Here is a 71,664-nt window from a genome sequence, read left to right as displayed (position 1 = left end):
TGACAGAAGCAATTTAAGGAAGGAAGAAGGGTCTGGAGCTGAAGACATGGCCCAGTGGTTATGATATTTACTCGCAAAGGACCTGGGTTTGGTTTCCAGCACCTATATGGTGGCTCACAGCTACCTGTAACTTCAGTGCTAGGAGATCTTGAGGCTGCTTCTGTCTGTCACAGGTTTCGGCATGTGTGTGGTATAGATACCCTCAGACACGCACACACACTCTCGCACACATACCCACTCACACACAGTGCACACGTGTTCTCTCTCTCTCTCTCTCTCTCTCTCTCTCTCTCTCTCTCTCTCTCTCTCTCTCTCTCTCACACACACACACACACACACATTCACACACACATGAGTGTGCACACACACATGCACACATGCTCTTTCTCTCTCACTCACACAAACACATACGCTCACATGCACATGCACACGTACATTCACATACAGATAGAAATCATGAACCCAGGGCTTGGTGTGCCTGGTTACATTGCCTCGGCAGTCACAAAGGCCAGAGAGACAAATGCTGGTGCCCAGCTCATCTTTTCCTTTTTATTCAGTTGGGAACCCCAGCCCACAGAATGGTAAAACCCACATTTAGAGTGGGTCTTTCTACGTTAATCTTAATAAATCTTCATAGATGTCCTCAGAGACTTGTTTCCATGGTGATTCTAAATTCCATTAAGTTGCCAATTCCTTGTCCAAAAGTTTCCACGATCTTCCAAAACAACACCATCAGCAGAGATCCAAGTGTTCAAACACATGAGCCTGTGGGAGACATTGTACAGTTAAACCCTCACATTCTCCACCGTAAGATAATAATGAGGCCAGGCAGGAGAGAGAGATGGTTTGCCAGTTAAGAGCAGAGTCTTGCGGGGCATGGTGGCTCACGCCTTTAATCCCAGCACTCAGGGAGGCAGAGGCAGGTGGATCACTGTGAGTTTGAGGCCACCCTGGTCTACAAAGTGAGTCCAGGACAGCCAAGGCTATACAGAGAAACCCTGTCTCTAAAAAAACAAAACAAAACAAACAAACAAACAAACAAAAGAGCAGAGTCTTGCAGGGGACCTGAGTCTGGTTCCTAGCACCACCTCTCTCAGCTCCCAACTGCCCAAACTCCAGCTCCCTGAAAACTGATTCCTCTTTTGCTGGCTAATTTTATGTCACTTGGCACAGGCTAGAATAATCTGAGAGCGTGGAAGCCCAATTAAGAAAATGTCTCCAGGCGGGCGTGATGGCGCGTGCTTTTAATCCTAGCACTCGGGGAGGCAGAGGCAGTGGATCACTGTGAGTTTGAGGCCAGCCTGGCCTACAAAGTGAGTCCAGGAAGCCAAGGCTACACAGAGAAGCCCCACTCCCCCCCCAAAAAGACTCTGTGTCCAAAGGAACAATGAATGAATGAATGTGCATACAGTTATCAGTGTCCAATTGTCTACTCGGCTGCTTCTGCCTTGTTTTCGGACTTCCTAACAGGCCAGCTAGTTAATCCAATTATCTGAATTCCCAGAGGCTCACCAACCAGGGAGGGCACTTCTCAGTTGTTTGGCTGTTACTACAAGCTTTTGTTTATTTCCTTTTATTCTTAACATGAGTCAAAGTCTTGGACACATTTCTCTCTCATTCATGTTGTCTTGATTTTTATGAGTCTCCCAGGGGCAAAACACAGTCTCTTGGATAACTTGCTTGAGGCCAAGAAGCCTGCAGAGACAGATAAGGGTGCTTTGTGCAGGTCGGGGCCTGTGCCTGAGGGGAATCTTAGATTTGGAAGGAGCTCTGCCAGGGACTTCATGGCATCCTCACGTGACCTTCCGAAGAAGTCACATATTACTTAGCAGAAGCTTTGGCCTTTGACATGGCGGTGGAGGCAGCGCTTCAAATAGCACCTGCAGAGTGTACCTGGTCTCCTTTCCCTTGCTGAAAGCAATTTGAAGTTTCACTTTTGTTGCAGTTTATTACCATCCAAATTAGAAGTTATTATACTTAATAATTTTTTTTGTTGCAAAGCTACAAACACAGCAGAGGTGTATTTATTTATTTATTTATTTATTTATTTATTTTTAAATGTAAGCTAGATTTGATTCATTAAACTTTCAATTTTCTCTAAAGTAATTTTTGGATCGTTTGTAGATACATTTATTATCTTTTCCCCTGTGTGATTTGTAGTCTGTTTCTAGAGACGAGGAGGAAGATAAGGCCATGCCAGGACATATTTGTGGCCTATAAATGAGTTCATATGTTTTATCCACAATAATTTTTACTGGGTTGGGGGGATAGTGTTTGAACCAAGGTTTGAACCAACTGTTCTAGGACTCACTCTGTAGTCTGGAACTCACAGAGACCTGCCTGTGTCTGTCTCCCCAGTGCTGAGATTAAAGACACATGCCACCACCACTGGGATTCAAGGACTTTTTTTAAAAAAATCCTGACAGTTATGATTGACTCTTTTCTTCTTGGCAGTATTAAATATTGAATTTAGGGCCTTGTGCATTGCTAGGCAAATGTAGTACCACAAACCTCTATCCACAGCTCCTTTATTTTTTATTTTTATTTTTTGCTTTATTGAGACAGGGTTTCCCTGTGTATCCCTGGTTGTCCTGGACTCACTTTGTAGATCAGGCAGATCAGGCTAACAGAGATCTCCCTGCCTCTGCCTCTTGAGTGCTGGGATTAAAAGCATGTGCCACCATGCCCAGATGCAATAAATAAAATTATATATATATATATATATATATATATATATATATATATATATATATATATATATTCACACAAGTGCAGATGCACGTATATGGGGATCAGTGGACAACTTGAGGGTGTTGGTTCTGTCTTCACTGAGTGGGTTCGGGAGAGAGACATAACTCAAGTTGCCAGTTTTGGCAGTAATCCAATGAGCCATTTTGCTAGCCTCCAGTGCTCTGGATGGAAGTGAAATACAATAAACACGCAGCTTGGTGGAATAATGAAGGGAGCATTTGATAGAGAGTCATAAACCAGCCATGCTCTCAGCTTCTTCTCTAACCAGCTGGCTGACACCCAGCAAGCTACCCCCACTAAGCAACAAACGCCTCCAAAACCCTAGTTTGTTCCTTGACTTTAGGACGATCTTAAAGATAACATCTCTGACAAAGTTAAAGAGCTATCCAAATGCAGAATATGCTAGTTGGTTTTGCCATCCAGGATAACTTGATGGTCCTTGCATCTTGAATTGTGGTGAAAACTGAAGCAGGCTTTGCCTTCTTCAAATTCTCAGAAAGTAGAGAAAGAGTGGTCCCCCTCCACTGTGCTGTGCACTCTGAGCCAGTCCTCAGGGCTCAGTGTTGGGCCACACTTTGCCTTCAGAAGTCCTGTTGTTGAGACACGGCTTTGTGAAATTGTGAGTGCCTGTCACCACAAAGGCCAAGGAGAGAGAGAGAGAGAGAGAGAGAGAGAGAGAGAGAGAGAGAGAGAGAGAGAGAGAACTGAATCTTTAAAGCTGTATGGCCCTCAGAGAGCTGGCAATCTCAGAAGGCACACAATTAGTGTCCTACAAAATCCCCAAAATATCTTTCATCTCATCTCTAGACAGAAAGGGGGAGGCGGTGGAGTGGGGACAAAGAGAATCAAACAAACATCATTCTGGGGCTTAGTCTTGCCCCTCTGATCAGGTGGTTGTCAGCCATGTTTCAGAGACTCTGTGGTGTCTCTGTCTCTCTGGTTCTCATCCCTTGAATTCTCAAATTCTGCTCTCTTACGAATGACAACTACCTGGACTCGGGTGCTTCTTAAAATGCCAGATCAAATTAGTTTCTGCTGGTATCTGTATAAACTGATGACATGACCGCTCCATGCTATGGTTAAAGGGAAGATTTTTGTTGTAGATATGGGACAAGGAATAGGCAGAGGGATCTGGAAGAGTCAGCCCAGAGCAGAGAGAGAAAGTACTAGACTGAATATGGCCAGAAGACTGGATCTGGCCAAGAGAGAAGCAGGAGCAGAGCAGAGAGGTGGGGGTGGGTGGGGGTGGGTGGGGGTGGATGGGGGTGGGGGGTAGGGGGACAGAGGGGTAGGGGGTAGGGGGTAAGAGTGGGGATATGATTGATCATATCCAAAATAATGGGGGGCAGTGAGCTGGAGGGAGTTTAGGAGGAGGGAAGATGAAAAGAGCTAAGACTCAGTAGGGTGTGGTGGCACATGCCTTTAATCCCAGCACTTGGGAGGCAGAGGCAGTTGGATCTCTGTGAGTTCGAGGCCAGGCTGGTCTACAAAGTGAGTCCAGGACAGTCAGGGCTACACAGAGAAACCCTGTCTTGGAAAATCAAGAAACAAAACAAAAACAAAAAACAAGCTAAGATTCAGAAGATTCAGAAAGGTGTAATACCCAATTGTCCCTTCTGCCATTTGGAATTTGTGGAAATGGATTTTCCTTTGGACATGAGACATGACAGTATCAACCTTGTAAACACTCTGGGCCACATGGGCTTGGAAAAGTGTTAACTCAGAACAATCAGACTATTAATAACACGTGCATGGTAAATTAGTATTAACATATATGTGCAGATTCTATAGTACAATTGTGTCTTTATAATATAGAGTACAATGTGTCTCCGTGTGTCCCTCCTGTCCCCCACAAAAGTATGAGCTAATACTAGAAACTATTTTTCTATTTGGAGAGATGAAAATAAACTGTTTATCACTCTAACAGGACTAGAAGTCCCAAAGATAAGGTGGATCAGGATATAATCATCGGTGCTCAAAGGTTTCTTGTTTGTTTTAAAATATTTTGAAGGCTTTGCTTTTTATTTGAGTTCATTTATGTGTGCCTGCATGAATTTATGTATACCACATGTGTGTGGGTACCCTCAGAGGCCAGAGGTTCTTGGCCCCTAGAACTGTAGTTATAGGTGGTTGTGAGCTGCCTAATATGGGTGCTGAGAACCAAACTTGCATGCTCTGCAAAATCAGGAAGTGTCCTTAACTACTGAGCCAGTTTTGTAGCCCCTGTTTTGTTTTGCCTTTTTTGAGAGCCTCATGTAGCCCAAGCTGATGTCATACTTGTTAGGTAACCGAGGCTGACTTTGAACTCTTGACTCTCCTGCTTCTACCTCCCAACTCCTGCCCGGGATTCTGGCATGTGCCATTACACAGAGTTTTGGGTGTTTTTGCTTTGTTCTGTTTTTGTTTTTCTAGATAGAGTTTCCCTCTGTAGACCTGCCTGCTTCTGCCTCCCGAGTGCTGGGGTTAAAGGAATGCACCACCATGCCCTGTTTATACATGGTTTTGCGTGGTGGGAATAGAACTCAAGGCTTTGTGAGTGGTAGGCAAACTCTCTACCAACTGCCGCACCTCCCCAGCCAGATTCCTGGGTTCTTGAGTCCTTAAGATCCAAGAGCTACTATAAAACAATTGGAAAGAAAGTCTGGCAAAAGCCTATCAAAGGATGCAGTATTTAGCCTGAATGCCCCATGGCTATGACTGTAAAGAGATAAGATCTCAGGACTCATGGAAGTATTGCTTTGTCAGTACTTGTCAATCAGCCTAATGGGACCGTGGAAGGATAAAACAGAATCTCCAGCCATGAGGCATAGGAAGAGCTGTTTGCATGTATAGAAGCTGCAGAATGCCCCAAGCTAGATACGCGTGACAATAGGCCGGCTACAGTGAATGTCCAAAACCAGGTCAAACGCACAAACAATAGTTAAGTAAATCCTATGATGCATTAAAAAACATCGGAGCCGAGCTGTAGACTGCCTTCTGGGGAAGAGAGAGCCGCAAGGACTGTCTAGCAGTCCATGGAAATAATAGGCAGTGGCCTCCAACGTGTTCACATGGTTCCTTATCAAAATTCAAAGGCAGCCTTGTTAGGAAGCACAGCTTTGTTTTCATGCTGGTTAGTAAATCGTGTATATCTATACATATCCTAACATGACTATTTTGTCATCACAATAAGAAAAAAAGGCTCCCAGCCAATGTATGGGTCTATTTTAGTAAATATTTCAAAATATGCCTTTTGAGCTCACTATGTAGAAAATAGATATCGTAATTGGAAGGTCAAGAGAATTATTAGGACTGCAGGAGTAGGACTTTTAAAGATAACCTACCTTCTTCGAAGATTTAAAGATTTATTTTTCATTCTAAATTCCCTCCCCTCCCCCGCCCCCATGTGCGTGCAGGTGCCCTTGGAAGCCGGAAGTGGTCTTTGGGTCTCTCTGGGGCAGGAGTTACAGTGGTTGTAAGTCACCTGATGTGGGCGCTAGCATCAGAACTCAAGTTCTAAACACTTCTAAGCCACAGAGCTTTCTCTCTCCAGCCTCTGAAACTCTCCTTTTAATAACATTTTCGAACCCTGGTGGGGGTAAGTGAGTTCCAGGATAGCCAGGGCTAAACAGAGAACCCTGTCTTGAAAAACAAAACAAAAAACAAAAAGAAAAGAGAAGAAAACAAACAAACAAACAACAAGAAAGGACCATTTTGAGGCCCCCGAAGTTGGCCTAGCAGTTAGGAGCACTTGTTGCTCTTGCAGAGGACCCAGGTTTGATTCCAGGCACCCATTAGATACTTGTGGACATCCATTAAGTCCAGGCCTGGGGAATCCAAAGTCGTCTTCTGACCTTGGCAGGCACTGGTGGTATATGTGATGCACATGCAGACGTACAGGCAAAACACTTACACATAAGAGATAAACTAATTTAAAAACACATTTGAGGAAGAACAGCAACATGAGTCAGCAGGTAAAGACTTTTGGTACCAAGCCTGATGCCCTTATTCTCAGTGGTTTGAGAGAACTAACTCTTTAAGTTATTATTTAAATTCTTCTTCTTCTTCTTCTTCTTCTTCTTCTTCTTCTTCTTCTTCTTCTTCTTCTTCTTCTTCTTCTTCTCCTTCTTCTTCTTTTTGTTTTTGTTTTTTTTCAAGACAGGGTTTCTTAGCATAGCCTTGGCTGTCCTGGACTCACTTTGCAGACCAGGCTGGCCTTGAACTCATAGTGATCTACCTGTCTCTGCCTCCCGAGTGCTGGGATTAAAGGCATGTGCTGCCAAGCCCAGCCATTTAAATGCTTCTTAAAGTTTTTATGTGTGTGTGTGCTTGTGGAAATGCGTGTGTGTGTGTGTGTGTGTGGTGTGTGTGCATGTATGTGTGTCTGCATATGTTATATACATGTGTGTATGTATGTGTGTATATGGTATGTGTGTGTATGTATGGTGTGTGTGTGTGTGTGTGTGTGTGTGTGTGTGTGTGTGTGTTACATGTTTGGAGGTCATTGGTTCGCTCACAGGAGTTACTTTCTTTCTACCCTGTGTGTCTGAAGGAAAGAAGTCAAGGCTTAGTGCCAAGGCTCTTTACTTGCTGGCCTAGAGGGAACTTTAAAAATTAAGATCCTTCTTTCTCATTGATGTATGTTAAAAATACACTATTTTGAGAAGCCCACCCAGCTGAGGAGGAAATGACCACTCATCGTGTCCGTGCCTGGAGACATTCTTTATGAACACTGTGGTAAATATACTTCCTGGAAGGAATCTACAGATAATGAGTCAGTTGTACATACTGAAGAGACATTTTGTATACTAATTCTGTATCCTGCTTCTGAGACTCAGCAACTTCCTTTGTTTTGTTTGTTTTGATTTTGCTGTTTGGTTTTAACAAGCGTTCGACTACATAATAATCCACCTGGTAGATTCACTGTTATTTTTGACAAACAGTTTTCTGCGTAGAATACTGGTAATTAAAAAAAAAATGAACATTACATTTTGATGACTTTACTTTGAACGACTGTTACAGTGCAGACTACTCCTAGCTTTGGGAGATCACCTTCCAGACCAAGGTTGTACCAAAGATGTAAAAAGCTGACAACTGCTTATGGAGCAACTGTTCCTTGTAACTGTTTCAGGCCTTCAAAGAATCACTATGGTTTGGCTAGCATTCTAAGCTTTCTTAATTTGTGTGCACATGGAGTAGGGAGGGAGAAGGAGAGGTAGGGAGAGGAAGGGAGGGAGAGAGGAGGAGACGAGGACCACAGGTCAATGCTCGCTGTCTTTCTCAGCTGTCCACAACTTCATTTTTGGAGGCAGGTCCTCTCACTGAACCTGGACTCACTAAGACAACCAGACTAGCTGGCCTGCAAGCTTCATCTTGTTTCTAATCCCTCGCAGTGCTCCAATTTTAGCTACACTCAAGGTATTGCCTCGCTGGCTTTTGTGCAGTAGATGCTGGGATGTGGACTCAGGCTCCCCTGCTTGCTTGGTGAGCGTTGTATCCACTGAGCCATCTCCCTCGCCCTGTTCATTTCTTCCCTTCCCACCCTTGCCATTTTCTTTCTTTTTATCCCTCTCCTCCCTTTCCTACCCTTCGTTGATTTCCTTTTCTTCCCCACCTTCTCTAAAAGTTTCTTTTTCTATTAGACAGGATCTCATGTAGCCCAGGCTGGCTCCTAACTCACTATATGGAGTCAAAGATGACTCTGAACTTCTGATCCTCCTGCCTCTGCTTCCCGAGTGTTAGGATTACAAGTATGGCCTATTTTGTTTGTTTGTTTGTTTGTTTTTTAAGACAGACAGATTAATCTCTTTATTTTCTATTGTTTCTATTTTTGAGGTGGAAGTCTTCACGAGTTGCTTAGGCTGGTTTGGAACTCAAGATTGTCCCTGTAACTGTGATTACAGTTGCCATCATCCTGTTTGGATGCCTGCTCTTATCCTTATACATCTGACTTGGACACTCTTTATGTAAGTACCTGGAGGACAGAAGGTGACAAATGACACTTCTCTCTCTCTCTCTCTCTCTCTCTCTCTCTCTCTCTTTCTCAATATGGAACGCTTCACAAATTTTCCTGTCACCCTTGCACAGGGGCTGTGCTAATCTTCTCTGTATTGTTCCAATTTTTGTATCTATGCTGTCACAGAAAGGACCATTTATTTTTTAATGAAGAAGGGTTTGTATATTAATCCCAACTCCAAATCTGGTTCATCAGGTAAAGGATTAACTCTCTTTTTTTTTTTAAAAAAAAGTGTGCTTCTTTTTTTAAAAATTTAATTTATTCAGATTATATCTCAATTGTTATCCCCTCACTTGTGTCCTCTCGTTCCTCCCTCCCTCTTTCACCCTATTCTCCTCCCCTAGGTCTGTGACAGAAGGGGAAAGGATTAACTCTTGAATAATTCTCCTCTGGTCATGTGTGCTGGCTAGTTTTATGTGAACTTGATACAAGCTAGAGTCATCAGACAGGAAGGAGTCTCAGTTGGGAAGATGTCTCCACAATATGTAAGACATTTTCTTAGTTAGTAACTGATGGAGGAGGGCCCAGCTCATTGTGGGTGGGGTCTTCCCTGAGTTGGTGGTCCTGGATTCTATAAGAAAGGAGGCTGAGCAAGCCAGTAAGCAGCATCCCTCCGTGTGGCCTCTGCATCAGCTCCTGCCTCCAGTTTCCTGCCCTGCTTGAGTTCCTGTCTTGACTTCCTTTGGTGGTTGAACTGTAAAGTAGAAGTGTGAGCTGAATAACCCTTTCCTCCCCAACTTGCTGTTTGGTCATGGTGTTCATCGCAGCAATAGAAACTCTAACTGAGACAGATGGGTACTAGCACAGCGGGGTATTGCTGTGACAGACCTGAACATGTTTTGGGGAGGATTGTGGAAGGACTTTGGACATTTGGGCTAGAAAAGCCATTGGATATTGAGAATGCAGGGAGCTATTGGAGCTTGGAAGAGAAGACTGTTGAAAGCAGCAGTACAGACGGTGGAGGGCTGGCTTGGGAGGCATCAGAGGGCAGTAAGGATGCTACCCGGCCTTTTGGGTGAAGAATCCGTGGTTGTGGTACGCCGGGGCTGACGAATCAGCTTTGATTAGAAAGATAGCAGAGCTACCAAACTGAAATCTTTGTTTTCCAGGGATACTCAATGCTGGCCAGCTGCAGCTGAGAAATTTCCAGTGATGAAGAAGAGACTTTTCCTGAGAGTCAGCACACAGGAGCGCTGTTGCAGACAGCCTGCCAGCTGAGCTTGGTAGTGTAAGAGTCGCCTACATGGTACTGGTGTTGAAGGCGTGAAGGGGTCATGGAGAGTGGTTGAGGTTAGGCACTGTGTGGCAGGGCTGAAGAGAGCCCAGGAGAGGTTATTGGTGAAAGTGTAGCCCAGTGGCAACAGAAGACCCAAGCATTTTGGAGATGTCAGGACCACGGGATGAGCACAAAGAACTGGAGCAGCCATGGAGTGGAGCCAGCAGGAGCCTAGAAAACAAGCTGTGTGTGCTGCAGAGGGCGGGGCTGGAGAAGTGACCCAAACCCCTTGGAGATGCCCAGAAGATTGTGAGTGAATCCCACTTAACAATAGAATCCCTAACTAAGACATTATGTAATAGTTTTTTGGTTTGTCGAAACAGGATTTCTGTGTGATAGTCTTGGCTGTCCTGGACTCACTTTTGTAGACCAGGCTAGCCTCAAACTCATAGCGATCCACCTGCTTCTGCCTCCCGAGTGCTGGGATTAAAGGTGTGTGCCACCACACCAGGCAACACGATGACTTTTAAAATGCCTCTTTTTTCCAGAGTTAAGAAGAATGAAGGCTGGAGAGTTGGCTCAGTTAAGGACCCTTGTTGCTTTTGCAGAGGACTGGGCCTCAATTCCCAGTATCCACATGGCAGCTCACAACTGTCTGTAGCTCCAGTTTCAGGGGCATCTGATGCTCTCTTCTGACTTCTGAGGGCACCAGGCATGTACATGGCATACACACATTCATGCAGGCCAAACACTCACAAAATAAAATCAGTCTTAAAAATTAAAAGGAAAAGAAGAGTGAGTGAAAATATTCACAATACAGCAAACCTTAACGAGCCAACATTTAAGTGTTTCTTCTTCCCAACTGAGAAAGATTTATTTATTCACCCATTAATCCCATGAATTATGTGACTGGGGATAGGGAGATGAGTAACATACTTCCTAGCCTCAAAGAATTCCGTCTAATAACAGACACAGACTGAGATCATTTTAATGTGGTTTAAAAAACAGAAAAGTGCATTACACTTTATGAGGCTATTTGTATAAACTCACAACATGACTACTTCATAATGTGGTGAAGGGAAGGGTTTTACTGTAGATATGAGAGAGCAGCCAGAGGCATCTGGAAGAGTCCAGAATGGAGAGAGAAAGTAGACTGAATGTGGCCAGAGAGGGGAGAACAGCAGAGAACATAGAGAACAGCAGGGTTATCAGAAGAATGAGTAGCTGGGTGAGCCTGAACGCTGGAGGGAGTTTAGGGTAGGGGAAGAGGGAAGAGGGGCACGATGCTACCATAGACTTTGAAATGTGTAAGAGGCATTAGTGAGAGCAGCAGGTGCTTGGAGATACTGATTTATTTATTTTTATGTGTTTCGGTGTTTTTGTTTTGTTTGTTTGTTTTTGCACATATGTCTATGTGAGAGTGTCAGATCCCCTGGAACTGGAGTTACAGACTGGTGTGAGCTGGCATGTGGGTGCTGGGAATTGAACCTGTGTCTTCTGGAAAAGTGATCTTAAGCTGCCAATGCTCTTAACTGCTCAGCTATCTCTCCAGGCCCATGGACCTGACTATTAAGCAAAGCTATCCAAGCTAGTTAAAGACAAGTAGGAAATGGGAGAAAATGTCAGGGAAATCTGACTGGAAGAGGGTACATTTAAATAAATTAAGTTTAATATTTTTTGTTTGTTTTATGCACGTCTATTAGACACGATCTTATATAGATAGCCCAGGCTAGCCTCAAACTCAGCTAACTTTGAACTCTTACATTCACCTCACAAATGCTGCTGAGGTTACAGACATGTGTCACCACAGCCAACAGAACATAGGTTTTTAATTATTGATTTTACCATTTTTATCTGAACAGGCCTGGGCCAGGATTTGTGCATTTAAGTTTCTGTGGGGAGCAATTCTTAACGGCTTTCTTGTCTACGAGAAGGTAACCTAATTCACCCAGATGGAATCAGCCCAGTTGTGTCCTTCTGGGCTCAGTGAACTCTCACCTTGGCTAGGCAGCGGCGAGTATGCATCATTATCATTTTATTTTGAGCTTTTTATTTGAGCCTGGGGCTCACCCACAGAGTTACTGGAGCAGCAAAAGGGTTATTCTCTAGAGAGGGCTGGCTCACCCAATGGGTGAGCATAAGTGAACGAACAGATGAGGCCATCCCAGAGTTCTGGCCCCGGTACAAGGGCTTGGGACAATGCAAGGTGCAGACAGGCCAGGCCGTGTCCCACTTGGGCACCGCGGGAGTATCTGGCACAGCCAACAGCCAGAGCAAACCAACCACACAGTCCCAGCTCTGGGCAGGGGATCATCACAGGGGTCGTAGCGGGCAGGGCGGGGCGACAGCAAGGCAGGAAGAAGGTGTGGCCAACATGGCGCGGCCCGCCCCAAAAGCGCTCCGCCCCTTGGAGTGACGTCACCGGCCAGCCAGCGGGCGCCATTTTGAAAGTGGAGTCGCCTACCCTTGCCGCCGCGGCCGCCGTCGCTGTCGTAGCCACCGCCGCTGCCGCCGCCGCCTCTGCCGCCACCACCTTGGGAGAAGGAGCACGAGACAGGACGCCCCTGAGTGAAAGCCACCATCCTGTTGGCCGCTCCTCCCGGGCCGCTTCCCTTTCGCCCCGGTCCCGGTCCCCGTCCCCTCCCCCCTCAGGTGCCATCCGCCTCCATCCGCGCCCTCGATCCCCCCATCCCCAGGTGAGGGGGCTGAGCCCCGGTCGCGGAGACCCCGACGAGCCCGGCAGGGTCACCATTTGCAGCGCGACATGGCAGGTAAAGGAGAAACGGCCCTTGGCCGGCTGACAGGGTGCCGCTTGTTTCCTCTGCGCGCTCTCCGTCACCCCCTAGCGACCGTGGCGGCGGGGCCTCGGCCTGGGGCGCTGGCCGAGTGCGGGGCGGGCGGGCGGGCCTGGCACCGAGCTGGGACGGTGGGGCCTGGAGGCTGGGACCCGGGCCTGGCGCTGCTGCACGAGCACGGCACGGGTACTGTGGGGGTGGGAAGCGGGAGGCGGCGTGGGTGGGGCGGGTGCCGGCGTGCAGATGGGTCCCCTCTGCACCCTGCTCCCTGCGCTCCTCCGCACAGATTCTCCCGGTCTACTTCGAGCCTTCCTGTAGAAACATTCTGGATAATGTCTGATAAGGAAGAGCGCTTTGCAAGTTAAAATACAATGAAGGCAATATACACATCCCCCTCCCCAGCACCACACACACCACTGTGGGTAGGTCAGGTTTTGAGGGTGTAAACCTGAATTTCGTTGCGATTGTTTTCCCTTCCGTGTCTCATTTTTAATTTTTTTTTTTTTTATGCCACTCACGAGTGCTAGGCCTTTAATCGAAGTTGCAAGGATTGGGGTGGGGGGCTGGGTGGGAGAAAAAAGGTAATTTAAACTTTGCGTTTTGCACGGTAGCGTTTGTGCAGATGTCCTTCTCCCAGAAGGGTTTCTTGGAGTTAAAATAGTTGTGGAGTTCAGTGATATAAATAGCCAAAGGGAGAGAGGTTTTATAAAGCTTGCAAGGGGGAAAAGCATGGAGGAAGCCCAATTGGGAATAATTTAGCAAGGAATGGAAACAGGAAAAGCGAGGTTTGGTGGCCTTTGAGGGTCGATTATCTTTGTACATTTTGGTCTTGAAGCCCTTCAGTTAGTAATTTTAGATTGCTATATAGTTTCTTTTTCAGAAAGCTAGGAGTGTGTCCCCCCCCACCATTTCCTCTTTAGTGCTAGGCAGTGATGGTCTGAGATTGAACCAATTTTCCTTGTCTTTTCAATATTTACATAGATAATAGGACCTTTAAAGAAGTTATGTTGGGCTGGTTTACAGTTTGCTATACAAACAAGCTGCCCTTTGACCTTGCTGAACAATGAAATGATAATTGGAGATGTTTTGTAGGAGATGACAAATTAGCAAAGTTGCTCATTATTAGTCCTTTGCAATCTTTGGTTAGGTGAAGGGAGGCAGAAACAGCTTCCTTTGAGCATATCTTTCTTCCTAGGCATCTACTTCCGCCCCTTTTCCACTGTCCGCAGCCAGTGATTTGCTCCCAACCAATGCAAAGAAATGGGTGTTGTGTTTTCTTAGTCCACATGATTCATTCCTCTCTCAGGCAGTAATGTTCCCGAAGTTTTCTCTTCGTTCTATATTTCATGGTAGTTTACTCTTCTGTAGGCCTTTTGTACATTTAAAGGAAAACTAACTTTGGGTAGTTACTTTTTTTTCCTGGTAGGTCTTGAAAGGCTCTGTCTTCAAGGGGAGGGGAACGTGGAAGTGAGGGTTTGAATATCTGTGTGATGATAATTATTGATAGGCTATATGCCTTTAAATATTTCATACCTGCAGTCTTGTTTTTATGCACTACCAACTATTGGAGCCTAATTTGGTTCCAAATCTGTGGGCTCAGCGTTGGTTATGTGGGGAGTATCTTGCCAGCCTCAGATATCTAGCATCTCTGTTTATGAGAGTAAACAGAGCAGAACTCTGTTTTAATTGCTGTGTTTTCTTCTTCCAGGAGCTGGAGGAGGGAATGATATTCAGTGGTGTTTTTCTCAGGTGAAAGGAGCAGTAGATGACGATGTAGCAGAAGGTAAGGCAGTAACAATGACAACCGAGTATTGACTTAAAAGTCCTGGGTACTGAAGGAACTCAGGGTTTTGTGTATGCTGTCCCAGAGGTGGGACAATAGTTTTAAAAATGGCCTTTCTGGAAAAAAATCTTTATCTCTTTTTATGTCTTGCTTTATTTCTTATGTGTTTCATTGAATTAATGAGGTAAATGGTGAGCAGTAACTGCTGGGAGGTTTATATGATTAAGGCTTCCTTGTTACGTAAATTCTTCATGCTAACAACTGGACTTTCATGTTTGTGTGTTGTCTTTAGATAATTATTAGAAATAGATGCCAGTAATACTTAGCTCAGAACTGTTCCCAGCAGCACCCTTTCTTCTGTGGGGAGACTTAGATTCTTTTGAACTTAATTTGCTTTGGGATTGTAGTATTGGTTGACTGTGGTTGCTAAAAAAAAAAAATGCTTGCTCAAATTATTCACTTTATTGTCTGGCAGGGATTTGTGTGCAGTTAAAATAGATAAGATACAGTAATAAATTACTATAGGGAACTTGAGATAGAAACTTGCTAATTTATTTCAGAACTTATCAGACATTTTGGAATGTCAAGGTCTTGCAAACATTTTGAGATGATCTTTGTGGTTGAGGCAGATATTCTTAAAAAGGATTCTTTACTCAGAAATATTCCAAGCTTTGGAATAGAGAGAGGGAGGGAGGGATGGAGAGAGAGAGAGAGAGAGAGAGAGAGAGAGAATATGAGGATGAGAATATCTATCCCTTGCTGATTTGGAACTTCCTGTGTAGACCAGGCGGGCCTTGAATTGTGAGATCCTCCTGCTCTGCCCCACAGTATAGTTAGTGACATCTTCCTAAACGAAAGTCCGAAGTTAGAGCATGTTCTTCTGGTTTTCAAAAGTTGTCTATGAAAGTGTGTACTCTTTTCTCTAGAAGGTTCCTTTCCCTAGTGGTCTCCCCTACTGTCCATGGAGTGCTGTTGTGCGGATTTTTTTCAGGTGGTGGTAGGCCAAAGACTGTTGTTGGTGGACTAATGGGACGCTTGTGTGGTGACATTTGTCCCAGTTTGTGATAGAAAGTCCTTGGCATACTTGACATATTGTACAGACTTTCTTACCTTTGTGTTCTAGTGGGTCCTCATCCCTTTTTCACATGAGAAACCAGAAACTTGGAAGAATTAAAGAATTTGGGAGTGACTCAGTGATGGTCACACAATTCGTGTGCGCTGGTTTTCTGTTGAACTCGTTTAGAGAAACAAACCCTATGTTGAAGGGAGGAGTCACGCATTCCTGGTTTTGTAACTCCATTACCTGTTGAGTAGTAGGCAGTGAGATATTGGATCTTCGGTTCTGTGCTGTTGTGTAATACTCACCATGTTATGAAAGTGCTCTGTACTTGGAAAACATTCCTTGCTGGGGTTCTGTTTATTCCCTTGTCAAAGGTCTCCTGAATGCTGAGAACGCTGGTGTGTGGTGCCTAGAACTTAAGCTGTTTACCCTTAAGAAATTCAGTTTGTCATTCATAGGTCAGAAGACTTCATTCAATCAGAAGAAATTGATTTTCTAAACTGAACATCAATTACTTAACTGAAACAAGTGATAGTTTTTGATACTGCAAGTATACACAATATATGTCATGGATCTGTAGTAAATTTTGTCTGTCCTGTCAGTATTTAATAGCTTTAGTGGCTCTCGGTTCGGTTAGTAACTTCCTAGGGGACGTGTATTGTAGTGACTGCTTGCTCCTAACGTCTTAGGATGCCGAGCCTTGGAGCGTGTGCTTCAGGAAGAACAGCACTTGTTCTTGTACTGCGTCTTCACAAGTCCCTAACAGCACTGATTCCTAGTTACACTGCTTTGATTTGCAGAGTCTTGGAAACTAGTTTGTATTAACTGTTTTGTAATAACCTTTGTCTATTATGTTTATTAAAGGGAAGTCTTGCTTTTCTAATGTAGAATACGATTATTATACATGGCCCATCAATAGTGATTATAATCTTTAAATGGTTGCCTCTAGCCCCACCTTTAGATTACCTGCTTTCTGTTAATCATTCATTCGGATTTCTTTGCTGTCAGTGGCTTATGATGTCTGATTGTACCCTTGTAGCCAGCCAGTGGCCAGGACATGCTGATTTATATGTGCAACATTTTCCTCTTCTATACCCATCCTCACATTTGTCCAGTTTTGCTCCATTCCATCTGGATTGCGGTAACTTTTATTTTTTTGAGACAGAGTTTCTCTGTAGTCCTGGCTGCGCTGAAACCAGGCTGGCCTTGAACTCAAGAAGCAGAACTGCTTCTCCTTCAGAGCTGACTGAGATTAAAGGTGTCGCTACCATGCCTAGTTGCAGTACTCTTAAATGAGTCCTACTTTCTTCCTGTGTTTTACTTGTAATTTTACTTCTAATTTTAAACACAATCCTGGCTTGTCATCTTCTCAGAAATCTTTAGTGGATCGTTGGATCCATTGGATTAGAAACTAAATTTAACATTTCAGCTGGCAAAGTATGACATTTCTTCAATATGTTCCTCTTAAGCTAATGAGGCCACTGAATGATAGTGTATAAGCAAATACTATGCACCCTGCTTTGGATTGTTTTTGCTACTCTGGGGACTAAATGTTAAGCAAATGCTATACCACTCAGCTACATACCCAGCATGCTGATCCAATTCTGATATGTCTGACATCCTCCTACAATTGTTCCCTTATCAGAATCCAACTTGCCCTCAGTCACACCTATAACCTTTTAATTACCTCCTGTGAAAATCTTTTTTTTTTTTTTAAATCTCTTTTACAGAACTTTGTTAAGTAGACACTATATTTAGTTCCTTGAGCCTCTACTGTTAGACTGTAAGCCTAGTAGTGCCAGAATGATCTTTCTCTGCAAGTGTCATGTGTAAACTTCTCTGCCTAGAACAAGGCCTGGCACACAGTAGGCATGAATAGCGTGAGTGTCACTGTTACTCTTGCTAAGTTTTTGAAAGGGGTAGAAGAGAGATGGAAGGTGTGTGATAGTTGAGATAAACTTCTGGCTCAGCCTCTCTGTTACTGGTTTGCAGTTTAATAATACAGCAAAGGCAGGAGCCCTCGCTCCAACATAAATGAGAATCTGTTGCTCTCTGTTGACCCCTTCTGGGCTCCTATACTGAGACGTAAAAATGATGGGGCTGGATGAAGTCATTTCTCCTGTTTCTTTCTGCTCTTGTTCCCAAAGATGGCAGAAAGAGCTAGCCCCATATTATTACTACTGATAAGTTAAGATGCTGATTCAATAGGGGCCTTAAGTAATAATAAGCGCCACCCCCACCCCCAGGGTTTCTCTGTGTAGCCTTGGCTGTCAAGGACTTGCTTTGTAGACCAGGCTGGCCTCAACCTCACAGAAATCCAACTGCTTCTGCCTCCCTGAGTGCTAGGATTAAAGGCGTGTACCACCACTTCTGGCAAACATTGTCTTTACTAGACTGACTTCTCAAGACTCAGGAGTTTTTTTGTTTGTTGGTTTGTTTTTTGTTTTTTGTTTTCAAGACAGGGTTTATCTGTGTAATAGCTCTGGCTGTCCTGGAACTCATTCTGTAGACCAGGCTGGCCTCGAACTCAGAGATCCTCCTGCCTCTGCTTCCCAAGTGCTGGGATTAAAGGCGTGCGCCACCACTCCCCGGCGGCTTGGGAGTTTTTATTAAGTACAGAACAGAGTTTGACATTCAGTCATAGTCTCCTGCTCTCTTTGTCCATTCGGTCTTCAAGGCAGGACACTTATAACCCGTGCTAAGTTACTATTCTGTCTACACAGGTCTGCAGGCATGCAGCTTGTGTGTTTTACCTTTGGAATAACCTCCTACTTGAGAGGAAATTGAGGTACTAAATTTTGTCATTCTAATTTCACGGAGTTCTCATAGTCTGAGGTCACCATAATACTATTGCATTTTAAGTCTTTAATTTTCCCTGCCTTATAACTTTCTGTTATTGGCTGGTAGGAGCACAGACTCGGGTTTTAGGTTGAAGTTTGAGTCTTCCTTAGTCATCACACATTGTGGTGTTGGGCAAATCAGTTCACCCATTGCTGCTTCTTCCACTATAAAAGGCTTACTGTAAACCTTGACTTATGCATATTTTGATGTTTAAATGAGCTTATGCCTATAACATCGAATGTTCCCTTGCTCATAAGAATAGGCAGACCTGTTTTGGTTTTGAGACATGGTCTCACTATGTAGCCCTGGCTGACCTGGAACTTCCTGGCCTTGAATTTACAGAGATCCACCTCCATCTGCCTCTCAAGTACTACCATACTTGGCCTCTTTTGTTGTTGTTTGGTTTTTGAGACAGGATTTCTCTGTGTAGCCTTGGCTGTCCTGGACTGACTTTGTACACCAGGCTGCCTCTTCCTCCCGAGTGCTGGGATTAAAGGTGTGTACCACCATGTCCGGCTTGAGCTTTTGTTTTTTGAGACTGGGTCTCTTGTGGCCTGGAGCTTTTCTGTGGTATAGTCTATGCTAGCATAGCACTCAAAATGTTCCTTCCTCACTTCTGGTATTGCTGGTATTAAAGGCATAAGCATGCCTTTCTTTTGAAAGCCTTGTAAAGATTTCTTTAATTTTTACTTCAGTGCTTAGACCAAGTAAGAGATAATTTGAGTGAGGAAACTGGGGGATTGTCTTACTTAGTTTTATTTTACATGTGGATGTTTTGCCTGCACATACATCTTTTTACTGAGTATGTGCCTTTTGCCCATGGAGGTCAGACAAGGGCATTGGGTACCTTAGAATTGTACTTGCCGGTAGTTGTAAGCTGCCATGTGGGTGCTTGTAATCAGACTGGGGTTCTCTGGAAGAGTAGTCAGTGTTCTTATCCCCTGAACCATCTCTACAGCCCATAGAGTGTTGTCTTTAAAATAGCTACTAAAACTTTGTTGACCAAAGTAAAGGCATAGTATGTGTGTATGTGTGGAACCTCATACTGTACAGCTTTGGCTAGTGTGATGCGTTTATGACATCATTATATATGTAACATTGAACTTTGCGTCTCTTCTCTCACTGTACCATTCTTTGATTGCACTGTCAGAGTCTAAACAGGTTGAAGACTGAACAGTAGATTAGAGACAGATAAAGAGTGCTGGAGTGGATGATGAACTTGTACTGCCCATTGCACCAACAGAGGGCCAGGCTACACCTGTCCCATTTTTATACTCCCACCATTTCATCTTTTCCTATTTACTGCTTTTAAAGTATGAATTCAAAATATAAAAATGTGAAACAGGCATCCTCCCTCTTCCATTTGCTCTTTGAAATAGGATCTCATGTAGCCCAGACTGGCCTCAAACTCCTCATGTAGCGCTCCTAAACTCAAACTCTCAAACTCACTGTGCAGCAGAGGCTGCTGGGAGCTCATGATCTTCTGGTTCCCATCTCAGCAGTGGTGGGTTTGCAAGGGTAGGCCACCATACCCTACTTACTTAAATAATTTTTAAGATACAGTCTTTCACTTTGTTAATTTAAACATATTTCTGATTTGTGTATTTCACAGTCTCAAACTTTGTTTCATAGGAAATTATTTTAGGATAAAATTTTGTTACCTGAAACCTGATTTTTATGAAACCTGAATCAAAATACACTATTTTTAGCCGGGCGTTAGTGGCGCACGCCTTTAATCTCAGCACTTGGGAGGCAGAGGTGGGTAGATCACTGTAAGTTTGAGGCCACCCTGGTCTACAAAGCGGGTCTAGGACAGTCAAGGCTACACAGAGAAACCCTGTCTCAACCCCCCCCCCAAAAAAAAAAACCCAAAATATACTATTTTTGTCTCCTGTCTTGGTAGGATTTAGACTGTGGACTGGTTCTTGGATATCTTTTTAAATTTTATTTTTATTTATTTGGGGGAGGGGTTCTTCAAGATAGGGTTTCTCTGTAACAGCATTGCTTGTTTGAGAGTCTACACTATAGATCCAGGCTGGCCTCGAACTCCACACCTAGCAGTGTTCCTCCTTTGTGTGAACTGAGATAGCTTTCAGCGCTAGGTTTGCTACTGACTGATCTAGTCACCTTCACGGAAGTGCTGCCTCTCTGTATAAGTTTGCCTGGCAAATAACCTCAGTGGCCGTCTGTAGTACAGACATTTCTTTGTTGTATTTTAAGGTAGCGAAGCTTTTTTCCCTTTTTCTTTTATACCTTTAATGATTAAATACCTGTAAGAGGTAGTAAAACTGAGTTAGCTGACAGTTGTCTCAAGTTTTTAAATAAATTGCAAATTAAACAACATTTAATGCTCCAATGGTAAATTTTATGATCAGTTTAAGGTCAGTGAAGCCCTTGAAAATGGTGGAATAATTAGAATGTTGAGAGAGAGAAGATTGCTTGAATCAGTAGACCAGTTCCCATGTTTGCAAATGTGTACGTGCCTGGTTCATCTTCACGATGAGCTGCAAGAAGGCTAACATTGTAAGTTAGCTCTTTAATGGGAAAATTGAAATACCAAAGATAGGTATTTGGCTAACATCCTCACTTACAATGCTTTCCTTTTCTTACCTGAGGTAAAGATCGAAATTATAATTGCGTCACTAAAGAGCCTTAAGTTGCTTCCTTAATAGAAGGAAAGGAATAGAAACCTGGACATGGATTAGAGTCTATGCTGACTGTGTAGAAGAGTTGGCCTTGCTGTTTAACAACAGCTGCTAGCTAGCATTGTTGAGTCTCTGTGTAGTAATACTCTTTTATGCAGTATACTTTGTTTCATTTACTTTTTACTTTTTGTTTTTGTTTTTATTGTTTGTTTTTTTAGACAATTTCTCTGGCTAGCTCTGTCTGTCCTCAATTTGTTAGGTAGACCAGGCTGGCCTAGTGCTCTTTAATACAGAATTTAAGATAGCAGTTTATAGTGATACTTTCAGTTAGATCCAGCTCCACAGGGTTCTTCTTTTACCTTCCTAGTTTTTATTTGTATCTGTCTCTCCTAGAAATGCCCTGTGCTCTTTTGTTAGAATGTTTGACGTGAAGCCAGTGAAATGACCACATTTACTTTGGAGTTTCTTATATGAGCTACTTACAGTAAATTGTTTTGGTTTTTCGAGACAGGGTCTCTCTGTGTTGCCTTGGCTATCCTGGACTTGCTTTGTAGACCAGGCTGGCCTTGAATTCACAGCAATCTGCCTGCCTCTGCCTCCTGAGTGCTGGGATTAAAGGTGTGCGCCACCACGCCCAGTTCTGTTTGCTTTTGAGACAGGGTTTCACTGTGTAGTCCTGGCTGTTTTGGAACTTATTCTATAGACCAGGCTAGTCTCAAACTCAGAGATCCATCTGCCTCTATCTCCCATAGTGCTAGAATTAAAGGCGTGCACCACCACAACCTAGCTTATTTTTTATTTTTAAAATTACATTCATGTGTATATTGAGTGATGAACACATGGTGGAGATTAGAAGACAATTTGGAGTCAGTGTTCTTCTGTGGGTCCCTGGTGTTGAACACAGATTGTCCGTGGGAAGAGTCTTAACCACCTAGCTGTTTCACTGGTCTTTTTTGTATTTAGAGATGTTATTTCATTCTTCTGCCTAACCTGGCCCAGAACTCAGAACTCTGTTTCCTGCCTCTGCCTCCCAAAGTGCTGAGATGACTGGCTTGAGCCACTACTCCTAGACCATTGCTTTTGTATGTATTCATTTATTAATCTTCACAAAAGCCCTGTGAAGTAAGCCGACCTTGTTGAGAAGGTTAATGTATTAACTGTAATCTTGTCCAAGTGGAGCCACTAAGATGCTTATCTTGCCCTCATTTTCCTAATGCAGTTTTATTTCAAATGCTGATCTCTAACCCAAGCTCTGTGGCTCTATCTGTAATCACAGTATTCTGGAGGTTGAAGAACAGAACCATAAGTTTGAGCCAGTGTGGGATACAGAGCAAAACCCTATTCTCCCCCCGCCCCCCAAGACAAGTTGATTCTGTTTTAATTCAGATGCAGGTATTATTTACTTGTTTATTTGTTTTTTATGTTTAGCCAAGGGAGAAGTGGACTTTGAAGTCCATCCTCAGGCCTCCCCCTCCCAAGTATTGGGATTATAGGCCACTATGATTGTGCCTGGTCTTTTGCTTGATGTTTACAATATGGTGGTGGGGGAAGCAGGTACCAGGAAAGGAACCTAGAACTGCGGACCTTGCATGCACTAGGCAAGCATTTTACTGCTGACCCCTAGCCTTTAGTTTTGTTTTGATATTATTTCAGTTTGGGGATTTACTGAATTTTCTGCTAATGCCATTTTGAAATAGATATGAACTATAGATGGGTTAAAATACTTTATGAAACTTTTAATGTTGTATGTAAATTTGTAATGTAAGTATTTACATATGGACATTTTTCTGGTCAGAGTTTATGAGCACTGTGATAATTGTTGTCACTTAGTGTTAATGTTCTCAGTGTATGGTCTGGTAACCTCTGAACTCACTGCAAGCATTTATTCAACGTATTCTCATAATGATAAATACTACAGTGAATTTGCCTTTTATACTGTGTTGCCATTTATAGCAGTGGTGAGAATGGGTCAGCCTGCAGGCATCTTGGTTGGCATTATTAGTAAGTGCAGAGGCACCAGCATTACTAGTGGTCACAGTAATTCTCAGCAACACACTAGCCACTGAGAGCACACTAGTAGTAGTGATGACAATAATAATAATAATAATAATAATAATAATAATAATAATACCAACATTAGTTTATAAATAAATTAATAAAATTATTAATATTAACAGAAATCAATAATTAATTAATAATTGTTACCTATTTGAGACAAGCTCTTTATGTAGTCTTGGCTGAACTTGAACTCAGATCACAGTTCATTTCCCTCTGCCTCTCAAGTACTAGAAGTAAAGGTGTGCACTGCCACACCCAGCTAGAACTGAACTGGCCAATTCTACTTCAGAATGTCCCTGGTAGAGTAATAAGAAGTGTTACTTTTGGATAAAGGTTCTGTTACAAAATGGAAGACACACCAAAAGCATCTCTGCAGCAGGGTAAGGTGTATACTGTGTAAGAAAGAGCTTTGGCAACACTGTCTAGTGAGCCAGTTGCTCCCCTATTTTATTTTGCTTTATTTTATTTTTAAGAACTGACAAATGAGCCAGGTATGGTAGCACACACATACTCTCAGGCAGGCAGATCTCTATGAATGTGAGGCTAGTCTGGTCTAAATAGCAAGTTTTACACCAACCAGGGCTACATAGTAAAATCCATTCTCAAAAATAAGTAAATAAATAAAAAGCTGACAAATGGTGCCAGCCAGTAATACTAGCTTGGGAAACGGAGGTAGGAGGATCAGGAGTTTGAGGCCACTTTGGACTGCGCAGTTTACGGCTGTGGGTACAGCCTATCTCAAAATCAAAACCAAAAAAGACTACAGATAGTAGTTGCTCAAGGGTGGGTATTTGGTGCTTGTTTTCTCAGGTGAGCATTAAGAGTATGCCTTAAGAGTATTTGTTGACCATGGTAAAATTTGAGTTTTCAGGCAAAAGTTAGAATTTTGGGAAACATGCATGCCATGTGGGCTTGATAGTTTTACATTTTTAAAGGCCTTTTAGATGAAATCAGTAGTTCTAACAAGTGCTGCATTTGTGTAATTGTGTCAGCCATTTGGAAAATCTGCGTGCCTGAGTGAAGTGGTGTTTTAGTGGTGACCACTGCATGGGATCTTAGAAACCATTCCTTGGAGCAAGTATAAGTAAGAGCTTTAGAACTGAAGGTGAGGGCTGCTGCTCTCTTTTCAGGTTACAGAGCTTTAAGAAACTTCCACCTGTCAAGTTTGACTGCAGAGTCAGAGAGCTACCATTACCCACCTCAAGCCTACTAAATATTCCCTCTTCTTAGCTACAGCCCAGTGCTAAAGGAGGCTTGGATCTTTCCCCATGTATGTAGCAGCAGTGTAAACCACTCTCTGAAATTTGTCTGTCTCTCTCTCTGTCTGTCTCTCTGTCTCTCTCTCTCTCAGGAGACTGGTTAGGAACTCTTGTTCCTCTTGCCTCAAACTACTGAATACTGATATTACAGGCGTGTGCTACCACACCTTGTTTATGCCATGCTGGGGATTGAACCTAGGCCTTCATATATGCCAGGCAGGCACTCTGCCAACTGAGTTACATTTCCAGCTCTATAGTCTCTCTAGAACATTTTTGTTATTCTGTAGAGCTTATTATTATGAAAAGCTATTTTTATATGTAAAGCTTTTTGGCTTCAGCTACTAAAGGGAATTGTGCAGTCCATAAAATTTACCCAACTTTGCTTAGTTTAAGGTGGTATGTATGTAGTGCACGCGTCTATGCAGAAACCTGTGCTGTGTGCATAGAGGCCTGAGGTGGAGAATAGATATTTTTTTTTCCTGTCACTAAATCTGATTGATTGATTGATTGGCAGGTCTCACAATTTAATCCTGGCTGGCCTTGAACTCTCTTATGTAGGCCAGGTTGGCTTCCAAATCAAGATATTTGCTTTCCTCTCCCTGCCTCAAAAGTGATGGCTTAAAGGTGTTCAACCCAAGTCCAGCTCTACCTTATTTTTTGAGAAAGGATCTCACTGAATTTGGAGCTGACTGACTTCATAAGAGGGAATCCCAGAGGATTTAATCAATAATGACTCACCAGGTCTAGAAAAATGTCTCAGGGGTTAAGAGCACTTAGGGAGGAATCAGCACCTTTGCTTTAATTTTTTTTTTTTAATTTATATTTTTGGTTTTTTTGTTTGTTTTTTTCCAGACAGGTTTTTTTCTGTGTAGCCTTGAGTGTTGTGGACTTGCATTGTAGACCAGACTGGCCACAAACTCACAGGCCTGCCTTTGCCTCCCGAGTGCTGAGATAAAAGAAGACATGTGCCACCCGCCACCACCACCTGGCTTTATAAAGTATATGTGATTCTAGGTTTATCCCCATCACTGCAAGAGAGACAGACATACAGAGAAAAATGAGAATATGTGAAAAGAATTTGTGTGTGTGTGTGTGTGTGTGTGTGTGTGTGTGTGTGGGGTGTATGGTGCTTTTAAATTTTTCTAGAGATCTAGGAATGTTAGCTTTGAGAAGTCTTGCTTGAGACCCTGCTCTTGTCCATCTGCGCTGTGCGAGAGTGCAGAAATGTGCTTTGGTGTGGTCTTATGTCTTTGTTCTGTAGTTTTTGTTTTGTGTTCCATTTTACTTCAAGGTTAGAGTCTCAGGTGCTATAATTAGATGAATTTCTAAGGGGGGCATAAAAGGATTCTTCAGTATTTCCTATTGACTAATAGGATGAGAAGGTTGTTTGAAAAGAATGGGCTATTGTAGGCAGGAAGTAGAGACAACAGCATGAAAATGGTTGTTACTGGGATCAGTAGAACAGATGTGTGCTCCCATGTGCTGTCTCCCTTGAGTCGTTTCCAACAGCACAGTGAGTTCCTTGAGTGAAACTTTCTTCTGTTTCTTTTTCTTTTTTTTTGGGTTTCTCTATGTTATCTTGGCTGTCCTGGACTTCATTTGTAGACCAGGCTGCCCTTGAACTCACAGCGATCTGCCTGCCTCTGCCTCCCATGTGCTGGGATTAAAGGTGTGCGCCACCATGCCCGGCTTTGTCTCTGTCTTTCTTCTGTCTTTATTTCTTTTACCGGAGAATGAACCTAGGGTCTTAGTGCTTGCTAGGCACTTGTACTGAATTGAGCCTTGCTCAGTGACAGTTTTAAATGTGTAGTTCATTTGTTCGCACTGTTGTGAAACGTGTCTCAGAACTTTTAGGTTGTTTGTTCGTTTGTTTTTGAGACAGTTTCCCTGTGCAGCTCTGGCTGTCCTGGAACTTCCTCTGTAAACCAGCTTGGCCTTGAACTCAAAGGAATTTGCATGCCTTTGCCTCCCAAGTTCTGAGATTAAAAGCATGTCCACCTGCCTTCAGAACTTTTGGTACTATAAAATTGAAACTATGGGAGATGATTGCCCTATGGCCTTCCCTTCTCTTCCTGCCCTCCCCCAAGCCCCCAGTTCTGGAGGTCCCCATTCTGCTTTCACTTTCTGTTACTTTAACTACTTTAGATCCTCAAGTAAAGGCAATCAAGCAGTCTTTGTTTGAGACATGGTCTCACTAGGTAGCTCAGGCTCCTGAAACTCAGAATGTAGACCAAGTTGGCCTCCCAAATGCTGCCTTAAAGGCACACCATCTTCAAGCAGTCTTTTGTGATTGGTTTATTTCACTAAATTAACATAGATGAAGTTGGCCTCTGATTCATATCCTCCTATGTATACCTCTAAAATCCCGGGGAACTGGTGGAGAGAGAACAAAGGTTGTCCTTTGACCTCCACTCAATCTGTGACATATATGCAACCACTTATATGTACACTGAATAATTAAGATTTAATAAGCATCGAGGAAAACAGCTAACTTTAGCATCTTTCCCTGTAGTTCTTTTTAGCTATGAGCTCAGCCAACCTCTGAGGGTAACTTGGTATCTTTTTTCCTTCCTTTCTTTTTTCTTTTTGGTTTTCCTGGACTTGATTTGTAGAGCAGGCTGGCTCAAACTCTTAGAGATACTCCTGCCTATGCCTCTCAAGTACTGGGATTACAGGCGTGAGCCACCATGCCTGGCCTCAGTGCCTTTCTTTTATAGGTTAGGAAAACCAGAAATGTAATCTCACCATTTTTAGACATATCTCAGTCAGGTGTGGTAGTGCACACCTTTAATCCCAACTCTTGGGAGGCAGAAGCAGTCGGATCTCTGTGAGTTCGAGGACAGCTTGGTCTACAAAGTGAGTCCAAGACAGCCCGGGCTACACGGAGAAAACCTGTCTCGAAAAACAAAACAAACAAAAAAACAAGACATATCTGTTATCATTTGGGTCTAGGTCGTTCTGGTGTGAACATATATTTCATAGGATATATGCTTTGTATTATGTTTTTTCCAGTTATGTTTCAATAAGTGGCTGTATGTCTAGCTAGTGTATTTAATTTAGACATTTAGGTTAAGAAATTTTATTTATTTTAATTAAACATTTTTTGAGACAGGATCTACTGTAACTCAGGCTAACCTCAAACTTACTAGTAACCAAATATAACCTTGAATTTCTCATCCTCTTGCCTCCACCCTCCCAAGAGCGTCACACGATACCTGGTTCATACAGTTCTTAATACTTTATTTAGGATATACTTATGAAGAAATAGGATTGCTGGTCAAAACATCTTTTTCATGTTGTATATTGACAAATGGCCTTAGGAATTTGGGGTTGGTTTTCATTTTGGAGAGGAAGGGTGGTTTTTCATCTATCAGTGAATGATGGTGTCTGTCTCCTGACCTCTTGATAATGTGTCATGAGATTGACCATATAGAAACATCTTTTGTAGGGTTTTGCGAGTACTTAAGTGTGGAGTATGTTTGTGTCCTCTGTCCTTTTTCCTTTGGTACCGCTTATCTTTTCTCATTCATGTGTAGGATGAACTTTTCCCCCTTGAGTCATACCTTCTTACTGAGAAAGTTGTACACAGCTCAAAGAACAAGTATGTTGAGCCTCTATTGTGTGGGAATAGGTTTCTAAGGGAAGTGATTTTTATCTTGTTTTTGGATAGTCAGAAAGGAAGATGGGAACAAAACACTTGAGGATGGCTGTGGTCCTTACACTTGCCCTGTTAGTTAAAGGGTTAAATGCAAGGATGCCTAGTGTAGGCACATACTGAGCATTCAGGAAGCTGAGTTGGTGCAGCTCTATTAGCAGTATTTAACAGACTGCCTCTAATAGGACAGTCATCGTAGTCCTCTTCCTCCTCCTCCTCTTCTTCCTCCTCCTCCTCTTCTCCTTCCTACTTCCTTCTTCATTTTGTTTTTTATGTGTATGAATGTTTTGCTTGCATGTTTGTCTGCATGATGTACCAGAGAGGGAAGTAGAATTATGAGGGTGTTAGAACTGGTCCTCTGGAAGAGTCTGCTGAAGTCGTCTTTTCATAGTAGAAGAATCTTAAAAGCCTATTCTAGTCCTCAACTCAAGATCACTTAGTTGTTTAGAGCTTTAGAACACACGGGGCATTCAGGAAATACGTGTTGCTTTAATAAACATTGCTTACCTTGAGTGGGTTAGGAGATTGGGAAAGCCAGGCCAAGAATATTGGTTGTATCACAGTTGAGGTTAGGCAATAGAATGAGTGGCACTTTGTTTGAGTAATTTAAAATTTAATGTTTAGTAGCAAGTTCAGGTGTGGTCATCTTTTCCCCCCTCCTTTTTCTTCTCAGCCTCCTCCAGTGTTCTATTCTTTTTGTAATGTATACTTCATACCATCTATCAGAAACAATGGAATCAGGTGAGGGGCACCCACTTGGAACAGGCTAGGGTCAATTGCTTGTAGCAGAGGTTGGGTGTGGGAAGTTGGGAGTACCAGAAGGCATGATATTGACCCTAATTGCTGAGACTTCCTTTGATACTCAAGATAATAGTATAAATTGTAAATAATCTCTTTTCTCCTCAGGAAAGAACTATGTGTGATACATATCTCAGGTCTTTCTTTGCCACAACCTTGCCTAAGCTGATGAATTTATTTATTTATTTATTATGTATACAGTGCCCTGCCTCTGTGACAGAGGAGGGCATTAGATCACATTTATAGATGGTTGTGAGCCACCATGTCGGTGCTGGGAATTGAACTCAGGCACTCTGGAAGAACAGACAGTGCTCTTAACCTCTGAGCCAGCGCTCCAGCACCGCTGATGAATATATTTTTAGTTTCCTTAGGAAATTCTACAGGTGGTTGATGAGAGTAGAAAACAGATTGTATTGTCAGTGAGCGTTTTGAATTTCTTCCTCGCCCCTTTAGTTATTCTATAGTCTTTGCCTTTATGTGGTTGTGCCGGGGGTTAAGAATCAGCCTTTTATTTATTCATCTGGGTCAAGGATTATGCATTTCAAACATTGCAGGTTATCAGTGCCGATGCTTGCTGCCAGGGAGACTGCATAGGCTCAGGGTTTTCCCCTTAGAGAAGGGGGAAAGAAGAGGGTTAAGGTACAGAAATAACAATCCTTTTGTTTCTGAGTGGATCCATTGTATTAAAAATTGTTCCACAAATAAACATTAAACATAGTGGACAAAGTAAACATGTAAACAAACTTGGGATGAGAAACTTTTGTACTGGCCTTAAAAGAACAGTGAACATCAGAGTGCACAGCCAATCTTAGATTAAATTCGTTTGGTTGAGATTGCATCTTGCTGTCCTAGTCAAGGTTCCTTATGCTAGATTGTTTCCCAGTGTGACAGTGAACATAAGGAACAAAATCTTACTCTTTATCTGCTTAATTTTAATTATCCTTTCACAATTTCATGCAGATACATGAAGTATTTGCCATTTATCCCTTCTGTCACCCTCTCATCCCATTTTGTTTAACCCTTCCTTCCCTTGTTATTTCCATTTCTTTTTTGATGTTGTTGTTGTTAGATTTATTTTATTTATACATTATTCTGCTTGCATGTGAGCCAGCAGGCTGGAAGAGGGCAGGACTTGTTATAGATGGTTATAAGCCACCATGTGGTTGTTGGGAATTGAACTCAGGACCTTCGGAAGAACAGCCAGTGCACATAACTTCTGAGCCATCTCTCCAGCCCTTACATATCTTTTCGTTTCTTTCTTTGTTTTTGTGACTCATTGATTTAATTAGAGTTTCGTTTATGATCAGACATTGTTTATTCTAGTTAAGTCAGAATATCCCTGTAGCCCAGGGTAGCCTGGAACTCAATAATTAGCCCAGGCTGTTCTAGATCTTTTGGCAGTCTTTCTTCCTCAGTCCCTTAGATCTTGTAGTTATAGGTGTAAGCCATACTGCCTGGCTCACATTGTCTCCTCTTTTTCCTTGCATCTTGGTGGTTTTCTATTGCTTTGTTAGTTAGGCACTATCTCTGACCAGGGTTTCTCTCTCAAAGCATCTAATCTTGAGTTTAGTTTTGGTTGGTTTTCTTCTTGTACATAGTTTGAAATGAACAGTGTTCTGATTTTGACCTATCCTTACCTTGAATACCTTTCTCAGATTTCTAAAGTGTTTTCTTCTGGTTCCATAATTATAAAACATGTCATCCAGCTTTTTTCACAAATCAGTCATGTATCTTGTTGAAGCAATAGAAGCCCTAACTATGATAGCAACTTTTTAAAAAAAGATTTATTTATTATGTGTAGTGTTTTTGCTTGCATGTACACCTGCATGCCAGAAGAGGGTACCAGATCTCATTACAGATGGTTGTGAGACACATGTGGTTGCTGGGAATTGAACTCAGGACTTCTGGAAGAGCAGTTCATATTCTTAACCTCTGAGCCATCTCTCTGGCCCACAATAGCAACTTTTAACGTTTCAACTCATAGCAGTCTTTCACTTATAGCATATAATGTTATTTCATGCACATTCAGACATCAGATTATTCAACAGGAACTACTACTAAAGGACCCTTCATATCAGCAGATTCAAGGTCAAAATCAAATTTACTATGTTTCACATAGTAAAAATATTTTTGTTTGAATTAGGATTTAGTAGTATTCACATTATCAGAAGCAGGAAGTAAACAGCAAAATAATTAATAGTCCTGAGTAAAAGCTGTAAGAATTCTCCCCAAAAAACAGCAAAAAAAGGAGGGGGAATCAGATCAGTACAGAGCTCCAAAACCCATTTCCAAGGGTCTCCAGAAAGAAGAAATGTGAGAGAAAAGGAGAAAACAGAAGGAAGTTACAAGTTGAGAAAGTCCAGCTTGTACCACCACCTCAACTAATTACAGACAGTACCAAAGCATTCTATTCAGAAAGGAAGAAGCCCAGGAATAGAATAGCAAGCACCAAAATCCTCAGTTCCTCAAGTGCGTTGCAGGCAGCAAGCAGATAAAAGCAGTGTCTTCCTGAAGCCAGGGAAAAGTTAATAACCCAAGCCAGGCTGTGCATTACACTAAAACTGCAAGCTTACCAGCCAGGTCCAATGTGGAGCCCTCAGGACACATTAGCTGTGAATGGGGTCTCAACACAGACGGAGATTTTTGTTGAGTGTGGTTGTCAAGAGTGAACTATGTAGATAATAACAGTTCCTTTTCCCCAAATATCTCTAAGTTTGTGTTAAGTCGACAACATAACCAGCAGCACAGCTCCATAGGATTCTTTGCTCTTCTACCTACTTTCCCAAGTAATTGAAGTGCTTTTTAATACAGAATTTAAGATAGCAGCTAGGACTGATATTGTTGAAGTGTGACTGAGAGAACGGGGTTGTAATTTGAAATGTTAGAATTCAGTTTATTGGGGCTAAAGTGATGGCTCAGTGGTTAAATGCACTGGACTAGCTTTGGATCCTACTGAATACCAGTGGTGTGGTGTAAAACAGACTGTAACTCTGGTCTCTGGGATCTGATACTGTCTTCTGGTCTCCAAGAGAACTGCATGCATGTGGTATACAGGCTTAATATGCCGGCAACACTCTCACACAAATCCCCCCCCCCACAGGGTTTCTCTGTGTTAGCTCTGCCTCACTCAAAGAGGTGGAGACCGTAGGATTTTTGCAAAGTTTAAGGCTACTCCTGGCTATATGGAGAAATAGTGAGTACTCTTAGCTAGGGCTACATAGTAAAACTATCTCAGAAATGATGATAATAATAGCCAACCAAGTTTAAATTGCCTTGTGGAATTTTTGGGACAGACTTTCTCTATGTAGCCTAGGCTGCCTGTGATTTGTAAATCTCCTGCCTTAGGCCATTGGATCCTAGGCTTACACATTACCATACAAGAAAATATCCTGGGAATTACTGATATAGGTGAAAATAGCATTGTTTTGTTCAAGAGTAGAATTAATATCTAGGAAACCAATACATATTTCCTATCACTTTTTATAAAACAGGCTTTGAAAGAATGTGCAAAGTACCTTATTTAAGCAAATAGCTGCGTTGATTTGTGGTAGGGAATGGTGATTAAAACCTACGTGTTAGAACAGACAAACACATTTTGAACCGTCCAACAAGCACAATAGGGAGAGTTCAGTATCCTTGGGAACCCTGGAAGATTGCCCTAACTAAGCTGCAACAAGCACTTGGCAGGTACAAACCAGTGGCTGGGGGAGATGACATTGCTGACTGCTTTAGTGTTTGCTTACAGGGTTGAGAGCCCCTTGAAGAAAAGAAAAGAGACCTGTATTGAGTGGCCTGAGTAGAAATGGCAGTGGTCTATAGGGTAGGTGGTTAGGTTAATAGGTATTTTGTATTTTGAAGCAAGGATTAAAAACCAAATAGATTAGCTGGGCCTAGTAGCCTAAGCCCGCAGAAGCAGGCAGATCGCTGTGAGTTTGAGGCCAGCTTGATCTACAAAGGGAGTCTAGGACAGCCAAGACTACACAAGATAAAACCTATCTCAGAAAACAAAAACAAAACAAAAATGAAATGCCTTGAGATCTGGGGCTATAACTAAGTGGCAAAATACATGTCTCATGGGTCCTGTGGGCCCTGCAAGGCCCTTTGTTAGGTTCTTAGACAACAGTGATGCATGTACAAGCCTGTGCACACTGAGGGTCGGGTGAGGCAGGGAGGCAGCCAGGACTGGAGGAGAAAATCTTAACCTTGAAGCTCAAAGTTGAAAGTGCTCTAGACTTCCCTCTTTGGCTTGTAGCATTACCACCTGGTCAGGAAGTTTTTCTGTGCTGACCAAGGAACTGTATGTAGTAGGCAGCCTCTAAGATGGCTCTAATGGACATTGCCCTCTGGTGTTCTGGTCCTACCTAGTAAGCCCCTCCCTTGAATATGACAGACCTAACAACTGGTTCCTACAAGTATGGCCAAAGTGATGATACATACTTAAAGATGAGGAAACAGATGAGGCTACCAAAAAAGCCTGGGCTGCTCCCTTTTGTTTTCACTGAAGGAAACCAGCTACCATTATTGTGAACTTTTCTGGAATCCATGTGGCAAACTGGTATCTCAGGCCAGCATCCAGGAAAGCTGATACTTGTTAGCAGGCATGTGAGTGTGTAGCTGACACCTATATAGCTTTAATCTCTTGAACATCCTCTCACCTGACAACCAACCAACCAACCAACAAAGCAAACCACAGGAAACAACATTTTTTTGAAGATACTAATCCAGTGGAGTTACACAGAAAATCTCCATGTCACCAAACCTAAAGTTAATTTACAGCCCCCATTTCTCATATCTAAGTTGGTTTTGTTATTGTTCTGTTTTTATTTTGTTTTTGAAGACAAGATTTCTCTGTGTAATAGCACTGGCTGTCCTGGACTCGATTTGTAGACTGGCTGGCCTCGAACTCAGAGATCAGCCTGCCTCTGCCTCTGAGTGCTGGGATTACAAGTGTGCGTCACCAAGCCCGGCTTTTCTAAGATCTTATAAATGCAGTCTGTCACTACTGCATTTCCAAAACACTGTCTTCCTGGCTTCTGAAAAAGCATCCCACCTCATCAGCAGCCCCAGTCCAGTGGTTCTGGCGTGGTTCCTGCTCAGCTGCCAAGGATAGAAGAGCCTCAAGGCCCTCAGCCCACAACCCTGGTTTTCTTTGCCAATCCTACAAGGAAATGACCTTGAAATGTCACATGATTTTAAATGCTTTCTGTAAACTCTTGCCAAGACAGTCTAGCTGCCTCCATGACATTCTGCTCAAATGTCCAGTCAAAGCTGTGCAAATGGACTACAGCTTTTCTTGGTTTGTTTTCACAACCTTGTTACTGCCCTTTGGTCAATCCATCCATCCATCCTGTTTCTGGCAGTTCAGCCTTAAGAATGCATTCCTCTCTGGCTGCCAGCCATCTCTGACCCCTCTCATCACTTGCTTAGTAGGAACACGTTCACACAGTTATCATCACTTGAAAACATAACTTCCTTTGAGAAGTGTGGAGACAAGGAACTGTTTTAAATATGGCTGCAGACCAGATCAGGAAATGACTCCCTGATGTTTTACCTACCAAAATTGAAAGGAAAAGGAATTTTTAAAAAGATATAAGCAGAAAGAATTCACTGAATGAAATGCTGCCTCCCCACCCCTTTTGTTTGGCTCTTAAGTGTCTCAGGCTAGCCTAGATCATCCTATACAGAAGGTGAGATGGCATTGAACTCATGATCTGCTCTCTCCACCTGAGTGTTGGGAATGTAGGTTGCTTAAGTTGCTCTTCCTATAAAAGTATGTATAGTGTTCCTTTTGGTTAGGGTTTGTGAGGAGATCAGTGGTGTAATCTTTTTATTTATTTATTTAACGATGTTCTGCCTGCCTGTACACCTGCACACCAGAAGAGGGTACCAGATCTCATTATAGATGGTTGTGAGCCACCATGTGGTCACTGGGAATTGAACTCAGGACCTTTGGAAGAACAGAGTGCTCTTAACCTCTATACAGAGTTTTTGTTGTTTTTGTTTTGTTTTGTTTTGTTTTTGAGACAGGGTTTCTTTGTGTAGCCTTGGCTGTCCGAAATTCATTTTTCAGACCAGGCTGCCTCGAACTCATAGAGATCTGCCTGTCTCTGAAGGAGAGATAAACCTGTTTTTTAGGATCCCAAGTGTGGGATCGGAACGGTCTTGTGAAAAAACAGGTGAGGTTAAACCCTTAAAAGACAACCACTTTGTGCGGGAGCTTGATTGTTGCTAGCTAAAAAGATCCCGTGAACAGACTCTGGGACGAGATATATAAATGAGCCCAGAACTGGAGGAGGGGTTTTTTGGAGACTTTAGATAGTTTTGGCTGTTCATCGCTCCACTTTGTGATGCTTCTGGAGAGAACCTCTCGAAGGAAGACTTTGGGGCTCCGGCTCCTGCTGAGGTTCCGGGTTCTGGTTACTCCAGGTTCCAGCAGAAGAAATCCTGCTGATTATGCCAGGAAAATCATTCCTCGAAACTGATATCCTTATGGTTTTGCTATTGTGTTCCTTAATCCTCATTTCCTATTGTTTTAGTTAGTCAAGTTATAGGTGACATAAGCTCGGTTAATAAGTTATAATAAAATATATTGGTTAAAAAAATTGAGCCTACCAGCCTCTACCCCCCAAGTACGGGGATTAAAGGTGTGTGCCACCACACCTGGCCTGAACAGTTTTCTTGATGTTTATTTTATGTTCATGTTTGATTGAAGATTTGTTTATGTCTGCTCTCTTGGCCTGTTGGCTTTTCATCTGTGAAGTGTGTGTATTAATGTAAACAAGTTTGCCTGTTTGTGGTAAGAATTAAATGGTAGTACATTGCATGTGGCTTATAACAGCAGTGTGCTGCGCTACACTGCACTGGCTCTCACTACAGGGTTGTGTCCTAGGATTTCTGAAGTGCCTATACTTTGGTCTCCTGACTGCCAACCTTCCTCCTGATTTCCAGTCTTTTGTACTGTAGCTGACGGCACAGGCTGACTGGGTTGTTGTTCAAACTCAGTGTGTTGTCTGTAAAAAATTTTATAACATCTTTTCATCTAAATTTTTTGTGTATTTGTAACCTATGAAAAATCAAATTTGAATAAAAAAATTGACCATGGACACAAGTGGACAGTGCAGTGTGTTTTCATTCTTATAGCGTGGCTATGACATTTATAGTTTGTAAAGCTTTGACAAAGACACCAGAAGAGACAATTCTAATGTAAACAACTTATTTTGAAAATTAATTTTCTTTTTTTGTTTTGTTTTGTTTTGGCTTGGTTTTTGAGACAGTTTCTCTTTGTAGCCCTGTCTGTCCTGGAACTTACTTTGTAGACCAGGCTAGCCTTGAACAAAGAGATACATCTGCCTTTGTCTCCCAAGTGCTGGCATAAAGGTTTACAGCACTACTTCAGTGAGCGAAAGTAGACTGTTTGGAAGACAAAGTCCACAGCTATGTTGACCTTGATCTTAACATCCTAGGAGCAAGTTGGTCTTAAACTCATGTCTCAGTCTTTGGGTGGTTTCCTGAGTAGGACTTAAGAAGACTCAAGCAGTTTTATTTTAAAAAGGTACGCCACCCATCTCATTCTGTCCATGCCCTAACATGAAGACAGTGGGAATATACAGGCTCGCGCTCTCCGGAACAAAAGAGGGCATTTGCCTCCAGATGCTTGCTTATCCTACTGCTTTCTTCCCTCACCTTAGGTAAAAGAGAAATGAATATTCTAGTTAATGCCAAGTGGGAAGTCTTACCCAGTGAGACGCTTTACAGAGCAGCAAAATAAAACAAAATATTAATTGCTTCTAGGATGTTAAGGTCAACATAGCTGTGTCCTTCGTTTTTCAAACAGTCTACTTTAGCTCATGGAAGTCTGAATATCACAGTATCACAACTGCCTTGCTCCATTTCCTCTGAAGTGAGAAGAGGAAGAAAGAAATAGTTATGGCCTGCTCCTCAGGGGTTGTGAGTAGGCCAAGTCCTTTTATTTTTGAAGGGAAGAGGTTTCCAAAGGACTTTAAGTTTAACCTGCTCTACAAGGCTCAGTAGACATTGTTCCAACAAACCAGATGTGTGGGTTTAGTGGCATGACCTTAGGAAAAATAGTGAGGACTTTGAGCTCCCTCTAGAGGACAACAATCTAAAAGGACCCTCCTAAAGTTCTCCAGGGAAAGAGGCTGAAGTTAGCCTTCCCTTTTAGTAAGAAGTTACTGCTTTACAAATACATTATCCTCTCCTTCTGGCTTTACAAAGCAAACAGGACCCAGAGTCTCACAAATGCTATACAAAGTTTCATTCCACTATGAGTATTTGCTTATAGTATGGAGAAAGGAGTCTTTCTGGGAAACAACAATGGTTTAGTCATATCTAAATAGCTTTGTGAGGACCAATGAAAAGATAGTGAAAATGGATTGTGCGCCCTCCCTCTTTTTTTTTTTTTTTTTTTGTCTTTAGATACAGGGTTTCATTGTGTAGCCTTGGCTGTCTTGGACTCAAATTGAGACCAGGCTGCCTGCCTCTGCCTCCCTAGTGCTGGGATTAAAGGTGTGTGCCACCACACCCAGCTGGATAGTGCCTTTAATTGGAATATAAGCATGTAATAAAATCTATTTACTGCTCTGTTCTTGCCCTCCTTCTCCAACATCTGGAAAGAAGAGGTACTGGAAGAGTAATATCATGATGAGCCAAGGTGTAGGCTTATGCCTAATTAAGCAGGCAAACAAGGGGGCAAGAGAGATAGCTCAGTGCTTAAGAGCACTGCCTGCTCTTCTAGAAATCCTGAGCCATTCCTGGCAACCATGTGGTGACTCACAACCATTTATACAGAGATCTGATGCCCTCTTCTGGCATACAGGTGTACATGCAGGTAGAGTACTCATATACATTAAATAAATAAATAAATATTTTTTAAAAACATGTAAGCTAGCTTGCACTGACTTGCCTAAGCTTCACAGCCTAGCTGACTACTGGACAGTTTGTTCCAGGACCAGTGTTAGCAATGGTAAAGATAGTCTGAGATGCATTGCTTTATAGCCTTTATTGTAGTCCATCCTTTTATTCTTTGTCTGTTTATTCCTTTTGGCAGAGCTTGTGTGAATTCAGTTATTTTTAAAATGCAGCTATAAAATGAAATGTTAATTTTGTGCTAATGATTTGAACAAAGGCTTTTCTCTGTGTATGTATGTACGCATGTGCGTGCTTGGGGAGGCCAGTGGTTAAGGTTGTGTCTTCTTCATGTTCACTTTATATGTTGCTGGTTATCAAATCCAGGACTTCAGAGATGCTAGGCATGCAGTCTACCAACTGAGTTACAGTTCTCAGTTCCTTTTTTAAAAAAGTTGTAGCATTGGCTCCTTCCTCTCTCCCTTCCCTCCCTTCCTCCCTCTCTTCCTCTCTTCCTTCCTTTCACTTCTTTAGATTATATTTTAAAGTATGGGGAGATGGGGATTATAAAAGCATATAAAAGGGATCCAAAAGCCAGCCTGAAGGGTCTTAATGGCCAAATGTAGAATGATTGCAATGTAGCATAGTTAATATAAATTTTAACGAAATATATACCTGTGAAGTCACACTGATAAGTGAACAAGAGGGAATTTTTAAAAAATGTGTAGCCACTTCTTTTCAAAGAAGTGGAACTTTAAGCTCCCCTCCTCTTGAATTTGGCCTGCACCTAGTAACTTCTGTTCTAAGCACAGTGGGGCCCAGGGGGTAACTTCCCTTAGGAGAAAACATAGATAGACAGAGTGTGGACTATGTCATCAGTAAATCATGCTGATAGGATTGATTTAGTTACTTTTATGCTGTATTGTGAAAAAAAACTCCATAATTAATGCAATGTATAGGAGGAAGAATTTATTTTGGTTCACATAAGGGAGAGTTGTAATGGTGTGGGAGGCATGATGTCAAATGGCTGGGGCAGGAAGCTGAGAGATCATATCCTCGGCTTTAGACACAACCTCAAGTAGAGAGAATGAACTGAAAAGGATCTAAGTCTATGAACTTTGAAATTCTACCCATAGTGACATACTTTCTCCAACCTTGTCAAACAGTGTTGCCAACTGGGGACCATATGTTAAAATACCTGAGCTTGTTAGGGACTTTTTCCACTCTGACCACAAGGAGGATGTATCATAGTAATACTGTGACATGACTGGTCTGCTGACATTTGTGATTTTTCCTTCTTGCCAGGAACCCACAACTGGCAGCATCACCATAAAAAGAATGCATTTCACAGTCTCAGATTTTGGGATTTCCCACTGTATACTGCCCAGGATGCCCAGAATTGTCGAGTTTATCAAAGACAAGGCAGGCCTGGTGTGGTGTGGCGCACTTGGGAGGCAGAGGCAGGCAGATCACTGAGTTCGAGGTCAGTCTGGTCTACAAAGCGAGTCTAGGACAGCCAAAGCAACACAGAGAATTCTTGTCTCAAAAACAAAACAACAATAACAAAACCGAGACAGTTTGAGACACACAGGTCTGGGAAGCTAAGGAGACTATGAGGTCTTGGAACTGAAAAGACACAAAGGAGAATTCCGAATATCAGCACTATCAAGTTCACTTAAGATCTCCAAGCTGCTTTCTTATCTGTGACAAATATACCATAGCAATGCAAGGTGTAAACAATGATGGAAACTGAATGAGTCATCTACAGGAACTTGTGGACCATCTTTGTGACCTTCTGTAAGTCCAAAGTGGTGGGGAAAAGTTTCTGGAAGAGGCTTGATCTCTGTTAACTTTATGCATTTTTTGTTAAATGTTTGCAAAGTGAATTACCTTTGTCAGAAGTCTGTATATCACTATTTACAGTTAAAGTAACAGCAGGCTGTTTTGTAGAAAAGTGAGGGAAAGCCTGTGGTAGTTTGAATGTATTATGAATGAATGCTACATGGTTGTCAAGTGTGACCATGTGAGAAATGGGCTGTGTAACATTGTGGTCTTGTTCTCAGGAGACCCTAGCTCTGTGTAGTTGATGAACTCCAGGTTCTCTAGCAGAGGGTCATGGCCTTTCATTTTCCTCATTAGAAGTTTCCTAATCAAACAGTAGTATTTTCTCCAACCACTATACTCTTGTTCTTCCTGTGTGGATTCGATTATCTGTTAATATGTCAAAGCACATGCTCTGTGAAAGACACCCAATCCTGAACACTGAAACCACTGCCTATTGGCAGAGTAGAGCTGTGACCATGTCCTCAGTGTCTTGTTATCCCCTAGTGGTTACTACTGACTTGCAGGGGATCATTGAGACTAGTGAAGGATAGTGAGAAAGAACCTGGCAACCTGAGGATGGGACAGCTAGCTAGCTCTGTTGCAGCCTGTCAGGGATGCAGATGCTAGTCACTGATGTAAAGTTACTGAAGTGCAGCTTGAATGCCAGGCAATACTTGCAGAATACTATCCTCCTTTAGTGTACCCTTGAAGGCTTTAAATGCGGAAAGCATGGTAGCAGGTAAGTAAAATATAAGACTAGGATTACAGAATGCCTGGGATATGTTTCTTAAGTGATAACAAATTTGCCAGGTTAATACTGAAGATTCACCATCACAGTGCTGAGGTGTTGCACGTTACTGTCTTTTGAGTGCTTTCTCATGTGGTCAATTGAGCAGTATGTAAAGTATTTTGCTGTTTTTCATGGAGATGATATGGTAATGACTTTGATATCTTACTTCTGTCCCTGTCTAAGCTCTGGTAATTTGTTTCCTGTCCTGATCTCTTTATTTTATCTAAACAGTATGGAACCTGCTTATAGGCAGCTTTCTGATACAAACCTGACTTTTCGTACTGAGCATCTACAATCACATAATACCCTTTGCTGAGATACTAAAATAGCAGTAGTTCTCAGAAGTAGGATTAAAAATTATCTTCCCTTGAAGTTTATGAGATTTAAAAGTACAATTAAAGATGCATAGCAGCTGGGAATACAGCTTAGCATGAGTTTGGTCTTTTACTTTGTATTTTGAAGTGCAGCTTGCAGGACCCTACAAATGAAATGGTTAGACACACTTCAGCAATTTATCCAAATTGAGTCTTCCCTTTATTTGTACTTACTTCCTCTTGGTTCTGGAGATGAATTGGGCTCCTGTGCACTATTAAGAATGTGCTCTACCTCAGAGCTACCTTCAGTCCTTTTTAAGTTTAAAATAGAGGCTGGAAAGATGGCTCAGTGCTAAGAGCAGTGTCTGCTCTTCCAGAGGTCCTGTGTTCAATTCCCAGAAGCCAGTTAGTGGCTCATAACCATCTATAATGAGACCTTGTGCTGACTTCTCGCATGCAGGTGTACATGTAGGCAGAACACTGTAAATGTAATAAATAAATCTTTTGTAGAAAGTTTAAAATAAGGAGGCATCTCTACATATTTATTTGGCCTTTATGTGCTAGGACTAAATTTTGCCTTTTAAATTTCTTTTGGCATTATCATTATTATTTGTTTGTTCATTTGTTTTTCGAGACAGGGTTTCTCTGTGTAGCTCTGGATGTCCTGAAACTCACTCTGTAGACCAGGCTGGCCTCAAACTAATAGAGATCCACTTCCTTCTATCTCCCAAGTGCTGGGCTGAAAGGTACATACCACCACAGCCTGATATTATTTATTATTTGTAACATAACTCTCTAGCCTGGAGTTCCCTATGTAGACCAAGCTGACCTCAAACAGTCCTGTCTTTACCTTCTGAGGACTGGGATTATAAACCTGTTCTATGTATAGCTCTTATATTTATATGTGTGTGGGGTATATTCATGTCTGTGCACATGTGTATGTTGCGTGTTAACATGTATGTGGCATGAGCAAGTGTAAGGCAGAGGTCAGTCTTGGTAGTCTTGTCACTACCTGATTTTGAAGATGGGATTTCACACTGAACCTAGAGTTCTTCTAGACAGGAACCTGACCCCTTAAGCTATCGATATAAGTCCTTGGTAGTTTTGTGTGTGTGCGCACGTGTGCTTGTTTTCTTCTTTTTATACAAGAACTAGGGCTGTCAGATATTCTCTGAAGATGGCTGGCTAGTAAATAGTTCTTACTGTTTAGTCCTAGGCTTCAGGAAGATGCTTGCACAGAGAGTGGTGGGCCATAGACTCCAACCTGTGACGACAAACACCTTTCACATACTTATCAGAGATTTAAAATGTGTTCAACTTGCGTCTTTTTCACAAATCTTATGCACCTGTATTGGTTGGTTTCTTTCAAGTTGCTTCTTTGGAAAGTCATCCTCATTTAAAATTATAAAACAAGTGAGTAATTGCATTGCCTCCCAGCTCCCAGCTGAAACTAGAAAATGATAAAGTTGAGAATTTAGTCCATTAATATGCAGCATTCGTTGTTAATTATTTCAGTTTCTGTATGCTACAAGTAGATGTTTTCCTTTGCATTTTAAAGCAAGCATTAGGATTTGGAATTCTTGGGTATCTGATCATCTTACCTGTTTATTATGCCACACAAAGGACCTTCAGAGTAGATGACAAGAACAGTTAAGGTAAAAATAGATCATTAATGCTGCTGCTGTCAATCCCACCAACTTCATTCCACCCACAAAAGAAGTGATTATTTCATCTGCAAAGGGCAAACCTGCATGATAAGAGTTTAAAAAGGAGAAGCTGAATTCATAGAGTCCATTATAGACTCCTCGGTCTGAACTGATGTACAAGCTGACGCTGCCTTTTAAAGACTTCCTTTTGTTGCATAACTTATAGAGCTCTGTGTCTAAAATTTGCTGTTAGTTGATAAGTATTGGGAGTTCCCTTTTCACTAATCATATGAGAATATTCTAAGACTAAAAACAGTTCCCCATGTTGTTAGCTTTCATGACACAATTCTGTTTTCAGACTGTTTGTCATAATGGTGTGTGTTCTAACTAACATAATTATTTTTTTTTTTTGCACCCAAGAGTGTATTACTGACTTAGGAGAATAAGATTTGGGTTTATGACTATTAGAATGCCATCTGAAATTATTTTTATACTAAAAGTGTTTCCTCTCCTGTTATACTTGTCTTAGATTTTTGTTTGCTTTTCAGACAGGGTCTCATGTAGCCAAGGCTGTCCTTGAAGTCTTGATCCTGTTGCCTCTGCCTCCCAAGTATTGGGGTCACTGGCACCACTACATTAGCTTCTTCCTGCCCTAGTTTTGAAGGCTTTGAATTTGTATAAACAAGCCTACCAGCAGAGATGGACACTTGCCTAGCATGCTTCCTGTAGAGTTTGATCTGTAGTAATCCTTCCAGCATAACAAAACCAAAAATATCATCGTGCTCATTAAAAGTACGTAAATAAAGCCAGGCATGGTGGCCTGTGTCTAACCCTCTAGAGCCTGAGGGGTCAGGATAGTGAGTTTGAGGCCAGCCTGAGCTTTTCAGCTAGTCCTTGTCTTGGAAAACCAAACCAACAAACAGTTTTAAGTTACACATTTAACAAAATAATTATTGTCCAATGGTGTTATTGTAAGATATTTCAGGAAGTGCAGGAAAGAAAATAAGTTACCAGGAATTCAGGGCCAGCCCTTTTCCAAAAATCCACCAACTGATCTTTCAAGATGGATCAGTGGATGAAGTGTTCATAGTGCAAGCCTGGAGTTCTTAATTCAGTCCCTGGAAACTATGTCAAGATGGAGGTTGGAGTTGCCCTCTGACCTTTATGTGCACACCATGGCATATTCACCCTTCTGCAATTCACACATATACATGGTAATAATAAACCCAACCATCACCAACAAAAATCTCACAAATAGGTTTTTTTTTTTAATTCACAAACTAAGTGAAGTATTTACAAACCATTGACATTTATTATTATACATCTCATTGGTGGGATGGTTTATTGTTGGTTTATTTGGAAGATCTCTCCCCCCATGAAAGTGTTCACAAAAGGACTTTAGATCTCTTTGTTTCTAGCCATGGTGCTGCATGGATCTAGGATGTTGTTAGAAGCATCCTGAGTGAGTTGGGGGACAAAAACTGATGTCTTTTTGTTTTTGTTTCAATTATACAGCAGATATAATTTCTACAGTAGAGTTTAATCATTCTGGAGAATTACTAGCAACAGGAGATAAAGGTGGGAGAGTTGTCATCTTCCAACAAGAGCAGGAGGTAAGTAGTGAAAGTTCAGTGTCTCCTTTTTAGTTTGATTTGAGACTGGAGTTTGTACTGGAGCAATCCAGCTTTAATGCTGAAGCTTTAAACCCTGAGTAAATGTTCTGTCGCAGATAGCTCGTGGTTTTTCTTAGCTGTGTGTGTGTGTGTGTGTGTGTGTGTGTGTGTGCGCGCGTGTGTGTGCGTGTGTGTGCGCGCACGCGCTGTTGTTGCTTTTATTTGAAAACCTATTTTAATTGTAAGGACCTTCAGTTAGAGAAGAAGATAGGAAGTAGTTGAATCAAGCCAAGATATAACCAGACTTGAAGCCTTTGCCCGCAATGAGAAGTTGCCCTCCTCTCAACGCTTAGCTGCTCTGTAATTGAGGGTGAAGTTGACTGGAAGAAAATCAGCCAAATTATTTTATGACCAGTTCATACAAAAACAATTACTTACTAAGTCTTAAATGTTTGCCTGCTCTTGCCCAGATGGGAATGTAATTAATGTGTCAACACAGTGATAGCTTTTAAAATAAGTTGTTGGGATGCTGTTCCTATTCTTCCTTTAAAAAACAAAAATTTTTAATACAGAATCTATGGTTAAGGACATTCCAATTTTTTTTCTTATAACTTATGCACACTTGTAAATCAGATTGACAGGATTTCTTATAAGAATTTTGTATGGACAGTTTGTCATACTGTATGCTTCCAGGCTTATACTCCAGTCAAGGTGTAACCTTTAAGGCAATTAACTGGCTTTGAAACATCTGTCCCTGTCTATCTGTAACATACTCAAAAGAATTTAATGTTGATAAATTGCAGGATTTTACAAGTGTCTAAATCAAAACACAGGGTAAGGTTTTAAAGGATTGTAAAATTCCTTAAATAAGCAAAGAATCTAGTAATAATACGACTACTTTGCACTTCTATAGCGCCTTTGACCTGAGGATCTCAAAGTGCTTTAGAAACACTAATGAATTAATCCTCACAACACCCCAGTGAGGTAGGTAATTTAATTTTAAAAGAAATGATTAATAGTGTCTGAATAGAAGATGCACAAACACTAAATATGTCTCCTTTTACTTTGACCATTTGGTTGGAAGAAAGTAAGAAAAATAAGACTCCAGCTTTTGCCTGACAAAGAATCATCTGGTGGGAAGGGAGGCTGAATCAGTTTTCTGTTTCTGGATTTCTTTTGAGCCAGGGTGTCAGGTAGCTCATACTAGCCTTGAACTTACTGTGTAGCCAAGTATGGCTTTGAACTTCTGATGACCTTGCCTCTACTTCCGGAGAGCTAGAAGCCACATCCTCAGCCCATTTGGTTTAATTTCAAACAAGTAGAAACTTGAATGTAATTATCTTTAAAATGAGGTAGAATGGGACTTAGTTCCTTTCTTTACAAATAAAAATGTCAAGTTAGAAATAGAACAGCTGATCTCCAGAACTTTTGGCATGTCTTTTTTCCCCCCTGCCTTTTGTGTTAGATCCCCTCAAAATGCCCCTGAAAAAAAAAAAAAACATTTATTTACTTGTTTGTTTGATTATTTTGGAGACAGTGTGTCATATAGTCTAGGCCGGCAATGGATTTGGCAGAGTTTGACCTGGGTCTTCTGGCTCTGCTTTCCAAGCCCTAGGATTATGAGTGTGTGCCACTATAACTGGTTTAGAGAGAAACTTTAAAAATTAACTTTAATTACTGTATTTAATCTCGAGGACAAAGATTAAATCATACAAGATTTCCATTGGGGTGGGAGGTCCAGCTCCTCACTGAGGTCACTGCTATTTAAAGTGAAAGCTGTCAGCTAAAAGCTATCTTGGAAATACTTTGCATGAGAATGAAGTAATTTCCACCTTCTGAGGTGTTAATTTGTTTTTAAAGTCAAGTGAGATGCAAAAAGGGCAGGAATTTAGTACAAATTGGGGCAAATGATTGCTTTTATTTGATTTTAGTAGTTGTCAAAGTATTATTCTAGAATCTTTCTCAAAGGGCCAGTGAGTGATTGGTAACAACTTGACATACTGGAGGGAAATTGCTTAAACAGTGTAAGAGTGTCACAAACTAAGTCCACAATTGAGTCTAGTGTGTAGTTTCAGGCTGGTGAGACAGCTCAGTGGGTAAAGGTCCTTCAGCCAAGCCTGGTACCCTTACAACTTGATCCTCAGGGCGCAAACAGTGGAAGGTTTCTCTAGCTTCCTTATGAGACTGTGGCACACCTCCCGTAGAAAGAAATGAATAATGCTCCTTTTTTTAAAGACGCTATTTTAAATAAGTACTGTTCTAGGAAGAAATTAGAATGGTTAACTTTTTGGTAATGACTCCATGATATGAAAAGGATTCTTTGAATTTGTTTATATGCATTATTTTGAGAATTACATAGTATAAAATGTGTTTTTAAGTTACAGGTTAAGCAACAGTGATGGCTTTCCCCCTAAAGCTTTATCTTGTTGGTATTCATTGATGTGTTTTACTAATTAATTTTGCATGCTTTAAGCTGTGTCTTAAGGGACAGCTTTAGGTTTGTGTCAGTGATTATGAATGCAGAAGATCTGAGGGATTCACATCTATATTAGCATAAATGTGTTGCTGGGAAAAAGAAAGATAGTCTTTTCCTAATTTTTTAGGTTAAATCTCCCAAAAAGTCCATAACAGGGATATATTGTTTGCTCTTTTTTTTTTTTTTTTTTGGAGACAAGGTTTCTCTGTGTACCCTTGGCTGCCTGTACTCACTTTGTTGACCAGGCAGACTGGCCTCGAACTCAAAGCGATCCACCTGCCTCTGTCTCCTGAGTGCTGGAATTAAAGGCATGTGCTACCACACCTGACTATATTGTTTATTTTAATAGGGAAATTGAGGCACAAAAGTAAAGAGAAATTTTCCTGTGGCTGTCACAGCCGTGGTGTGGTAGATAAACCCTTCTAGTGTATCCTGAAATAGATTACCTAGCTTTCTAATTTATTTTTACAATTTAAACTTTTGACAACAAAGGAGCTATCAAAAAGTTTCCTTTTTGGTGATAACTACACGTTTTAGAAGCTCGGAGGGCTGCCTTTTGGTTTGTAATGGTTTTTCTTGCTTCCTTAGATGCTCAGCTGAGATGAGCAGTTGGAGCGACTTCTTTTCTTTTGAGGTAGAGTCTTGTTTTGCCATCACTCTAGCTGACCTAGCTGTAGACCAGGCTGGCCTTGAACTCACAGAAATCTTCTTACCTCTGTATCCTGAGTGCTGGGGTTAAAGGTGCCCACTTACCACAGTGCCACTACAGTTGGTTTTTTCTTTCTTTCTTTTTTTTTTAACAAGTATATTTTGCTTATTTCTTGAGATTTTCATTCTTACACATACTCGGAACATTTGTTTCTGCCTTGCACTGTAACTCTTCCTTCTCTTCTGTCTCCTTCCCTCCCGTCCCTCCCTTTTATAAACTAGTTAGTGTTACCCATATATATTCACGAGGGAGGAGCCGTCCACTGGGCTCTGGGTAACCCACCACTGTCCACTCCTCCCTCCCTACCCTTCACCAACTGCCAGTAGATTTTAGCTAGGGGTGGACCCTCCTAAACCCCCTCTCCATCCATGCTGGGTGCTGTCTGGCTGGACCCTTGTTTAAGTCTTGTGCAGGTAACCAATTCTGTGCATTCACTAGTGCAGCAGCCTGCTCTTGTCCAGAGCACGTCTCACAGCATTCTTCCCCGACTCCTGGCTGTTACACTGTTCCCATCTTTTCTGGGATATTTATTGAGGAGAAGGTAAGGAAGTTAATATATTTAGGTCTGAACACTCATTGTCACTTAATTCTTAGTGTTGTGATCGGTTGCTAGTCTCTGCATTTTTGAAAGGTGCCCACTGCAAAAAGAAGCTTCTCTGGCTGAAGTTGAGTATAAGAAATCTATGAACATAAACATTTAGGAAGCAGTTTGACAGCATGGGCATTTAACAAAAACCAAACAACATACTAAAAACAACAAAAAACATAATAGGACCACCCCCCACCCTCCCCCCCCCCACCCCCACCTTCAGCCTATGACCTTTTCAGCCATGAGCCTCTGGTCAAGTTTATAGCACCAGATACGAATTATCTCCTGTAGCATAGACCTTAAATTCAACTACAAAGTAGTTGGTTACCTCTTAACAGCCATTCTACTGTGGTAAGTGGGCACATCTTGCTTGTTAAGATCAGTGTTGTAGTGTGCAGGGTCCAGTGCTAGTTAAGAACACTGATGTCAAACCGGGTGTGGTTGTGCATGCCTTTAATCCCAGCACACAGGAAGCAGAGGCAGGCGGATCAATATGAGTTCGAGGCCAGTCTGGTCTACAAAGCTAGTCAAAGACAGCCAAGCTACACAGAGAAACCCTGTCTTGAAAAAGAACACTGATGTCTCTTCTTGCCCAGCAGCCTGTGTAGCACCTTTCCTCTATGGAAGCTAGCCAGTGGGGAAGTTTCTCCATCATTCCAGATTTATTTCTCTGTCTTGCAATCAGCCTGTGGTGTTTGTCAATAGAGTCTTTTCCTCTAGTTAACCAAGAGCAATGACAATAGCCTGCCTTGTTTTGGGTCCTTCTGGGGCCCCTCTGGCTATGACTTGAAAGGAGCAAACCTTGGACTAAGATTTTCATTTCATAACCTGTATTTTCTGGGCATAGCATTGTCCAACCATTCAGGGTACCTTCCTTCAAACTCGTTGTTTTAAAATTGTATTTTTATACCAAAAAATTACCTTTTATTAAAGAAAAAACTATATTTTTACAAAGTAGTAGCTTCTCGAAGGCTTTTTCATCCATGGTGTTAAGCAATTGAGTGGGGTTGTTTCCTGGAATTTTTTTTCCCAATATGTAAGGGGCTAGTGATTTGTATATGTTAATTTGGTATCCTGTTACTTTGTACAAAGGGATCTCTTAGGTATATTTTGACTTCTTCCTGTCCTGTTTGTATTTCTTTTATTTGGTTTTCTTGTCTTTAAAATTTTTTGTTTATAGGTGGTTTACCTGAATGTATGTTGTGCACCATGTATATACCTGGTGCCTGTGGAGCCCAGAAGAGGGAGTTAAATCTCCTGAAACTGGAGTTACAGAGCTGAGGACTAGGCCCGGGCCCTTTAGAAGAGCAGCTAGCACTCTTAACCACTGAGCCCCTGGTTCTCTTAGTGCCTTACGGTACTGAATAGGAGTGAAGAGAGTGAACACCCTTGTCTTATTCCTGGTTTTACTGTAAATGCTTTGGGGTTTCCCCCATTTAATGTTGGTTATGGTTTGTCTTATGTAGTCTTTATTATGTTGAAATATTCTTTCTATTCCAGTTATCTTCAGGTCTTATGAAGGAAAGTTGAATTTGTCAAAAGCCCTGCATCTATTGTGATGGCCATGTGGTTTCTGTTCATTTCATAACATTTATTGATTTATACATGTTGAGCCATCCACCTTGGCATATCTGGAATGAAATCAACTTGATGATCTGTTTTATGTGTTTTTGAGTTCATTCAGGTGGCAAGATTTTTAAGTTTGAACTTTTTGTTTTTGTGTCCATCCGTGTCCTGCCCCCCCCCCCCCTTTTTTTTTTTTTTTTTTTTTAAGAATTTTGTTTCTAAGCTTATCAGGGTGGTTGGTCTGTGGTATATTGTTGTTGCACCTTTGGGTTTGGTGTCAAGGTGATACTAATAAAAAGACTTTGGTAATGTGTCGTCTTTCTATTTTATGGACTAGTTGGAAAAACATTAGTTTTTGTTTTTTAAAAATTTATTTATTATGTATATAACATTCTGCCTGCATGTATGACTGCCCACCAGGAGAGGGCAGTAGATCTCATTGTAGATAGTCATGAGCCACTATGTGCTGGCTTTGAACTCAGGACCTCTGGAAGAGCAGACAGTGCTCTTAACTTCTGAGCCATCTCTCCAGCCCCAGCATTAGTGGTTTTGTTTGTTTGTTTGTTTGTTTGTTTGTTTTTAAATGGTCTAGGTTGGGAGATGACTACTACGACGACGGCGATGACTACTACTACTAACTATTACTACTTCTTCCTCCTCTTGCCTCTCCCCCTCCTCCTCCTCCCCCTTCCCCTCCATCACTTTAACAAAAAGGCTATATCTCCCCACAGAAAGGTATATGCCATCATCATAACAGAAATTGTCATTTGTTTAGCTATGTGTCTTAGTTAGGGTTTCTATTGCTGTGACCCTGGCCAACAACTCTTAGAAAGGAAAACACAGAATTGGGTCAGGCTTACAGTTTGGAGGTTTAGTTTATTTTCCTCATGGTGGGAAGCACATCAGTGTACAGGTGGGCATGGCGCAGGCATCTGAATAGTCTGAGACACGCTTAGTCCAACAGTGCCACACCCACTCCAACATGGACCTATGGGAGCCATTTTTTTGTTCAGACTACCACAGTATGTTTTTGGATGTGTGTGTATATACACATGTCATGTGCACATGTGAAGATCAGAGAACAACTTGGGGGAGTCAGGTCTTTTCCACCATATTGATTTAAGGAAGTTGAATTTTGGTTTGGTTGTCAGGCTTAGAAGCAGCCTGCTGCTGAGCTGTGTCAGTCCCTAGTTGGGAGATTTTTTATTGTTGTCTTTGTTTTTTGAGACAGGGTTCTTCTTTGTAGGACCTAACAGCTTGCTGAGTTTTGTTGTCATCTGCTCTAATAGATTCCTTTTTATTTTAAATTTTATTAACTTTGGTCTTCTCTTTCTTTTGGTTAGTTTGGCTAAGGGTTTGCCTGTCATTTTTTCTTTTCAAAGAACTAGCTCTTTGGTTGGCTGACTGTATTGTTGTTTTGCTTCTGTTTTATCAGAAGCTCTTCTGCTCTTCACCATCTCTTTCCACCTGCTGTTCCTTTTCCAGAGTTTTAAGGTGCATCATTGAGCGAATTCTCTAACTTGTTAATATAGGCGCCTCGAATTATAAACTAAGGCTGCCTTAATCATCATGTCACATAGGTTTAGATAGGTTACTGTTTTCATATAAAAATGACCTGGAAATAATTCTCCTCCTTCTCCTTCTTCTTCCTTCTTCTTTTGGTTTTTTGACACAGCATTTTTCTGTGTGTGTTAGCCTTGGCTGTCCTGGACTCTCTTTGTAGACCAGGCTGGCCTCAATTCACAGTGATGTGGCTGCCTTTGCCTCCCTCTTCTAAATCTCTTAAGAGTTTCTCTTGCTGTTAACTTTGTATCTTACTCCACTGTGAGCAAATAAAATGCCATGAATTATTTTTTGTTTTCCTGTGTTTGTTAAGACTTGCAAGCCTTTAAATCCCAGCACCCTGGGAAGCAAAGGCCAGTGGATCACTTGAGTTTGAAGCCAGCCTGGAGAGCAAGTTCCAGGACAGCCAGGGCTATATACACAAGAGAAACCCTGTTTGACCTCCCTCCCTCCAGGGAAGAAAAAAAAAAAAGACTTGCTTTCTGACTTAAATAGCTATGTGAGAAAGTTCCATGGGCTGCTTTAAAAAGTATATTCTACAACATTTAGATGAAATGGATGTTCTATCAATGTTTATTAAGTTTATTTGGCCTATAATGTGATTTAATTATTTTTTTTTCTTTTTTCTTGGTTTTTTGAGACAGGGTTTCTCTGTGTAGCCTTGGATGTCCTAGACTCACTTTTTAGACTAGGCTGGCCTCAAATTCACAAAGATTTGCCTGCCTCTGCTTCCTGAGTGATAAGATTAAAGGCATGCGCCACCATGCCTACCTGTGATTTAATTCTTAATATTTCTCTTTTTGTTTGCTTGTTTGTTTGTTTGGATGACCTGTCAATTGTGGAAAGTGAGCTTTAGAAGTCATTTACTACTGTTGTGCTGGGGTTTGTCTGTGGCTTTACACCTGCAGTTTTATGAAAGTGGGCATGTGGTTGTATTTGGGACGTGTCATTTCAGACTCATACTCCACTTGATGGATTGTCCCCCTAGTCAGTGTGAAGAGGCCTTTGTCTTTTCTCACTAACTGTGGTTTGAAGTCTGTTTTTATCAGCTGTTAGTGACACCTGCTTGTTTCTTATATGATTGGAAATGATAGAAACAGTTTTTCCATTCTTTTACCCTGAAGTAGTGGGGGGGGGCTGCATTTCTTGGGGTCAACAAATAGATGGGACCCCTATTTGGATCTAGCTGTAATCTGTGGCTTTTGAACCGAGAATTGAGATCATTAATATTCAGAAGTTATTAAAGAATATGTAGTGGCTTCTGACATTTGTAGTGTTTGGTGTTTTCTTTGTCTCTTTTATCTATTACTCTAGTGTGCATACATGCGTGAGTGTGTGTGTTTTAATGTGCATTTGTGTTTTGCTTGTATGTATGTCTATGTAAGGGTGTTGGGTCTCCTGGAACTGGAATGGCAGACAGTTGTGAGCTGTCATGTGGGTGCTGGGAATTGAACCTTGGTCCTCTGGGAAAGCAGCAAGTGCTCCTAACGGCTGAGCAATCTTTTCCAGCACATGGTTTATTCTTTCTGTGGCCTTGTAGATGGGTTGGTTGTTCTCTTCCTTAGATCTTCTGTAAAGCTGACTTCATGGTCATATATTGCTTTAGTCTTTTATTGTTTTTCAAGACAGGGTTTTTCTGTGTAGCTCTGTTTGTCCTGGAACTTCCTCTGTAGACCAAGCTGGCCCTGATCCTCCTTTCAGAACTGGGACCTTTGCAAGTTTCAGTTGCTGTTCTCCTTTTACTGATGGGCCTGCCTCCTTATGTGACTTGCTATTTCATTCTTGTTGCTTTGAGTTTACTTTCTTTGTTTTGTGTATTTGCTGTTTATATTATGTTTTGATGAAGGAGATTCCTTTCTGGTTGTCTGTGCCCTGAAAGCCTCCTGTATCTGGATTGTCCTCTTATCTCTTCCTAACTGGTCATGTGGCTATTCACAGTTAAAGTTGCTAAAAGAATAGATAAGCCCACTGAAGTCCTGGTATGGGAGAAAGAGGAAAGGGGTAGGATGGCTGTGTTTGTGGTAGTGAGGCTGTTGCTAGTCTCTGGGCCTCCGCCTGAGATTCCATCATTACACCCTCCTACTCCTGAGGGATGCAGTCTTAGAACTGCTAAAGTGTGTAAGATGTTAAAAAATATATATGGGTGACCTTGAACTTTTCAGTGCTGCAGTTCATGAAAATAACCAATAAACCCATCCTAAACGCTGAAAAAATGGATGAATGAATAGAGGAACATTGCCAAGGCTTTTCGGTTCCATGTGCTGTTTCCTAGCACCACCTTTTATTCATTCTTCTGGCTGCTACTGCTCAGCTGGAAATCTTGACTGAAGGCTTGCTGTATGCTAGATACTAATACAGGCGCTGAGGATAAACCACCTGTAAATGAGCTGGTGAAGAAAATAGATTCTTCTGATCAAAGGTAGCAAACTAAGAAAAAGGGACTTGAAAAGACCATGCAAGAAAGTCAAGCACAGAGCATTTTTGAATGCATCATCATTCTCTTGAGCTGTAGGAGAGCTGTTTTGTTGTTGTGTGTTTGTTTGTTTTGTTTGTTTGTTTTAAAGCAAAACCTAGAAAGCCACCGTCTGAATTTTACCTGTGTTGAATACAAGACAATTTCTTTTTTCATACTTGTTCACTGTCCTGGGTCCAGTAGAGAACAGTGCTGCCATGGTCACTTAAGCTCTATGCAGGTTCTTATGTTGGAGGGAAAGCCTAGAGCTGGCTGCAGGTTCACTTTACAGTCTGAGCTGTCTTTTTGTCAGGAATGAGGTTCTTCACTGCTCTTCTGCAGTGTAGTGGCATGTGGCTCCTTTGAACCTTAAGATACATTTTTCTCTGGGAAAATGTTTTCCCTTGGGGGAAAAAGTGTTTCTTTTAGACTGAAGCTGCCAACTGCTCCTTGGTTTTGTCTTGGGAGCTTTTTATAATAGATTGAAATTGATCATGTGTGGGTCTTGTGTGATTTTTGAGGAATCTTTAGAATGGTATGCTGGCTTTGTTTCTGAAGTGTTTGTTTTTATAGGTTTGTGGTGTTTATTAAATATAGTGGGTAGCTTGCTTCTCATTCTGTACACTGGGTACTTTAAAGAGTCTCTTCTGACACATGGGATTTTGTTGATCTCCCCTTTAAGCCTTAGGTATTCATAGTACTGTATACTGTTGTTCCTTGTCTAAATATGAGTTTTTAAAAAGCTAAGACAGTATTCACAATAATAAATCAATTGTAGTTCTATTTATTATTTCATATGAGGATGGTTGGGTAAATTTAGGTGGGAGAGTGACAGCATGTGATATTTGAGTATACAGGAAAAAAAAAAAACCAAAACAACGGAATTTCCCATATGAGTGCAGCAGGAGTACAAACACTGAGATTGACTTGCACACCAGCACACTCCCAGGGCGGGTATATTCTTGGTACATTCTGCAGTCTTAATAGTTTTGGCCAACCCACCCACTAATAATTGATGTGTGCAAGAATAACTGACTGAATAGTCTAGATTATGCCATTAGAAAAAACAAACCAGGGACTGGAGAGATGGCTCAGAGGTTAAGAGCACTGACTGTTCTTCCAGAGGTCCAGAGTTCAATCCCAGAAACCACATGGTGGCTCACAACCATCTATAGTGCAATCTGGTGCCCTCTTCTTATGCCCTCTTCTGTTGTACAGGCACACATGGGAGCAGAATACTGTATAAAAATATATATTTAAAAAAATAAATCTTTTTTTAAAAAAGCATTTATTTTCCAGTGTAGTGTAACTATTCTTCTAATGTGGGTTAGGAACAGGCTATTTTGCTAACTGTAAACATTTCAGTTGATAATTTGGTTTTCATTAAAAATAATTGCCTACTCATACCATTGTATTTTTCTTTAAACTATTTTTCCAAAGGTTGTCTTTTGAATTAAATTTACATTTTTTCCATGAAAGTGTTCTAATTGTGTAATAGGTCACAAGATGAACTCGGAAATGTAATTATAATTCTCCCTTTTGCTAGGCTATACTAGTACACTCAAGTGTTTCACAAGTAGTGTTCAGTTCTAGTCCCTTCAATTAAACAGCAGACGGCACTGAGTGAACCAGGGAAGCACCACTGTTCTGTGATCAGGGCTCAGGAGAAGAAGCCGTGTAGCAGAGGTTCAGGCAGGCATTGCCAGGCTGCTGACAGATACTTAATTGCTAGCAAAGTTATTGGTAGTAGGGGTCACATTGGTTCTTGGATTTATGAGAACCCCGTTCTTAAGAGTTTTTCAGTAGTAATATATAGAAAGGGAGCTTCAGAAAGGACAAGGAAGACTAATCATCATATTAGATAACGTCAGACAAAATGGGTTTCTGAGCAGTGTCTCCCAGAGTTTTCCATTTTAGCTGGTCTGCATCTGTTATTGTGGGTGTTCAGAGTTCTTCTTTAGCAGTGCGGCCATGCTACTTAATATGCAAGTTAATCAAATCAGTCTGTACTTGGTCCACTGTTTCCCTATTGAATGACGCTTGCTTGCAAAATGTTTCCTTCTTATTCTTTGTAAAGCTTTCTTACTCCTGGAAGGACTTTTAATTACAGAAAACAGTGTAGTAGTGTGTAAGGTAGAGCTGCCTAGTGGGCTTACCTACAATTTTCAAAGTCTGTTAAGTTGATTGTGGTTTAATATATTTCTCAACATAGTCCAAATATTTTTTTTTTTCTGTTGTAGAACAAAATCCAGTCTCAGAGCAGAGGAGAATACAATGTTTACAGCACCTTCCAGAGCCATGAGCCAGAATTTGACTACTTGAAAAGCTTAGAAATAGAGGAGAAGATCAACAAAATTAGGTGGTTACCCCAGAAAAATGCTGCCCAGTTTTTATTGTCTACCAACGGTAAGTGTGTATCGTCTATTTTCAGGTACCAAGATGAGAACATGTCCTATAGAAGACACAGCCCTTTCCTTAGAGTGTACAGTGTACTGCTTTTGCTTCTTTCATTGTTTATGTGCAGGTTTCAGATTCTTGGGTACCAGTTTTTATTTAGGCTGGTTTGTATTCCTGCCTCCTGTGGCTGATGCTGAATAATATTGAATATTCCTTACTGGCTTACATAAAAATAGCAGTGTCTGTAGACAGTACTCTTGGGAATGTATGTTAACATGGTGCCTTGGCATGCAGAACCAGTGCTCAGAAGATGTTCATTTCCTTTCCAAACTCTGCAGGGGGATGATTTCTGTGCCAAGATGATCTCTAGGAGAGTACCCTTCTTCCGTGATTTCTATTAGCTTTTATTATTTTCTGTTCTACAAGCCACATGGCTGGAAGAAGATACTTCCCATATTAACTATACCTATATAAGGAAAGTTGTTAATGAGGGTTATTAGAACTGTGTGAGATGTGGGCCAAAATTTGAAGACTTGTGTGACAGATTAAGAGTTGAATGATTGGCCGGACGTGGTGGCGCACACCTTTAATCCCAGCACTTGGGAGGCAGAGGCAGGCGGATTACTGTGAGTTCAAGGATAGCCTTGATTGGGGCTGGAGAAATGGCTCAGCGGTTAAGAACACTGACTATTCTTCTAGGGGACCCAGGTTGTTTCCAGCACCCAAAAGGCAGCTCACAACCATCTCTATCTCCAGTTCCAGAGGATCTGACACCCTCACACAAACATATGTGCAGGCAAAACACCAATGCACATGGGAAAAAAAAGTTAAATGATTTTCCCCCTATAAAATATGACTTATTGGGGGCTGGAGAGATGGCTCAGAGGTTAAGAGCACTGTGTGCTCTTCCAGAGGTCCTGAGTTCAATTCCCAGCAACCACATGGTGGCTCCCAACCACCTATAATGTGATATGATGGCCTCTTCTGGCATGCAGGTGTTCACATATACATAGTAATTAATAAATAAATAAATGTTTTTAAAAATATGGCATCAAGACTTTGAGATTAAAGAGATAGGGTTGGTATTTGGAGCTCTGGGTGGCATGGTCTATAAAAATTTAGATTAAAACTCTTTTGAGGCTGACACATGTTAGCAGCAGTGTCACATTTTCTCATCTAACTATTAATAGAAGCAACACTTAGCACTTACACCTTTCTATTTGCAGAGTGTAGACTCATGACCACTTAGGGTAACACAGTCCTTGATTCCCCACTATGCCCTGGAGTCTACTACATTGAACTTATGGGAATGCAGTCCATAATGTATTGCCACTCCTGATCCATGCCTCTTCAGGGACATATTTTTCTCTTAGTTAAATTTTTGTGGTAAACTGAGGTACTTCAAGTAGCATTCAGACTTTTTTTTCCCCCCAAAATCAGGCAATACATGATTATACTTTTTTTTTCTTAACTTTTAGAAACAAATGTGCCTAGTGTGTGTGTTATACATTGTAGAGTTCCTGTCTTGGAGTGTTTGTTTTTCAATACAAAGGATTGAACCTGGGGCCTTACACATTTTAACCGAGGCAAGAACTCCACCATTAATTCTGTCTCCAAGGATGGGTCCTCCCCAAGCCCCCTAATTTTGAGACGGGGCTTATCACGTAGCCCAGGCTTATTTGGAACTTGCAGAGATCTGCCTCCCTCTGTTTCCTGGGTATTGGGATTAAAGGCATGAATCATCACACCCAGTTTCCCTTCTTTCTTTCCTCTTCTTTTTGGACATAGATTCTGGATAAGTTTCATATACTGGTCTTGAACTTGCTTCTAGCTTAGGTGCACTTGAACTTGGGATCCTCCTGTGTTAGCTTCCCCAGGTTGGGATTGCAAGTTTGGGTACAAGGTCTACTTCATGGCAGTTCATTTCATAGTGTTACACTTTTTCTAAACAAAAACAAATTTTTAAAAAATATATGAGTGCTCTGTCTGAATGTACACCTGCAGGCCAGAAGAGGGCATTAAATCACATTATAGATAGTTATGAGCCACCATGTGGTTGCTGGGAATTGAACTCAGGACCTCTGGAAGAACAGACAGTGCTCTTAACCACTCAACCATCTCTCCAGCCCATAGTTTTACTTTTTCTAAAGGGAAGTTCAAGTACAGGCTTTTGAGAGTTTGAGTAGAGACAGCAGTGAAGTGGAGCCCAATGTGTGCTCAAGTCCCATTTACATTCTTCCCATTGCAGACCATTAATTACCATTCACTTGTGTGTGGCCAGTACAGCTTCCATAGACAACTTTGTGTTAGCAAATAAACATTTCCTTTATTTGTTTTTGAGATAGGGGTGTGAGTCACCATGCCCAACTCTGATGAGCCTTAATTTAGGCACTAAGTACTTGGAGGCTATTTAGGGGTGAGGCTGCTCCAAGGAGTTACCATGGCTGGGCCAGGGCTCTGTGAATCTGTGTGGTCTCTAAACACATTGGCTGCACACATTTCAAAATACTGAATAGTGTTTGATTATTTAAGGGCCTTGTCACTGTTCTATTGCTGTGAAGAGACACCAAGACCAAGGAACTCTTCCAGTGACATAGTTCCTTTAACAAGGCTACACAAATAGTTCCACTCTCTGGCATTCAAATACATGAGCCTATGGGGGCCATGATTATTCCAACAACCACAAGGCTGATAACAGGTTACAAAAGAATATTAGTGGGAAACATTCAAATCTCAGGGACAGTTGAGTTTTGCTAGTGTTACATATGGTTTGACAAGTGTGCCGTTGTCATAAGATGTTGACATTAGAAAGTCTGGGTAAGATACACATACACATATGTGAGTGTTTTTTGTTTTGTTTTTTGTTTTTGTCAAGAAGGAGTTGAGGACTTGCTCTTTGTTGCTGTTGTTTTGTTTCTTGTTTTTTTCAAGACAGGGTTTCTCTGTGTAGCCTTGGCTGTCTCGGACTTTGTAGATCAGGCTGGCCTCCAACTCACAGCGATCTGCCTGCCTCTGCCTCCTGAGTGCTGGGATTAAAGGCATGCACCATGATGTACAGCAAGGATTTGCTTTTAATGTTTTTCAGGTCCTTTTTATTTAGGGAATCCCTGATCCAAGAGGAGAAAAGGCAAATTCAAAAGAATCATGCTATGCTATACTATGCTGTGCTATTTCTTTCATAAGAAATGCTAGGGCAGAATCTGAAGAGCTGGGCCTTGCCTCTCAAGCTCAGTAATAGGCAGTGCAGATTCTATTGCATATCTTCTTCCTTTAATATTGAATACTGGTCAAGTGTGCACACACATGTTTGTGCACATAGATGTGGGTTTACACACACGGAGAGTTAGAGACCCGACTTAGACTTGATGAAAAGGCACATGGTTTTTTGTTGTTTTTGTTTAAGAGTAGCTTGGTGCTGGAGGTGGGGCTTACTCTTAATTCCAGCACTAGAGCTACAGGATTTCTAGGAAACCCTGGTTTACAGAGTAAAATCCAGTCTCAAAAAAAAGAAAAAGAAAAAGCCTTTAAGCCCAGCACTTGGGAGACAGGAGGCAGCAGATCTTCCTTTGAGTTTGAAGCCAGGCTGGTCTATGTAGCAAGTTTTGCTTGGCCAAGGCTACTCACTGACACCTTGTCTAAAAAAAAGAGCTGGATGGTGGCGGCTCAGGATTTTAATCCCAGTGCTTGGGAGGCAGTGGCAAGTGTATCTCTGCATTGGAGGCCTGATCTACATAGCTAGTTCCTGGACAGCCAGGGCTGCACAGAGAAACCCTGCCTTGGCGGGGGTGGGGGGTGTCTAATGAAGTACTCAATGGCGTATTTTAAATGGCTTTTCTATTATAATTATTTTTTCCTGCCATTTTTTGAAGACATTTCTTCAATCTTTCCCCCAGATAAAACAATAAAATTATGGAAAATTAGTGAAAGAGATAAAAGACCAGAAGGTTATAACTTGAAAGAGGAGGATGGAAGGTATAGAGATCCTGCTACAGTCACTACACTACGGGTAAGTACTTAGTAAAAATGACTCCCAACCCTAGAACATTGGGCTGGGGCAAGTGGGTCTCTGTACATTTGAGGCCAGCTTGGTCTTTGTAGTATGTTTCCTATGACAGCCAAGGCTGTAAAGAGAAAGGGAGGAAATGCGTCGGAGCTGGAGAGATGGCTCAGAGGTTAAGAGCACTAAATGTTCTTCCAGAGACCCTGAGTTCAATTTCCAGTAGGCACATGGTGGTTCACAACCATCTGTCATGTGATCTGATGCCCTCTGTTGGCATACACAATAACAAACAAACAAACAAATAAATCTTTTTTAAAATTGTCAGTATTTATATACTGTATTACATACAGTATTTATATATCTGCTGGCCCCAAGCAGATGTCATATGGCCTCCGTTCCCAGTTCCACTGGTGAACAGTTCTTTATGAGACATTGCATCTCTTCCATTGAAACAGAAACAATTCCATAGAGGTCTCATTGTTGCCAGAGGCAGAGCTGGGACGCACATAGACTGTATTTTATACTATGCTATTCACTGGTTTTGGTTTTTATTTTTTAAAAATATTTATTTATTATGTATACAGTGCTCTGGCTGCATGTACACCTGCAGACCAGAAGAAAGCATCAGATCACATTATAGATGGTTGTGAGCCACTATGTGGATGCTGGGAATTGAACTCAGGACCTCTGGAGGAGCAGTCAGTGCTCTTAACCTCTGAGCCATCTCTCCAGCCCCAGGTTTTGGCTTTTAGAGTTGGAATCTTAGTCATTACAAAGTGAGCTTTGTAAAGTGGAAATGGCAGACTCTTAAAGTTTGTGCAGATGATGCTAAGAATAAAAATCTGGCTTTCCAGAGCTGGATATAGTGGCACACGCCTTTACCCAGCACTCAGAGAGGCAGAGGCAGGAATTTTACTTTTGTAAAATCTGGATTTTCATATTCATTGACAGGTGCCAGTGTTCAGGCCCATGGATCTAATGGTGGAGGCGAGTCCACGGAGGATATTTGCCAATGCCCACACCTACCACATCAACTCAATTTCTATCAATAGCGATTATGAAACCTACTTATCAGCGGATGATTTGCGGATTAATCTCTGGCACCTGGAAATTACAGACAGGAGTTTTAGTATCCACTTGATTTCTTTAGTTTGGTATTTGGTAAAGAAATCATATTGTGCCCATCCATATTAGATTTATCTTCTCCCTCATGTATTTGAGTCCTTTATAGTGTTTTCCCGTCTGTGTGGTATCTTCCCACCTCTTCTTTTTTGAATAATTAAAACTGGGAAAAAGTAAATTTAATAAAAAAATAAGCGTCATATGAGCTGATCCTAAAGTAGAATTTATGGAGTTCTAGAAAATGTCTTTTGTGCCTTATGAAAATTAAAATTGAGTGTTTTGCTATATTTGTAGAGTATTTAAGAGTTTAACTACAAAAATACTCTCATTAAAGTTAGACCATGAAACTGATTTAATGATTTACTACTGCCCCTGTGTGATAGTGCTGTCTCACAGTGCTGTCACTCAGCAGGTTGAGGTTGGAAGAAAGCAGTGCCAGGCTTGCCTGCTATATGTAGTAGGAAGTCTCAGTAAAAAAGAAGAGGGGAAAAACCACACATTTCAACATTTCTGGAGTCACTCATAGATAGGTTATTGAGTATTATTGAAAAGAAACTTTATCTTAGTTATTTGTCCTTTTCCAAGTGGAGATTCCTTAATGAAATATCTAGATATCGTGGATATCAAGCCTGCCAATATGGAAGAGCTCACAGAGGTGATTACGGCTGCAGAATTTCATCCCAACAGCTGTAACACATTTGTGTACAGCAGCAGTAAAGGGACTATTCGGTTATGTGACATGAGGGCCTCTGCACTCTGTGACAGACATTCTAAGTGTAAGTCTGTTTCTACCCTTCCTTTAAAATGGTCTTCTGCTCAGACTCAGCCCAGGCCTGTCTGGTATTCTGCAGTAAGCACATAGTGCGGGAGTGTCTATTGGGGATAGAGGCGAGGTTGACTTAGTCCTCATTCCTTAACCTTTTGAACCTACTAGGAATGCTCCCCGTGCCCTAGGAAAGGGTTTTTATCATTATAAAATGTTGGGAAAACATTGGCTTTAATACGGTGAGGTTGGAGGGAGGGCTCAGCAGCTGAGAAGAGCATGGGTGCTCACAGCTGTCTGTCTGTGGCTCCAGTTCTAGGGGACCCAACACCTGTTTCATGCTGTACATGGCTTTGGTTATAGTAAAGAGCATAGCTATGTGTTGGTTAACACAGTCCTAGAAATGTGGGTGGGTGGGGCAGGTAGTGGTTTCCATTGTGACAGTCTAGAGACATGAGGTAGGTTGTGCCCCGAAGTAAAATGTCCCATGTGAGTCCTCCTGTGCAGAATCAGACCTCTGCCTTATTAGCAGAGGTCTTACTTTGTAGTGAGGAAACATGTCCCCAGAGCTGGCAAAATGTCTTATTTTTCTTGATTAGTCTATGATTTTTTTTTTTTTTTACCTATCTTGAATGGTTATTTTAGAAAATGACTTATTATCCAAGCCCACATATGAAACTTTATTCCTTTGTTTTCAGTGTTTGAAGAACCTGAGGATCCCAGCAACAGGTCATTTTTTTCTGAAATCATCTCCTCTATTTCTGATGTAAAATTCAGCCATAGTGGTCGCTATATGATGACTAGAGACTATTTGTCAGTCAAAATTTGGGACTTGAATATGGAAAACAGGCCAGTGGAGACGTACCAGGTATTTGCAGTTTGTTTCTTATGAAGAATATGTACCTGTGGGAAGTGTATGCAAGTGCTTCTTGCAGGTTTTTTGGATTGATGCACAGTTCACCATTAGCTCTTCTCGGAGAGCCGTGGGTATGTTACTGTTGTTTGTGTCGTCTGCTCAGGGCTGCATGTAAACTTTATTTTGTTACTCAACTTGGAGTACTGCTTTGTACATGGAAGTGAGAAATGTGGGCCGGAGCAGGGGAGAACACTTATTAGAGGGCACACTCCAGGCACGCTGTGGAGTAATAGTGAACCAGGGCTTACGTTGACATACTCATCTCCCTTTTGGCTGATTATTGTCTCAAGTTTAAAAGGCCTGAAACCTCAGCAGATGGCTTTAGGAGTTGGCCTCCAATGCAGAATGGAAGTTCAGGATTTGCTCTCTGTCAATTAGCTTCTATCTTTGGCCCATAACTATGATATCAGAGCCAGGTGAGACTGAGCTGTACAGTGTAGCATAGGCCAGGCCAGCAGAGCTTGTAGACCAGGGTGCAGAAAGCAGTCAGACAGCTCTGGAGCAGACTGAGGAAATCCATGGTGCATACAGAAAATTAGACACACACACACACATCCCTCAAGAGTCTAACTTTCCAAACCTCAAAATCTGTTACATTGAAAACAAAGTCAGAGGAATAGTGCTTTGTTTTCAAAGTGTTGGCAAGAGCCAGGAGAGAGAGCTACATCTTCTTTCTGTCTTCCCCATGCATGGCAGTGAGACTAACTTCAGGGTTTTCTCTGGTTCTGGGAAAGCTGCACCATTTTGAAATGCTGAGCGTTAGGGCCTTCCTTACATGTTGCTGGCCTTCTGTAGAATCAGATTACCAATTGAGAATGGAGTCACATCATGAGAGAGCTCTTGTATTTGTATATGCATCTTGTTGGCTTCTGTGGATCGAAGGCTATTTGTTATGTTTCTTTGTTTTTCTTCGCACCAATTCTATCCTAACCCAACTTTAGTTGCAATTCCTGAATGTTAGAAGTTTTTACTTGATGTCACATAGACATGGCTGGAATCACTTGTAACGTACATCAAGTAGAGTGGATGTTTACAGTCAGCCTAGGTCTGAGTGTGCTGATGGACACATGTAATTTCAGAGCTCTGGAACGGGAGGCCGGAAGCTTGTTAGAGCCCCTGATTTGAGACAAACCTGGGCAACATAAATAAAATAGAAGGTACCTGCTGGTGGCTGTTATTTCTTCATTAACAATTCTTTTTCCTCCAATCTCAACAAACACGGGGGAATGTCTTCGTAGTTAGTGCCGTCACTGGAAATGTGCCACACTTCCTGAGTGCCCTTCAAATAGCACATGTACTTGCTTTCATGTTTATTGAACTTTTTTTCCCAAAATTACCCTTTTTGTGAAATAGTAGTAAATGTAGAATTAAAAACACACACACACACATCATCTTTGGCTTTTTATATTGAATAACTAATAACATAAAGCGACACTCAGATGCTTTATTGTATTTCTTTGTATGTGTACGTGAGTGTGGTATGTGTATGCATAGCACACACGTGGGAGTCTGAGAATAACCTACAGGGTTTTGTTCTCTTTTCTACTGTTTGTATCTTGGTAATCAAACTTGGGTCGTCAGGCTTCATGGCAAAGCATTACCCAGCAGCCATCTCGCTAGCTGAATTGTTAGAGTGATGTGGGTAAATGAGAGACAGGAGACCGAGACGGATAGCCAAGAGGAACCAGTCTATCACTAAGCCTAAGCCTTGCTGTACTATATATTTAACTGAAAATAATAGGCCAAAGTTAAGAGTGTGCTCAGAAAATGGTACTTAAAGGGAAGGAGGCAGCATTCTTACCAGCAGTAGTGGACTGAGTGTTGAGAAGTAAAAATGAAATTCTGCTGTTTTGGGTGTGTGTGTGTGTGCACGCGTGTTATGGTTTTGGTTTTTCTGAGACAGGGTTTCTCTGTGTAGCCATAGCTGTCCTGGACTCATTTTGGAGACCAGGCTGGCCTTGAACTCAAACCAGTCTGCCTACCTTGCCGCCTGAGTGCTGCAACGTTCTTTTGTTAGTCTCTTATCTGTCATTTTAGATGTTGTCTCGGTTACTGTTCTATTGATGTGAAGAGACACCATGACCAAAGCAACTTATAAAAGAAGGCAGTTAAGCGGGGTGGTTGGTGCCTTTAATATCAGCACTCAGGAGGCAGAGGCAGGTGGGTCACTGTGAGTTCTGGGCCAGCCTGTTCTTCACGGTGGGGAATGTGGCAGTAGGCTGGCACGGTGCTGGAGCAGTAGTAGCTCAGAGTTATATTAGATTCATAAGCAGGAGGCAGAGAAACACGGCGTGGCATGGGCCTTTGAAACCTTAAAGGTCCAGTGGCACACATCTTCCAAAAGACCACACCACTGTGGGGAGGGGTGTCTACTCTTTTTTGAATAATCATAGATGTTTTACTTATGCTTATCAGAATACATTGCAATGCTCAGAAAGGTGGTTTTCTTTAGTTGTGCCACAGGAAAGTGCCTGCCTAAGAGTTTGCAAGGATTAAAAGAGACACGATAGAGGGCTATGTGATTCTGTGCACACACTTTTTAAGTACATAGATTTTCAGTCTGTGAGGAGAATGAAGTAAACTTAGTATGTCTCTTCTCCACAGGTACACGAATACCTCAGAAGTAAACTGTGCTCACTGTATGAAAATGACTGCATATTTGACAAATTTGAATGTTGTTGGAACGGGTCTGACAGGTAAGTAAAGAAACTAGCTATTTCACCTCTCTTGTTTGTTACACTAGATAAAATATAGCTTTCATTTCTTGACAGATGTTATCAGTCATCCCCCCCACCCCACCCAGGTACTTGTGAAATAAATTTAGTAGTGGATAGAGCCATAATGATAAACATTGATTTTTAAAGTAAAAAGCAGAAGAGATCTATAGCAAGAAGTGATAGATACTAAATTATTTTAAAATCTTGTTTCTCCCTTTACTTTTATAAACCAGATAAATAACATTGCTATCCAGGTCCACTGTGTGACTCTAGTGCCACCTACTTGAGCAACTGGGGGCAGGAGGATTGTTTTGAGCTCAGGAGGCCAGCCTAACACAGACTGTGTTTCAAGAAACATTTAAAACAAAGTAACAACCCTATGATGCCAACAATTAGTTAAAATGATGTGTTTTTGTTTTGGTTTGGTTGCTGCTCTGCTGTTTGGGTAACAACAGGTACCTAATGCAGTGTTGTGCCTCAATGTCTGTTGCTGCTCTATTCCCTTCACAGAAATAATAATGTTATTGCAAGTACCTACTGCTTACTGTGTTCCAGTTAAAACAGCATAATTTTGAAGTTATTTTAGTCCATATCTAAAGGATTCAGAGGCGCTTTATTTCACAGTAGTTGAATTTTAAAAGTTTGATATGGGCCAGGTGGTGGTGATGCACACCTTTAATCCCAGCACTCAGGAGGCAGAGGCAGGCAGATCTCTCTTGAGTTTAAGGCCAGCCTGGTCTACAGAGTGAGTTCCAGGACAGCCAGGGCTGTTACTCAGAGAAACCCTGTCTTGAAAAACAAACAAACAATAACAAAAAAACTTCATGCGATTCAGATTCCTTGGTGTTAGATGTTACAGCGAGCCCTGAGCTTGGGATGCTTGGCAAGTTATAATTACCTGAGTTTTACATGAAACCCAATAATAGGCTGGCCACACTACTCACGAGCCTGCTGTGGGATAAACACCTGTGATGTCACTGCTAATTGTAAAGCCAGGAAGGACAGGTGTGAAGAGAACATATTGGTGTGTAAGTGGTGAATCATATAGCCAGTTCTCCCATGTCAGCTGTATAGCAGTTCTCAATTCCCTTCCATTATGAAGGAATTTGTTTTCAAAGTTAATAGAGGGCATCAAGGATGACTGATGGAGCTGAAGGCTGCCAAGCCTCATGACTTGAGTTCCAGTCTTAGAACCTACAAGGGAAGGGAATACCAACTCCTAATGGCTATCTAGTGACTTTCTCTCTCTCTCTCTCCTCTCTCTCTCTCTCTCTCTCTCTCTCTCTCTCTTTCTCTCTCTCTCTCTCTCTCTCTCTCTCTCTCTTACTCACACACACACAGTAAATGTAGTTGAAAGAAAGTAAGTTGGGTTTTTGGAATAATTTCTTTCAAATTACTTATTGAAAATTTCAAATTCATTCTTGTGATTCTTATTTTAATTTTATGTATGTGTTTGCCTGTGTGTATATATGTGTAGCGTGTATGGATCTGGTGCCTGTGGAGGCCAGAAGATGGCTACAGAGCTCCTGGCACTGGAGTAAAGATGGTCGTGAGGCACACTGGGTTGCTTGGAACAGAAACCTGGGTCTCTGTAAAAGCAGCAAGTGCTCTTAATCACCGAGCCTTCCCCAATCCCACACCTCTTCTTAAAGCAGATACCTCGACTACCACAGCTATGGCCTTGGAGGCAGCTCTTTGGTCAGTGTCTCAGTCCCTTTGTGGCAAAGAGAAACCTGCTCTTGGTGTCATATCTCATACTTTGTTCTCTTTATTCTAGAAGAGTCCTTTAGTCTTTATCGTCTTTCACAGCCTGGGCATTTTGTGTTATACATTAACAGTTATTTTACACTATTTCTCAGTGTGAGCATTCCATTTCCTCATTAAGTAAAAGTTATGTACAAATCTTATAAACCTGGATACAAGGAAGGAGGGGGTGCCAGTTTAGTTTGATTTTATTTTTTCCCCTCCCCTCTAAGACAAGGTTTCTCTGTGTAGCCCTGGAATGGGGACTATTTTTAAAGAAACACAGTTTCATTGTCATCAGAGACGTGAACCAATTTGAATTTAATTGAGATTATCAGTTGTTCTTTGAGGGATAACACTCTGAATAGATGAGACTCCTTTGTGACATATACATTAGCTGACCAGTTCCTACTGTGCCTTATGCTTCATCATTAGTCATTACAGAGGCCATTTGACTTGTGTAGAAAAGTGGGTAAACTAGGAAGGTTTCAGATGTCAAGATTTGCTTTGAAGATGGTTAGTGAAAGTTGGATAAGTGTTTAGTTAAGGTCTCTTGGCACATGACCTGTAATGACTGCATTTAGAGGGGAGGACAGAGGGACTCCTCCACTACAGTGTAAGATTTGAAGCCATCATGGGTTTCATGTGACTAGAAATAATGTTCTGTAACAGGTTCGATAATTTTGTGTTAATGAAGATGTGTTATTTTCTTGAGCAGGTCTTTTTGTAAGCGCTCATGATGACACATCTGCACTTGGCATAATCCTTGCACTAGGAATGTTGAGGCAGGAGGATTATGATTTTGAGGTCAATCTGGGCTGCATAATGAGACCTCATCTCAAAAGAAAAAACCAAAGATTATCTGGCAAGTAAAGTAGGTCATAATCTGCATCTTAGACCGTTGCTTCCTTAAAAACCCATTTTTCACTTTGGAGGAGGTTGAAATGTTACTGGTAGAGGTTAGATGAGCTCCATAAGTTGCTGCTTCTAGTTTTGTTGGTTGCGTGGCCTGTAGGTGCAAAAATCAACTCAATAAAGATCACTCATACTAAGAAGAGAAATGTACTTGGGCTTTGTTTTAATTTTGTTTTTGTTTGTTTGTTGGTTTTTGGTTTTGGTTTTTCAGGACAGGGTTTCTCTATGTTATCTTTGTCCTGGACTCACTTTGTAGACCAGGCTGGCCTTGAACTCACAGCAATCCACCTGCCTCTGCCTCCCAAGTGCTGGGATTTTGTGCCACCACTGCCCAGCTTTAAATTTCTTTTTTAGGAGAAGAGTTTGAACATTTTAGGTTTGGTATCAATAGCTCTCTGTCTAGACTCAAATAAGCCTAGAGAAGGTGCTTCCTGTAGAGTGCTGGGCCAGGGTGGCCACTGACCTGTTACTGTAAACAGTCTCTGGTTAGCATGTCTGACACGATGTTCTGCCTTTACAGTGTTGTCATGACTGGATCCTACAATAATTTCTTCAGAATGTTCGACAGGAACACAAAACGAGATATAACCCTAGAAGCATCGAGAGAAAATAATAAGCCTCGCACAGTTTTGAAGCCACGCAAAGTCTGTGCCAGCGGCAAGAGAAAGAAAGATGAAATAAGTGTTGACAGCCTAGACTTCAACAAGAAAATCCTTCATACAGCCTGGCACCCCAAGGAAAACATCATTGCTGTAGCAACTACAAACAATCTGTACATATTTCAAGACAAAGTGAATTAGGCTGGCATTCCTTGCAGAGGAGCCACTTCCTGCTTAGTGAGATAGTTGAATCTAGCATTCATACCTATAAGAGAGCGGTCCATTGTGGCACCCCTTTCCAGTGTTTGACAGTGTGCCATTCAACAACACATTTGACAGCCACATGGAGAAAGCTGTGTGGATGCATCCCAGGCTGTTTTCCATGTCTGCTAGCCATTTAGGGAAGGGAAGGGCACTTTTAATTTAATGACTTCTTGCACCATCTTGCCTGGTGGACTGGACTGGACTGTGTCAGCATTGATGTACTCCACTTTTTATGCCTTCCATTGTGATGACGTCAAACACAGTGAACGCCTTCAGTCATGCTATGGGATGTGTGTATCCTCATTACTGTATCATTTGTGGGGTACACCCCTCCCCCTCTTTTTTAAATTAAATACAGCTCATTCTTACTGTGGCTTGTAGCATTCCTCCTCTCTGGCCTCCTGGACTCTTCCCCTCCATCTCTTACCCTTGCCCTTTCCATCTGGTCTCGCTGGTGGCATATTAAAAAAAGGAAGAACGAAAGCACACAAAATGAGTCAGTTTGGGGTCAGTGGTAACGGGGTATATGTTGCGAACAAATGTTTTAATAACAGTTGGCTGTAATCACTCCTTGCCATGTCTGGCACTGAAAATAAGGGAAAAAAACTACTACTGAATAAAAGTGACAAAGAATGGAGAATCTGGTTTTCTTTTTCTTTTTCATCTACCTCTTTAAACCAATATTTTGTGTCTTTTCCTTGGACACAATGAAATGAAATGGGTTTCTATTGTCTCGGTGGTATTTTTGTGAACTATTTTTAACAAGTGCTCTTTTCCATGAAGCCTCAGAGAGGGACATGGTTCTGTGCGCTCATGTTTTGAACATGTTATTGTTAAGGGTTCACAGTCCAGAGATGCTAGAGGGTTCTGTTCTTTGTGTCTGCTTAACCCATCTGTTAACACGTTGCTGTAAGTGAGAGCCACGGTTGTGGAGCTGCACTCCACAGGCTTCTCCAGTGCTTCATTCCATTGCCTTAGGAAATACCAAGTAGACAGGTTGACTTTTCTCGCTGTTCAGGCACAGTAGAGTGGAGCTCTATCTGGAAGTAACTTGGTAGATGAAACCGATGCTGCACTAAAGAGCTGTTTTGTATTGATTGCTATGGAATCAGAATGAATTGTACTTTGCCATAGATATGTCTTGTTTTGGTTTTCCAAAGGTATATTCGGGACAAGCTTTTAAAGGTACAGTGCTGCATGGACTGCAACAGCTGCATAAGCATGGGTTGACCCACATGGTCCCACTGCTGAGGCCCTAGCCAGAGATGGAGAATGCCCCAGTTAGCATGGGATGGACCTTGGTCAGTCCTGCAGGAAGCTTTACGGAGAGAGAATGGACTTTATTTTTAAAAGATGAATGAGCAGGCATTTATATGAGAATGGTAGTATATTTTGGTTGAACCATGATTTAACGATGTTGAATTTAGAGGACTCTGTGTGCTTAAATATTTTTCACTGCCTATTGTTCTTCAGTAATGAAAAAAATGATTAAAACAACCCCACCACAATTTCCTCTACACCTACACAAATATTATGTCTTGTATGTTAACATTTTTAGCACACAGGAGAAATTTTATGTAATAAAGTTACTATATCTTTTGAAGTTAAATTTGAATTTGTATTTAAACAATGGTGATATGTCTGATGATTCTTAATGGCACTTTTACTAATTTATTTGGGGACTTAGGGTGCATTCTCAGTCTGTGTTACTCCATTGGCTTGCAAGTGGATGGCTGTCCATCCAGAAGGATCAGCAGCACTGATTTTTGATTGGCTAACTTTCCAGATCTTTTGAGTTGGTAGCTTCCTTATGGTTTGGCTTTGAACCACCAAGCAGTTCTTAGTCGTGTGTGTGTGTGTGTGTGTGTGTGTGTGTGTGTGTGTGTGTGTGTGTGTGTGTGTGTGAGAAGAAATTCAAATGGTAGTTTTTATAATTCTTATCCATCACTCTAAGGGTTAGTTTTATATAGTCAAAAGAAAACCTAACTGCCAAACTTAAAATGCCTATCAGGAATGCTACCATAAGCTATTGTAACATTATCTTAAGTGTTTTGTTTTTTAATTTCTTTGGTATAGCAAACTAAAAGCCCAGCCACTCATTTTATATGGTCAACTTTTTATTAATAAAAGTTATAGAATGAACTTAGTCTGGTCAACTTGGTTGTATTTTCCTAACCTCTTACTACTGGGACACACATTGTACCATCTTGTAATGTTTTTGAAGTGCTAGTATGGGAGAGCTCTCATTCTGTTAAATGTCAATTTTCACTTAGTGGCTGGGCAGTAAGAACAGGTAATTTGTAAACCTGTAATACACGTATGTAACAACTAACTCCTTGGTATTAAGTTGTATATATCTTCCTCTCAGAATTAAAAACCTCATGAACTTTTTTCTGTTAAAATTAAGGTTTCATTTTTTTACCCCTAAACTTTACACATGCTTTTTTTCTTTTTTCTTTTAATTCTATGTATGTATGGTACGTGAGTGGATGTGGAGGTCAGAGGACAGCTTGCAGAAATTGGTTCTCCTTCCACTTTGGATTCTAGGGATCAAACTGCAGGTCATCAGGCTTGCTCAGCAAGCACTGCCACCCCTGATCATCCCACCAACCTGTGCAGGCACAGTCATGTAACTTTTATTATGTTAATGTGTTTATTATTAGAAAACTATGTGGAGCTAAGCTGTGCTGGCAAAAGCATTTTTTAGTTAAACCATTTAATTATTTAGGGATATCCATCTTTTCTACCCCACATGGTTTCAAATAGAAATAAATTGGCACTGTCTCTTCCTAACCCCATCCAAGAGTTGCCAACTGGGCCAGTATCAAGATGGCTCAGTGGGTAACAGCACTTGGAACCAAACCTGATGATCTGAGTTCGATCCCAGGAACCTGGGTGACTGAAGTGACTCTTCGACCTCCACACCTGCATGTCCACTCTCTCTTTCTCTCTCACTCACACACAC

The 71,664-nt window shown here is 41.5% G+C and overlaps 1 protein-coding gene and 1 non-coding gene across 3 annotated transcripts; one reads left to right on the top strand and one right to left on the bottom strand.

Annotated features, from left to right (window-relative positions):
• Positions 1–8,772: 8,772 nt before the first annotated feature.
• Positions 8,773–8,879, bottom strand: LOC127202432 (U6 spliceosomal RNA). Its single transcript, XR_007832311.1, has one exon. It is a non-coding gene; the product is annotated as a U6 spliceosomal RNA (small nuclear RNA).
• A 3,534-nt stretch (positions 8,880–12,413) lies between these two features.
• Ppp2r2a (protein phosphatase 2 regulatory subunit Balpha) lies at positions 12,414–69,292 on the top strand. Of its 2 annotated transcripts, none has more exons than XM_051160755.1 (10): positions 12,414–12,733; positions 14,466–14,540; positions 43,814–43,908; positions 55,504–55,669; positions 59,554–59,666; positions 60,612–60,789; positions 61,394–61,558; positions 62,244–62,413; positions 65,066–65,157; positions 68,357–69,292. In XM_051160755.1, the coding sequence occupies exons 1-10, from the start codon at positions 12,727–12,729 to the stop codon at positions 68,634–68,636; spliced, it is 1,341 nt and encodes a 446-aa protein (XP_051016712.1). In that variant the 5' UTR covers positions 12,414–12,726; the 3' UTR covers positions 68,637–69,292. The 2 variants fall into 2 exon arrangements, with proteins under 2 accessions (XP_051016712.1, XP_051016711.1); XM_051160754.1 differs by having other exon boundaries at positions 12,415–12,733; positions 43,811–43,908.
• Positions 69,293–71,664: the final 2,372 nt, after the last annotated feature.

Source organism: Acomys russatus, chromosome 18 (assembly GCF_903995435.1).
Source record: "Acomys russatus chromosome 18, mAcoRus1.1, whole genome shotgun sequence".
NCBI lineage: Eukaryota > Metazoa > Chordata > Mammalia > Rodentia > Muridae > Acomys > Acomys russatus.
This window is presented reverse-complemented; position numbering and strand designations above follow the sequence as displayed.

What these genes read in the sequence shown, in the direction of transcription:
- Ppp2r2a (XM_051160754.1), top strand. An exon ending in TCTTCCAACAAGAGCAGGAG is followed by an intron (nt 43,909 to 55,503) that starts GTAAGTAGTGAA and finishes TTTCTGTTGTAG; the next exon opens with AACAAAATCCAGTCTCAGAG. An exon ending in AATTACAGACAGGAGTTTTA is followed by an intron (nt 60,790 to 61,393) that starts GTATCCACTTGA and finishes TGAAATATCTAG; the next exon opens with ATATCGTGGATATCAAGCCT.